The sequence below is a fragment of the Talpa occidentalis genome, unplaced genomic scaffold (genome assembly GCF_014898055.3).
Source record: "Talpa occidentalis isolate TD23 unplaced genomic scaffold, MPIMG_talOcc4v2.1 talOcc4.7, whole genome shotgun sequence".
NCBI classification, from domain to species: Eukaryota; Metazoa; Chordata; class Mammalia; order Eulipotyphla; family Talpidae; genus Talpa; species Talpa occidentalis.
In genome coordinates this window covers 121289263-121360069 of record NW_023605083.1, presented here as the reverse complement: position 1 = coordinate 121360069, position 70807 = coordinate 121289263, and the positions used below count along the sequence as shown (strand labels likewise).

Here is a 70807-nt window from a genome sequence, read left to right as displayed (position 1 = left end):
TTTAAATACTAGGTAACATTCCATTGTAGTATAAAAACATGCATGTGTGCATGTAAAACATTTTCTTTATCCATCAGTGGAATCCCAGTTTGCTTTCATATCTTGTGAATAATTCTTCAGTGAACATGGGAGTTAGTGATTTCATTTCCTTCCATTCCAAAAAGCGTGACTGAGGGCCATTTGTAATACTAGTAAGATGAGAAGCAGAGGCTGTAGAAGTCAGGATCAGCTGGCTTATGCTGCAGTAACAAGTGATTCCAGGCTCTCAGAAGTCTAGCATGCCGTGGCCAGACTCATTTCTCTCTCTCTCACACTATGTGTGTCATGTGTCTGCTCCTACTCCGTGCCACACTTTCCTCACTTGGTGCCAGGCTGGCGGTGTGGTTTCTGGCTGGGGCACTGCCCTCTTTGTAGCAGAGGGGAAAGCCAGCATGGTGAAGTTGGCTTTGGAAATTTCTGCCCCCCATTAATTCACATGTCATCTTGCACCAGCCAGTGCAAGTCACACCAGAGTGAGGCCACTGGGTCAGAGAAGTAGAATCCTCTCCTCTAGCAAGGAGGAGTGAATATTTTTGAACAATCAGGCAGTATGCCACAGGCCCGCCTCAAACCATTAGGTGGTGAGAGAAGCCCATGTATTTTACTTCTTCACCATGCTGCCAAGAGAAAAGGGCCGATTGCCTGGATGGCAGGCTGGCTTCCTGGAGGAGGTGACATGTGAATTGGGTCCTGAAGGAAAAAGAGTTTACCAGGCCGGGAAAACAGGAAACATTTAAGTGAAGTGAAAGGCAAACACCAAGGCAGGAAACCACGGAAAGACTGGTGTGTTCCCTGTGGCTGATGCGTGTAGGGGCAGACTCTGGGCCCTGGGCAGGAGACAGACAGATGCTTTGAGAGTCAGCCTAAGAACTCAGGGCTTTTCCCCAAAAGGCAGTGGACAGGCACTGAGGTTTTCGTGCAAGCAGACAGGATTTTGAACCCAGGGTGGCTAGATGGAGGCAGGTTATTATCGTAAGGGCAGAGAAGCAGTCCAATAAAAGGGGGGCCTAAATTCGGTTTTCTGCCCTGGAACCCAGATTGAAATGATGACCCCGCGGTCTCCTTCCCTGCCCTGGGCGCGCGGGCACAGCTGCCAGCAAAGGCGACCGGGGCGCAGCTCAGGCCCACGGACCGGCCTGACCCTGCGCCGCCCCGCGCGCCGGGCGAGAGGCCCCTCCCCGGCCACTCGAGGCCTGGCGTGGCGGATATTTGTCTGTGATGCGATTGTAATTTGGGCCCCTTTTGGCCGCAGTAAATTGTCCTGTTTGCACAGCGCCAGGCTGAAATAGCCCGGCGCGCGCGCCCCAGGAAATGAGCTCAGGCCCGGGCGCCGCGGGGAGCGCGCTGCAGCCGCCCCGGCGCTCCCGGCGCCCCCGCGGGCCGCGGCGGGCGGAGCTGCTATTTTTTCATTTGACCGACTTCAACAGGTAATTGGAATTATGATCATGAAAAGTGCCCCTTTTCCAGAGCTGTCTGCCAGGGAAAGCTCGAGGCACAGGGGAAGACGTACCAAGGGGCCTCGGGAGGCTGCAGCGCGTTCCTTCGGGGGCGGGGAGCCCGGGCTGGGTCCAGACAGCAGCTCCCACGGCAGCGCCCACCCAGCCGTGGAGAGAGCTCAGACAGATGGTGACAAATGGCGATTTTGCAAAAAACTGAGTTCTCAATAGAACCCTCCAACCTTGGAAGAGGCCATTGGAAGCTTGTTCCACCTGCCTTCGCACCCCCACAGTCAACATGACAACTATTTTAATTTCTCTAGATTCTGGCCAGCTTCACCCCTACACCACCCAGCCACCCCCCACCCCCAAACACCTTCACCCCCTACACACACACACACTGCTCAACCATATACAGTCAGGGCTTATATACAATTTTGTGCTGGTTTCGTTTTTTAATGTGCTTTTATTTTCTGGCTACTGCTTGTCATAGGCAGTTTTGTGACTTGCCACTCTTATTAGTGCCCCAGAAGGTCTGCATGCGCCATCATTTATAGGACCGTCCCCCCTGTGGGCTGGAGGAGGTGTCTCAGGCTTTTCCCTGTCATAAATAACACCACAGTAAATGTCTTTGTAGGTATAGAAATTGTTCTCTCTTCCTGATGAATTATTTCTTTAGGGTTAATTCCCAGGAGGATTAGTTCCCAGGAGACTAGGAATATTTTTATGTCACTTGGTGTTATTGCCAAATTATTTTTCCAAAAGATTGCGTCTGATCGTTTACAATAGTTTTAAAAGGAAGAACTAACTGAAGGTGTAGTTTGTACTTCCCTATTCACCCTCAAAGGGCATGACCTTTGGAATCAGAAGAGCAGGTGCCTGGGGAGAAGCACCAGTTTGGGGGTGAGGGAGGTTGAGGTGAAAAGTGACTCTGTGCTGGGTGTTCTCGCCCCAGTCAGTGCTGGTCCTTTCTAGCACGGCAGGCTTCCTGGATTTTGAATCCCCTCTCCTGCCCTCTGTCCGTTCTGGGTGACCTCCAGGTGTCGCTCCCAAGCCCTTGACCTCTGTCCACCCTGCAGAGTGCTGAGGGGACTGGCCCAGCCTAAATGAGGAGAAGCCTGCCCTGGTTGGGGAATTGGGAAAACCACTTTGATAATGTGAATTTGACTCCCTTTTCTTAAGAATGTGTATTATAAAACTTTGATGGGGGAAACAACATTCCAGGTGGAAGAAACTGTAGAAACCAAGGGGTGGTAGTAAGGGGGGGGCATTTCACAGCATCAGAACCACCCCTGAACCTCTGACCCCCTAAAACTCTTCAAGATCATGACAATCTTCCCTCCAGATTCGCCAGGCAGTCACCTGTTTCTGACGCAGACATCAGAGCGATGCTTCCTGCACCCAGCAGCCGGTTCATGAACAGGGTGAGGGTAGCTGTCCCTCTCTCCTGAGGCTTCCCACCTGGGCTGGGCTCTCAAGAGCCAGACATCCACACGAGCTAGCACCGTGCAAGTCCTGGCGGCTGATGCCTGGTCCTGCCCTGGAGAAGACCAGCCGCCCCCCAGCTGGGGGCTGCAGCAAAGAAGCTATTTTCTAGGAAAAGTCTGGTTTTATGTCAAAACTGGTTGTATACACTTAGGCAAGTGGATTAACTGCCCTGGTTTCCATAGTTTTACGGAGACAGCAAGGACGGCCCTCGGCTGCAGGATGCCCATGTGCAGCAAATGGAGGTCCTCCCCGCTCCACCCAGCCAGAGAGACATCCTAGGGGGCTGCCCTGCTTTGCTAGACCGATACCTGAGCTGCAGGAGGCACTCAGGGAACCCTTGGTTCCTGGCCTATTAAACAGGGATTGTCATCGTGTTCAGTGTCCACTCTCCAGCCCACTACTTGCCCGCACCCCTGTTTGTGTTGTCTTGATGAACAGGAACATTAGCTCTTTGGGAACTTCCTCTTTACTCCCGCCTTGTAGAGCTTAGGGGTTCAACCACTCAACCAAGGTCTTCAGTAGGGCTCCCAGGGAGGGGAGAAGTAATAAGACCTTGTTCCTTCCACCGAGGGCTCCTGAGAGAATATGAGGGGCTGTTCCCCCTGGGTCCTGTCTGCTCTAAGCTCTGCTGCAGCCTCCCTTTCAGGCTGTGAGCAACCCCTCGCTTTCAAATGAATTCCCATTTTGCTTAAGTGATCAAAATTGAGGTCTAAAGCCTGCAGTCAAACAATCCTCCCAATACAGCTCACAAGTGTGTCATAAAGATTAAAGGTGCGCGCATGTGGTGGGCTCATCACAAGGGCACTGGAGACAGTCATTGTCACCGTTAGTATCCCCGGTTTATCTTCACCATAACCCATCAGGGGCTGGGCGGTGGATGCGTTTGACAGATGAAGAAATAGATTAAGGACCCTCCCAAGTTTCCTGCCTCCACGGCAGTTCCAGTGTCTCTGATGGCAGTCTTCCCGACCCCTGGGCTGCCCCTCCTTACCCCAGACCTCCTTCTGTGATGGTGTCGTCCGTCAACTAAACCGACATTACTCTCCAGAGTCCCTACTGTGGCTCAGGTATTGGCCCAGCCAAGCAGGGCAGCACCCACGAACACATCTGGGGGGTGGGGGTGGGGACCAAGCCCTCCACGTGAGCTTCTTGCAGCCGAAGACTTGTCCTTGCTGTCTCAGGTAAAACTTTAGAAACCTCAACCCCTAATTACCGCCTGGCACAGGGCACCCAGTGGTTTCCTGGTGGCTTGTATTGACTCGCGAAGTCTTCATAGGACATGGGTCTGGGCTAAATTTAAGCACCGTCACAGACAATTTAACAGTTTTCTGTGGGGGGGTAATTTAATGGTAAACCATAATTACCGATACAACTGATACCTTAATTCCCAAAACAATCTGTGGAGGTGTGTGGAATTCAAATCAGTCCAATTAGAATTCCATCTTCTTATAATAAAATACAGCATAATTGCTAATTGCCCCCCTGGCTCACAATATTTTAAGACAGAAAGTTGGTTTTGTTTTTTAATATGGCTTTTATTTTAAAGTGTTTGTTTTCAATCTTGGATCACTGCCCATGGGAGGGAAAAGGTCCAGATCTCTGTCCTTGCCCTCCCATGAGGCCTCTGCTTCTCCCTTGGTAGGAGCAAGAGGCCTGAGGATATCAGAGGCACCGCCGATATCAGAGGGCCAGCTCTCAGCCCGGCCAGGAAAAGCTCTGTGGACTTGAGCACTTGAGTTTTAGGGCACTTCTGAGCTGACCAAGCAGCCTGATGAGCACCAGAGTCGGACATACGGAAGTTCCAAACCAGACAGTAGGACACAGGGCAAGTTATTTAACCTCTGTGTGACTCAGTTTTCTGATCTGTAAAATGGGTTTGAGAATTAATCTTCCTCACAGGGTATGAAGGTTCACAGAGTGTCTATTACATAGGAAACACTAAGAAATGAGAATTGTGTTATTACCATAAATTCATTGCTTTGTTCACTCAATAAATACACCTTGAACATTGTCTGTGCCAGGCAGGGTTTTAAGTGCTAGGGATAAAATAGTAAACATACCAGATAAAGCCCCTGTCTTTGTGGGACTTCCATTCCAGTGGGGAGAGATGATGATAAACAAAAGAAAATATGATGCGACCTGGCCCTTGGGAGGGAGATGGGTTCTGGGTCACAAGGTGTGGGCAAGGAAGACCTCTCTGATGGTGGAATGTGAGCCTCAAAAGCTAAATCTACAGATAAGGAAACTGAGGTTCAAACTTAAACTTTAGGTGACTTGCTCTTACCATAAAAGTTTGGAAATGACCAGATGGAAGAAACAGTCTCAGAGGGAGGTTGAGTAACTTGGTGGTCAGACAGCCAAGGCCTCAAAGAGGGTTTGAGAACACAGGGGCTAGAGTCTCTGCTCTCTACCTTAGCTGGAAGGCATCCTCAGGGTCACCTGGAGGTCACAGCCAGGACAATGGAGTCAGGGAGTTCCTGCTTCAATACTGGCCCTGGACCACCTTGCTGCATGGCCCAAAACTATAAACTAAGAACAGAAGACTTCTGGCACAGGGCCATTTCAGGGGTTGTGTGGGATCAGGGGTGTAAAGAACCTGGTACGTGTGGATACTCAAGAAACCCCAGGGCCTCCCCGGTGGCGCAGTGGTTGAGCGCCGTGCTGCAAAGCTGTCCACAGCCTCTGCAGCGCTGGTTCCATCCCAGCTGGCCCAGGGAGGGTCCCACATGGCGTGCAAACCTCTCCTGCTGTGCCTGCTGCTCCCCTTAGTAGTGTATTTTGTCAGTCTGCCTGTTCTGCTCCCCCCTCTGGCTCTGGTGAATCCTCTCACCCTCCCATGCTTCTGACTGTACCCCAGTTCTTGTATAAATAAATAATAAATCTTAAAAAAAAAAAAAAAGAAAAGAAACCCCATATCTGTCTGGCTGCTGAAATGCAGCCCAGAGAGGGGAAGTGACTTGCCCAAAGTCTCACAGCAAGTATGACAGAGAGTAGGCAGGTCTTAGCCCTGTGTTCTTTTCATCCTCCTGGCAGCCAGGGCACAGCTTCCTCAGTGTCCAGGTAGAGAGTCTTTGCAGGGGACTCACTGACAGATCTGAGAGGAAGTTTCAAAGAAGGGAGGGAGAAGATCAAGAAAAAACATACCCTAATTTGATGTACACCTAAGTTAATACAAAATAAGCCATCCAGATTTCAAATTCAGTCATTCATTTAACTTCCAAATGCTGGGCATGTTTGAGACACCCCCCAAGTAGTTTGAGACACCCCCCAAGCTGCAGAACCAGCTTCTGGGGTTGGGGGGAGGTTACAAAGAGGTAGGGGTGCTGGTCTGGAATGGAGACTTATTGCTCCAGGGTGACCTTCTGTTGAGAAGCTCTCTGGCATTCCAGACAGGCCCTCCCCTCCCCATTTGACAAATCCCACTTCCCAGCTGAGATCCAAGGGGCCTCCAAGATTAAAAACCTGCTCACCCACTGGTTATGGGACAAATGGCTACTATTACAAGAGGGCTCCAGGGGCCTGGGAACCCAGCAAGGGATGGGTAAGCACCTGCTGACACCATCTTACCCAGGGCCAGGGCCAGGGCCATTCACTGCCCACATAGAGGAGGGGGTAGGGGCCCACCTGAGCTCCCTGCACCTTGGGAGTAATTACCACTCTTTGGCCGCCCAATGCCCAGACCACCCTGTGGATGGGAATCTGGTTCCAGGCCCAATAGGACTTGGCTTGATGCTTAAGGGTTCCCCTTCCCACGACTGGGGCTGGGGCGGGGAGGGGGGACGGCGCTGGGCAGGGGCAGTTTGGACGCAGATTCAGACTTCTAGCAGCCTATGGAAGAAGCAGAGAGACTCAAGTACCTAGAAAGCAGGCTGATGGGCTGGGAAGGTTCTTGAGGTTTAACTCACAACTTTTGCCCAGTCTTCCTTCCCACCCCCATGCCCTCAGAGGCCTCCTGGATATAATTTTAGACTCCTGGCTTCCCTAACTCATACCTTCTGTGATGGCGGGTGTTAACTACTACACTGACCCAGTGAGTACCATCCAAACCCACCTTCCTTTAAAATTTCTTCAGAAAATGTCATCTCCCCAGTTTCTGACTAAAAACTCCTGCAGACCCGTGACTCTTCCACCCACTCTTAGGTAAACAAGAGTCCAAAGTCACTTTCGGTTACAAACCATGTCTCTGTCCAGAGACTGGAATTTCTGGGGTCTGGGTAATATAACTGTAGCAAGACAGGCCTCTTAGAATAAAAATCCTGTAAATGAAGCCATGTATACATTTATATTCTGACACAGTTCTCTTTTACTGCCTCATTCTGCAAACTCTGATGGAGGGTCCATACCTGGTTGGTACAGGGAAAGTTCCAGAGATACAGAACAGTCCCATCTGGATGTCCTGAGACTTGTGCTAAGTCACATCTCACAGTTCCTAGGAGCTCAGTGACAGCTCGGGGGAGGAAACCCATTTCTACATGTTTGGATAACAACAGTGCTTCACAATTGTGTTTCACAATCTAAAGACCACACTACTCATTTTACTCACTACTCATTTTACTGATGGGGAAACAGCCTCAGAGGGGTTAACTATCATGGCTGATAGTGCCCCTGTGGCAATGGGAAAGGTGAGCCCCCAGCAAGGTCTTCTAGCCTTTGGAGCTTGCTCTGCTTCTCCACTAGCCTCTTGCTTGGAGGATCTCATGTGTGGCCTGTGTGGGGAAGAGCGAGGCAGGGAGACGGCACTCAGAGGAAGGGGTGCTGGATAAGTCCCCCCGACAATCTGCAGAAAGCAGCCAGGGCCCAGACCCACTACAGCCAGGGCAGCTGCAAAGCAAGAGGCAGCTTTAACTCCAAACATTTGAGAGACCACATCAGTACCCCGAGTGCTGAGCTATTGCTGAGAGGAGGCGCCTAGGGGGGAAAGGTTAAGATTTGGAATTGTTTGGCGTGAAAACACTATTGGGGGGGTTGCTGAGGGGAACAGCACAATGGCTGCCAGCAGCTGCTGGCTCACAGGCATCCTCTCAGCCACCTGGACATTAGGAGAGACTTATTTCAAGAGTGGAGAGAAGTCCCGGGATGATCCTCATTGGCTCTGGTGGGTCATGTGATCCCTTCAGTCAGTCATGGTGGCCTGGGGATTCCGTGACCTGATTGGCCAGGGCTGGGTCACATGATTGGTCTGGGGCCAATCAAGGTGGGCTCAGTGGCCCCTAAACTACCTGTAATATAGGTAGGAAAGGACTTGGGGGTAAATGGAAAACCAGGAAAGAGGGCCTTGTGCAACACACCAAGAATTTCTACTTTACATGCTGGCAGTTGGATCTAATGGATGCTTTTCCCCAAAAAATAGTTACCCACATGGCTCAGGGAGAGAAATGGGTGGTGGGGAAAGTGGTGTTACCTGTGACTTTTACACATTAGGTGTCGATTCAACATGCATAGTATCTATTGATGTCAATTACTTAGCAGTCTGGCATGACAACTGGAAGAGTAAAACCTGTGTCACCAGTAACTTGAGGTACTTCCTCTTCCTCCCTGTGTCTCAGTGTCCACATCTGCAAAATGGGTCTTATAATAATAGCTCCTCCAAAGTGTGCCACAGACTAAATGAATTTATACACCGAGGGCACCTAACCTAGGGCCAGCCGGAGTGTCTGCTTTTTACCAGGAACTCTTGGACTCCAGGGGCACCTCTGGGTCTGGGCGCATGGACCTGCCGGGGGGTGTGGCCAGGCTGTGGGTGCCCCACTTGCACACTGCCCTCCAGCCTGGCCAAGGGCTGCTGTAACAGGAGGCATTACAAGAGGTCTCCCTTGAACCCCCCAATACCTTTGAGTGGCTGGGCTACCTGCTTTAGTCCCTTTTTGCTATACTCAGCTATGTCTGGTTCCAACGCTCATCTCTGCTCGCGGCTGTGGGCACTTGGACGGTGCTGTTCTCACCGCAAGCCACAGCCCTTCACAAATTACCCTGCGGTGAGGAGCAACCACATTTATAATTGATGAAATCAGGGGGCAACAGCTCATTGCTGAGGTGTTTAGTAAACAAACCCTGGGCCCTTTGGGTGGAGAGCAGGATGCTTGAGAGCAAACCAGGAGACAGTAAAATGAAGGCCCCGGCTCCCCAAGAAAGTGATTGAGTGGCTCCACCTGTCAGCTTTTTCTTTTATTATTAAACATATTCTGGAAATGTTCACTCCTACAGAAAAGTTGCAGGAGCGTTACAACTCCCATATGCCTATCGCCTAAACTCACCCATCCTTAACATTTGCCACATTTGCTTTAGGTTTCTTTTTTGCTATGTGGTATATATCTAATCTAATAATATATACATTCTGAATTGTAGTCTTTTATTTTGCTGAACCATTTGAGAGTAGGTTGCAGAGATCATGACTCTCCCCCCTTAAATATTTCAAGGATATTCTCTTAGAGACCCACAGGGGAATCATCAGTTTCAGGAATTCTAACACCAATACAATGCTGTGATATAATAGAGTTCATTTTCAAATCCTATGATTGTCCAGAACCGTCCTGTAGAGCAACTTATTTTCAGTCCAGCCTGACAAACTTCAATTGTCAGGGAATGAGTCTCCTCCACCAGGGAATGGGTCTCCTCTATCCCCCTGGACCCATCACTGGCCAGAACGCCCCATCCGGTAGGAAGGATGAAGCCATGGCCAGGTCAGAAGACAAAGCTAAGCTTGGGATAACAGATGGGGCCAGATAAAAGCTGGCTAAGCTTGGGGAACCTGGAAGATTCTTTCAGAGGGTACCCAGAGTTGGGAGGTCAGGTGAGCAGGGAGAGAGACACACAGGTGCTCAAAGGTACTGGGGGGCCCAAGGGAGACCTCTTGTAAGGCCTCCTGTTGCAGCAGCCAATCCTGGGTGGGAGCTATGTTGAGGGGAGAGAGGGAAGAGACCCTTTCTGGCACAGGAGCTGGGAGGAGAGAGACAGCCTTGTCATCCACTAGTTTGCATATTCACTTCACAAGCATTTATTCACTTACCACACCCTTGCTGTGTGCAGGAACCACGCTAGGTACTGGAGGTAAAACTGGATACAGCCTACACCCCTTGGTAGTTATGTCCTGTTGAGGGATGGGATCATTTGGATTGTTGCTAATAGTTACTCCTCTCCTTTCTCCCTCCCTCTGCCAGCCACCCATATAGGCCTGTTTTGGGGACAGTGTCCATTCTCACACTGCTGTCATTAGACTTGACCATCACAACAAGCAGGCTTGGCTGCAGCACGTTTAGGAGCTTGTAAGAGCTCCTTAAATGTGCTGTGAGATTTGGCTTGGGTGTCAGGTTCCTGCCATTCTCCATGAGAACAACTTGACCTGGAAGTCACCGGTCCAAGGAGTATGAAGAAATACTTTCAGGCAGAAACACTTTCGAGCCACAGCCTGCAACTGTTCTGCCAACCCCAGACTCACAACTCAGAAAACACAACAGTTGTTTTTCCTCCCTGAGCACCCGGGTGGTTTGTTACGCAGCATGAGTTCAGCAAGAGCTGACTAGGAAGGGCAGAGGCAGAATATAATCCAGTCAACCAGTAACTGTGCGCTGTGTGGGGGTGACAGAACAGGAGGTCAGAGGCTGCGGAGAGGGGAAGACAGTGGCCGTGCTGCTGTAGATAGGGCAGCAGGGAAGACGCGAAGATAAGGGAGCAGGGATCCGAAGGAAGTCGGAGAGTGAGTCATGGGGTTATCTAGGGTAGGATTTCAGGCAGCGGAAACAGTAAGTGCAAAGGTCCCAAGGCAGGAATGCTCTTTGGGCAGGAGCAAACCTGTGTGGCTGGAGCAGAAGGAACCAGGGGGGCAGGCAGAGGGGGTGTTGTAGGATAGGGGTGACAGGAGTTGGCTCAGGGAGGGCGCTGGCCCAGATTCTGTGGCAGGGCTTTTCCAACTAAGGTTCTGCTGGCCCTTTGCTTCCTGAGTGGACACTCCCTACCCATCAAATGGCCCCTCATGCACCACCCTGCCCCTAGCCTCAGGCACACTGTGCACCAGGTCTTGCCTCAGTAGGTATTCACTGAGGCCCACTGTGTGCACAGCACTGCCCAGGGCGTGGGGTGCAGAAGGGTACCCGGCACACCCCTGCCTTCCCTGCGCTCCTCTTTCCTGCCCTCCCTGCAGGCTGGAGGCTCAGGCCTAGGAAGAGATGCCTGTGCCCTTGGCTGCAAAGCTTATTTTGTATCTCCTTGTTATTTTAGGTGAAGATTTTCTTTCCTTAATTGCAAAAGTAATGTGTCCATGGTAGAAAATACAAAAAACACAGAAAAGAAAGAAAGGCAGAGGAAATGACACAATCTGACTGAGAGAATTAAAGGCATCCCTTCAAAAGGAGGTGCCTTGGGCTGTTGGCCTCCACACGCCTTTCTTGCAGAGGGGAGCAACCTGGTTTCCCCAGTGGGCGAGGACATGAGGCCTGCATTAGGGGCCCACAGAAACTTGGGCATGGGCTGTGGAGCAACCGGCAGTGGGAACTTTTCTGGGGGTGGGGAACAGAGGCTAGAATTGAGTTGTTAGTGGAAAGTGAGGGGCCCCACAGAGGAGAGACCCACAGTCCTGCAAGTCCAAAAGAACAGGTTAGGATGGAGGGCTCTCCATTTACTATGTGACCCCCCTCGGCCCCTCACCTGCTTGAGCACCCTGGGTACTGCCACTCTCACTCCCTCACAGTGTCCTGGGGAGCAGCAAAGGCCACAAAACCCTCTATGAACTCACATCCTCTGCAGATGCAAGCGTGGCTGCCCTCTGGGGCACAGCCCGGGGTGCATCCCTCCTCTCAGCCTGAGCCTCTGAGGGGCCAGGACCACCCTTCTGCAGGCTTATCCCCTGTGTGCCCAAGTGTCACACAGCCCAGGGACCTGGGGGTCACAGCCGTGCCATGGGGGCCTCACATGTCTGGGGAGTAGGAGCCTGGAGCTCAGCTCCCTCTGGACAGCATCCAGCACCCCCCCCCCACCCCTATGCATGAAGGAGGAGGGAACAGACAGATGAAATGAAGTTGGGCATCAGTCAGCAGCACCCCAGGCTGATCCACAGGAGCCCCCTCCACTCTGCTCTGCACCACCACAGCACTGCCGCCTCCCCTGCGCTCTTGGGAATCTCCTGGGAGCACCCTGAGGTGCAGGCCATGGAGGGCAGACCCCATGACCCAGTGAGGAACTGACCACCACTGCCCAGCATTGCCACCTGCTCCAGGAGCTCTGACCTCTCCCTGGGGTGCAGGGCGCTACTCCCAGCTCCTCTGGCCCAGTTTCTTACAGGCCTCTCCAGGGTGGCAGCCGCCCAGCAAGGCTATAAATAGCGTCTCTCCTGGGCCCCAGACAGCCAGTTGGCAAACACTGTAATTTGCTGAAAAGTTTGGAATGTGTCTAAAAATGAAGAAGGCAAATGAGACCAGCCTTGAGGGGGTGCAACCAGCATATCCATTTCAGAGAAGGGCTGAGGTGCTCACTTGGTCCTGCCAACCCCGTGACGAGGGCGCTGCCGGCAAGGCTTTGGGAGAGCGAACAAATGTGCATCCAGAAAGTAAATATTATCATTTCCACTGACAGTGGCCACCTCCTGTATTGGCCTCACCCCTGACCTTCCTGTCCGAAGGAGAGGGGCTGCTACTAAGCAGGGGGCCGCCATCGCTTAACCCTTTCTTGTGCTGCGCTTGCTGTTATACACCCAAGAGGACGGGGATGTCACTTTAGGGCTATGAGAGCTGCAAAGAAACCCCCCAAATAATTCATCCACCCCCCCATACCCCAGTTTGCAGATAAGTACGTGGTTTGACATAGGCCAAGCAGGAGGCCCAGGTGAGCCAGCTTTAGGCAGAGACTGAACTCCCAGGGAGGCGGGAAGACTTGGCCACCTGACTCCTGCAAGGGGTCACCTCTCTTGGCGACTGATCTCTGGTCACACTCAGTGCTGGGCATGGAGTTCTGACAAGTTCCTGCACCTTTCTGACGTTCTGGTCTGAAATTCACTGCTCTCTTGGGGGCACAGCCATTGTTCTTCATGGCCTCTGGGTAGGGAGGCTCATCTCCCCCCACCCCCCAGACAAGAGGGGCTGGAATGGAACTTACTTCTCTGTCCACAAGCCAGGCGCAGGCTTTCTCCAACCTCAACCAGAACTCACGACCTCAGAAACCCCCTGGTCTCTGTGCTGTCTCCTAGGGGTTGATTTTTCCCTAAAGGAAGAACCAGAGAATTGAAAATAGTGGTCAGCTGGGAATCAGGAATTCTGAGGTGAAGCTGTAGGACCAGCAATCTTTCTCAGTGATCTGAGCCAGGCGCGTCCCTGGTGGAGTCTTAAAACTGTAGCCACATGTAACCATAGCAGAGCAACAAAAGTCCCACTTCCAGGCCATAATCATGTGCAGTGCCTGCGTCATCCTCTCTGTCCTCACAACACTCTACACACAACATATTCTTATCCCATTTTACAAATGAAGAAACCGAGGCAGAAAGAGTAGGCGACGTGTGCAAGATCACACTGTTGTTTTTTTTTTTTTAAGATTTATCTTTATTTATTTATGCATACAAGAACTAGGGTCTAGGCCAGAGGTATGGGGGAGCGGGGGACAGGGAAGGGGATTAAGAGGATTCGCCAGAGACAGAGTGGGGAGCAGAACAGGCAGACTGACTGAAATACACTGCTGAGGGGAGCAGCAGGTGAGACAGGAGAGGTCTGCTGCGCCATGTGGGTCACCTCCCTGGCTGGGGATAGAACTCATGCCTCAGCGGTTGGCAATAGCTTCATAGCACTGAGACTTTAACCCCTGTGCCACCAGGGAGGCCCAAGACCACACTGTTTTGGGGGAAAGTTTGAAATCCCCTATGCTGGATGTTCTGAGGCTCTTCACGTCCTAATAATTCAGCCCTAATAATTCTGCCTTTTGTGGCCCCAAACACAACGGGAACTAGTAGTTGCTACTAGCTGGTAGCTCCCGGTTCTCATCCGAGAAGCTTTGTTTGACCCAGTGGGCAAAAGCAGGACAGTACACACTGGTGAAGAGGCAGTACATCCAGTAGGAGCCAGGACACTCTGCATCTGCCCACCCGGGAAGGCCATTGCTTGAGGCAGGTCCGCAGGCCAAGAATTATGATTGCAAGGCGACATCTTGTGGCAGATTTCAGAACTGCATTTGAGGAAAAAAAAAAAAACCCCACGGGCAGGGGAATCGTGGGGTAAGGTGCTTCATTTCCAGGGCTAGTGGAGAGGACAATAAAGAACGGGAGGGAAATTTCATATAACTCAATACAATATAACATAATACATTAATCATATCACATCATATAACATACTGTGGACTTGGAAGGTCATTTGAAGTATCTGTAGAGTTTCTAAAACACACAGGTGCAAGGGATGCAGCCTAGCCCTAGAGAACCAAAAACTCATGACAGGGAAGGGGATTCTACGTTCCTTATGCTGGGCAACTCTGCTGCAAGCCAGCTGCCCAGCTATGAGTGCTTTCAAGGGTGCTAGGCGGAAATCCTCAGTTGTAAGATCTCCAACTGGTGTCTTACTTCTGTCTGAGCTACCAGAACTTCTAGGCAGCCAATAAAATTAATTCCACTAGGAATTATTTATAAAAGGAACTTTAACTGCACTTTATATTTGATTAGTGCTTTATTAAGAAATAAAATGGTTGGGGCTCCCTGGTGGCACAGGGTTAACATTTCAGCGCTATTAAGACATCGTCAGCCACTGCGGCATGAGTTCAATCCCGGACCAGGGAGATGACCCACATGGCACAGCAGACCTCTCCTGTCTCGCCTGCTGAACCCCTCAGCAGTGTATTTCAATCTCCCTTTTCTGCTCCCCACTCTGTCTCTGGTGAATCCTCTCACCACCGTACCTCTGGCCTGTACCCCAGTTCTACACAAAAATAAATAAAATATTTTTAAAAAGGAAATAAAATGGCAGCTGGTTATAAAAATGTTAATATGGAAATGGAGCAAGTTATCAATGAAATTTAGTGCAAGGCTTGCATGCACAGAAGTCTTTTTTTCCTCTTCAATGCAGTGGTTCTCTTTTCCTCTTCAATGCAGGGGTGATTTCGTCCCCCAGGGAAGCTTTGGCAATGTCTGAGCACATTTTTTGGTTGTCACAAAAGGGGTACTATTGACATCTAGAGAGTAGAGGCTGGGGATGCTGCTGAAAGTGTGACAGAGCACAGGACTGTCCCCGTGACAGAGAATGGCGCTGGCCCAAGTGCTGGGCTGGCTGAGGCTCAGCGTCCTGCTTCAGTGAACACAAAGGGCTCCCCATCTTCAGGCCTCCCCGGGGCTGGGACTCTGACTACATCCCCCTCCCCATCTGCGCATGGCAAGGGGCAGGTTCTCAGTATACCCCCAAATAACAGGAATGCAGGGAGACACACTTTAAGGAAAATCAGTTGATGTGGACACATTTGGGAACGTCGTGAACATGGTCACGCCTCTGTCTGCATTTCTACATGGCACGACCTCCTAACGCTGCCAAATCTTCTCCTCTTGGGCAGGGTCCAGCCAGACCCAACACCACCTGGGAGACAGGTGGAATGGAGTGGTAAGGAGAATTCCTCTCCAGGAAAAAAACAAATCTCAGCCACTCCAGGCTGCATGACCCAGGGCAAGTCACACAGCTCCTCTGGGCCTTCCACTGTAAACTGGGGCTAACACACCTCCTCACAGGTTGCCATGAGGGTTAAATGGCATCGTGTGCATGAAACGTTTCACCTAGAGTTTGGCCCTGTAAGTGGCTCATTAAATGTTAGGTGTGATTGATGTTATTTTTATTCATGTCTGAACTTGGTTTTATGTGGCTGCTGTGCTGCCAGACACAAGCTGTCACCCACCTTGGACTTGAACATGAGTAACTATGAAGCATAACTGATGACTGGATTCAAATCCAGGCTCAGTTGCTTTCTGATCGGGTGATCTGAGGCAAGTTACTAAACTGCTCTGTGCCTCAGTTTCCCCACCTGTTAAGAAGCTGCACAGCACTATTCTGGTATCCAGCAGGACTCAAGAAATGTCAGCTTGTCCTTCTCTGCTCTAGCTCTGATAATTGTTGATTTTCACCTTCACTTTCCCTATAAGGCCTGTCTCCTAATCCTGACACTGGCTTCAGATTCATTCTTTCAGGCCCACTGGCCCCAAGTGGATGTATTTGTCGCCCCCTGGCTTCCCCAGCCTCCCCAACACTCCTCCTGCCAACTTGGTGAGTCCTGTGCTTTGCAGCTAGTTTTCAAATCACTTGTCATGTACTTCGCCTAATTGATTCTTCCCAATCCTCCTGAAGTATTGTCATCATGATTTCTGTTAAGTCTGAACGTGCGCTGGGGCAGTCAAGTCCAAGCCTCCGCCCCCTGTATGGCTTTCTCCTACCATCTGTAGCCTCTTGTGTCCTCTCTTACCCCCTTGTCAGATTCTCCTCCTGACCTTCCCTTTCTCAGGAAGCTACTCTGGCTCCCCAGTGATCAAGTTCAAGTACACAGGCCTGGTTTCAACAGTCTAGAACACCTTCCCCTCCACCTGTATTTCCTGGTCTTCCCTCTACCTAGCTCATCCTCCCTGCTGCCCTGTTTGTCTTCAAGCTGTTCCCCTGGAGACAAAAGATAATACCGGGAGAATGGAGCTGACCCTCTGCAGGCCCCGGGCAGTGGGTCCCCTCACCACACCTTCCAAAGCCAGCCTGGCCTCACTCCCTCAGCACTTCCTCCTCCTCCAAGAAGCCCCCCTGCCTTTGATATCCACTGCCTGATACCAGAATCCCAGGTCCCGGTTCCTGTTCACCAATAAGAACAGAGCTTTGAGGAGAAGGGAGGTAGTTTTATTTACTTGTCAACAAATGAGGAGACTAGAGTCAGACTAGAGAGTGAAAGACTACTGACCCGCTTCCTAGCAGCGTGTAGGGGTATTTAGCTAGAGTTACAGGGACAAGAAAGTGAGAGTGGGTGAGGGCCAGTCGCTCATTCTTGTAAACTAAGTGTCTGACTTGGCTGACCTCAGTTTGTTTTTGTCACCATCTGGTGGCCAGCCATCCTGATGCTGTCTTTGCAAAATTCTGACCTTCACTTCATTTTGAAGTTTCTTTGTGTAAGGCCCTTTGTCCTCAAAATGCAAGGAAAAGGCCAGATGTTAAACATAAATGAAGGTTTGTTAAACTTAGAAGGGGAGGGAGTGTTCTTTCCAAGGCAGGAGAGACCCTGCTATATGGCAGTCCCTCCCATCAAATCCTGACCAGCACCCCCCCTCCCCACACACACCTGCACCTCCACCTGTCACATGCATGTGAGCTTTGTGTCTCTGAACAAAGGGCCTCAGAGACATCCATATAAAAGTGATCCAATCTAGGGTTAGGAGGCACACCTGGGAGGGCTGAGGGACCAGGAGCTCATACCACTCATCCTCTCAAGGTGGGGGCAGCAATTATGTACCTACACCTTGGAGGTGAGAAAACAGATGGAGAGGTAGTGCTGAGGCCAGCTGAATTTAAAGCCCAATCTTGGCCCTCAGGCCACTGGCTCTCAGCCCTGGGGTAAGATAGAACCACAGGGGACCCTTTAAGCACCCCAAGTCACCGAGTGCACCAGACCCTCTGGGGATGGGACCCTGGCAACTGTATTTTTAAGGTCCCCAGGTGATTCTGGTGTGCAGCCAAGGAGAGAGCAGCCCCAAAGGCCAAGATGGCTTTTGCAAAGTTGCATCCATCGCTGGGCCACCCTGAGCCTCTTCGCTCCTCTGAAGCCTGAAGGGATGATGCTCTAAATGAACACTGCACCCACCGAAGCAGCACTTGGGGGCTCCTTTCACCCTGTCTTTTGGTCACAGCTCCTTTTGCTTACAAACACACTAGATATTTTCCTTATTAATGATGTTCAAGCTTTATTACTGGACACCCCCCCCCAACCCTCCACTACGACATCACCCTAGGCGGCCCCAGTCTCCGCTGTGTTTTGTTTTCTGCTGTATTCCAAGCACTGCGCAGCACACCCAGTGAGTGTGGCGCACAGTGGGCATGCAACACACATCCCCTGAGCAGCTGCGTCACGGTGCCCGGTGCACAGCAGGCCTCCTAGTGACATCGCCAGCCACCCCTGCCACTGCCATGCACGGCCTCCCAGCCCAAATGGTTCACCTCCGCACCCCTCCCAAACCCAGGCCACCCAAAGTCCAGGGGATGTTCCTTTTCACTGGAGATGCACCCCATGTGCCCTGCTTTCCAGGGTGCCATTTCCAGCCAGCTCCCCTGAGCCCCATGGAGCCCAAACACTGGCAGGGAGAGGGACGAAGTTTCAAGATTTCATTTGTAATTCTTTGCAGATGAAATGTCAGAAATATTGGGAAGGCAGAGTCATAAATCTGATCCTAATATAGCAGAGAGCTTATTAATGAAGAATAAATCACCAAGGGAAGCCTCCCCGGAGTGCTTCGCGGGGCCTGTGGGGAGGGCGGCATATTTATGTGCAAGTGGATCAGGTCTTTTACTTTCTCAGATATATGGCCAAGGCACATTTGTCAGGGCAGTAGCCTTAACATCAACCAATTATATTTTTTTCTAGTAAAAATTAATCTATTCTATCAAAATCTCCTAAGCATTTATTGGATTAGGACCACATCCAAAAGTGGAAAATTAAATAGACACACATGGCACCCACCACAGTGGGAGTTGGGGGGGCTGCCCCAGAGGATCCCCCACTGAAAACAGAATGAAGGAGTCAGAGGGACTCCCCTCATTGCTCAGGTGGGGAAACCAAGGCCGGGAGAGGGGCTGTGCCTTACTTTAGTTGACCCAGATCGCCAAGGACCCCAAACCCTTACTCCCAACCCTCCAAGGAAGTCCCCCACCTCGTCCCCAATGGCCCTAATGTGAATGTCACCTTACCTAGCAAAGACACTTTCCAGGGGTGATTAAGGCTATAAACATGGGGGCTTAGCCTGGACGGGTCCAATAGAATCAAAAGGGTCCTCACAAGGAAAGAGGGAGGTGGGAGAGTCAGAGAAGAAGGGGCGCAGCAGAGGCCGGGTGTGCCGGGACAGGTGGCACCTCTAGAACCTGCAAAGGGCACGACAGTAAATTCTCCCCGGATCCCCCAGAAGGAGCCCAGTTTGGCCTGAGCTCCAGGGCCGCAGCTTCTCAGCCACTGCCCTTGTGGTCACTTGTTGGAGCAGAGGAGGACATTATGACAGTGTTAGGAGAAGCTCAGTGACAGGAGGCTGCACCTGGCAGTGTCTGCAGAGAGGGACTCCGGAGCCCTGAGGGTCACCCCAGGTCATCCCTGAGATCATGTGACTCCTCCTGTGCAGAGGCCACAGAGCCATCACCTCCAGGCTGCACGTCCCTCCTCAGGACGCTCACCCTCTGCGTTGCACTGCAAGGAGGTTGTCTCCGCTTTTCTTCATCCCCTGCTCTAAAGCTCTTCTGTAGCCAGAACCACCTCAGTCTTGGGAGAGGAAGCCCCCCACCGCTCCCCAGAGTTTTTACTCCCTCACCTCTCCTATTCCCTCCTATCCAGGACTTTTCTTACCTCTGAGAGGCAACCTCTCCCCGACCCCCAGCCATTTCCCCACAGCCTCTGGTGTTCTCAGCCACCATCCCAGCAACCTCCCCACTCCCACTCCTTACCCCCCACCCCCCAGTCCAGTCTCTGCAGGAGCCCTGAGAGCAGGGCCACCTGGGGGAACAGAGCCATTGGTGGGGAAGAGAGATGGCGGAAAAGAGGCCAGTGGCCTGCCTAGCCTGGCTGTGGGCTTGTGAAAGTGTGTATTCCTGGACACCCCTTACTGCCCCCTTTCCAGAGCAGAATCTCTTAGGGTAGACCCAGGAATCTCTGGGCAGTTATGGGGTAGAAGGGCCTTGAAGTCAGGAACCCTCCCAGTGTGAGCAAGTTCTTCAACTCCTCCAAGCCCCAGTGTCTCTTCCACCAAGTGGGGGGCCCTGGTGCATGCGCCAGGAATTAGAAAGATGAATGTACATTCATAAAGTACAGATGCTGTGGGGGCCCTGCCCATACCCCCTGGGGTACTATCATCTTAGAGTCCAAAGGACCTAACCTCTGACTGCCTGAGGGCCCAGAAGTGCCAGAGAAAGGACTAAATGAGTCATCCGTTCCCATTCGCCCTCAGCAGAGGCCAGCAGGCTCCCCCAGTGACAGAGTGAAGAAGGGTTCCAACTACCCCAGCTCTCTCACCCTTCAGGCAGGATGGCGCTGAGGTGTGGCTCCCCAATTCCCCAGGGTAACAGAGCCAGAAGTCACTGCAGGGCCTTGGGGAGCGCTGTGGCCTGGAACGGCATGTAGCACTGCTGCTGCCCAGGGGCCAGCAGGGTGGTCCTCACATAACTCCACGGAAGTCAGCTCATCCCTTCCCCACTTCCCAATATCTGCTGGCTGGGGAGAGGGCCTAGAGCCCCAAGTCCAGTAACCCCATATCACTGTCTGAAACCACCCGTCTGTACCTTCTCTCGCCCCAGTCTCCCTTCTCGCTTCTCCAACAAAGCAAACAGCCCTTCAAGACACCTCGGCCTCTAACTCTTGAAAGCGCCAGCCAGGCCTCAGCTGCCTGGGCCCTGTTACATGAATTCCAGCCCCCAGGGGCATTGAAGTCACCTCCCAGAGAAATCCCTATGATTTCATCTTCTATTTAATCTTTATTTCGCCTCATACTTTTTAGAACTTCAAATAATTTCTCATTTGTAGTAACTAGGAAGCCATAAATCGCGCCTTTATGTCTGAGGAAAATCAATTGTTATTTGACATTTTACCTTAATATTCCTGACTTCCTTCAACTGTAATAAAGCTTCCATCTGCCTTTTATTTTACAGGCAATTAGTAAGTCACCTTTTAAAAATTTCTCTACATTTTCTATCAAATGAATGCCAGATCGAAAGGGGAGAGCTGTTTTATGGGATTGAACTCGCTGAGTAGAAGGGGTTTATCTGTAGCCTTCCAGGTACCAACACTCATTAATGGCTTTTATTGATTCGGGGGCTTTTTAACCCTTAGCAATAATACAGGTGTCACCTGCCTGCGGCACATGGGAGGGGGCGGGGTGCCGGGAGGGGGTTTCTGAGCTCTGGGCCCAAACTGGAAAAGCAGAGAGATGAGTCCTTTGAAATGTGATCACTCTGGGCCATTCCGCACTCTCAGAGGTAAATCACAGCTCAGATACCCCTTTTTTCCCAGAGAGAAAAAAAAATTTTTTCTCTCAAATTACCCAGGGGAATGTGACATTGCTGCCCTCCCCCCAACAGGATCAAAAGAAAGAGGCTGTTCTTGGGGTCCCAGGACTTCAGTGTGGTTCCAGGGTCTGCTCTGAGCCCCGGGATCTTGGACAGGTCTCCGAAGGAAACTCCGGGGCTCAGTTTCCCAAGCTGCAAAGTGGAGAGAAGACTCTCCCTGCCCCCCACTCCCAGGGCTGTGGGGATCTGCTCACTAGGCCACATTTGAAAGAAATGCTTGGAAGTCCACTTGGGGGGTAGAAACTAGGTCAGGCACTGCCAGGCACCACGGCCACAGCAGGCTTCTCAGATGCCTTCCTGAATTTTCTAGAAATGCAGCCTATTCTGTTCTGCCCCTATGCCACAGGGCTGCTGGGGTGCTGGCCTCTGCCCAGTCTCTAAGACCTTTGGCTGCCTCCCCCTCTCAGCCCCAGCTCCCCTTCTTTGCAGGCCACCATCTGACCCAAAGCCCAGAGCCCTTCTGCTCCACACAGCAGGGCTGGAAGTTAGGGTTGTCAGTAAGACCGTCCCACAGTCCACTATCAACTCCAACAGCCCCCCCGCCCCCCCTTCCCGTCTGCCTTTCCCAGTTCCTCAAACACAAAGCAAACAGCCATTTCTGCTCTTCAGAGCTACCTGTCTCCAAAACTAAATCAGGTCAAAGTGCAGCCACAGCAGGAGCAGGAAATCGGCCATGCTTGGGTGATCAGGAGGACCCCTGGGCAGGAGGTCCTTGGGGTGGGTCAGAACTGGCCAGGGAGACAACAGGGGAAGGACAACCAGGAAGAGGGGGCAGGACTTGAGTCAGGCATTATAAGAAAAGGACACAACACATATCTTATACCCGGATGCACCCTGATTATTTCACATCACCCCACAAACAACTTGGCCAGGTAGCTGTTGGGGCGTGCACTTTAAGTTGAGGAAATTAAGGTTCAGGATCACAAACTTACCTGCCCAAGATGGTCAGACATGTTAGTGGCAGAGTCAGCTTACCTGATGTGAGTCACGGAGGGGCTGGGCTGGGGCAACTGCAGGTCACCTACTCGGTGGCTTCCCTGAACCCTCACAGCCTCGGGCCTGAAGCCTGCCTGGTCCTCAGCGGCACTCCCAGGAAGGACGAGAACCTTTCCCACGGGGGTCCTTCCCACAGAAGCAGCTGGCACTGGCTGGGCCGTGCTTGCACACGGGACAGAGAGGGTGCGGAGACAGATTTACGATGGCTATGGCCTTCGTGACTTAATGGTCAGGAGTTGAGCTATTTCATCTCATCATCCAATTTTGCTTAGAAATGGCTGCAAACCTTCATCCTACGGCGGCTCTCAGTCATGAGAGGGTGACCTGTGCTCCTCCTAAATCAAATTAATACTCAGGGCAGCAGCCCGTGCTTCCTTCCCTCTGCAGCGTCCCCACGCTCTGCCAGCCATGTTCCTTCTCTGCTGGAAAGTCTCTCTGGGGGCAATGCCAGGGATGGGAGGCACAGGGTGGCCCAACCTGGGGCTCTGTCTACTCAGACCCAGCAGACAAACTGTCAAGGAGCTGCAAACTGGCCTGGCCTGCAGCCTCTCTGTAAGGATTAACATGCCCGCGTACCCTTCCCCTCCTCCCCACTCCCTGGGCCTCACCTGCTGTGCCTCAACCTCCAGGACCTCCCTGGGGTGGGACCACCTCCGGAGATGAAGGAATGGCCGCTTCCTCCCCGTGGCCCCTGTCCTTGAATAAGACCCTCCAGAAGGCCTGTGTGCAGGCAGGTGTCACAAGCCCCAGGGTTCCCCTGAACTGTTCTCTCAGGGAAGAACAGGAGCTTTCTGTGGGGGCCTAGGGGTCCTGAGATCCCATGGGTGGGTAACAGATGAAAACATCGAGGAATGTTCCAAGTGAGAGCAGACGAGGGGATCTAGTGGCCAAGCCCTGGGTACAGGCCGCCGGACAGACTCAGTCATGGGATTGGCTGGTGAGACCAGCAAACAGTGTACTTGTTGGCCCCTTTGGCCATCTACTCACCCCTGCAAGGGAGGGGCCTTGCATACCATTCCCTAGTCTGCACCTGAATCTGAGATTCCACTAGGGCCCTCTTACTCCTCTACCCTCCTTCTGCCCTGGGCCCCACCCACACCCTCTTGGCCCTCCATTGAAAAGGCTCCTTTCACTTTTTATCTTAATGGCCCCTTAAAAGGCCAAAGCCAAATCATTAGTCAGTCAGCAGCCCTTCTCTCCAAGCAGGAGGCCGGGTCTTCAAAGCCTCCTCAGGAGGTGAGAGGCATCTCTGACCTACCCTGTGGGGGTCAAGCCCTCCTCTCACTCTCAACCTCCAAAATAGGAGTTAATAAGAATAAAATGAAAATAGGTCAGCTGTCTCCTGAGCTGAGCACCCAAAGGGCCCGCCCCGGGGATGACTGAGTAGCACACCAACTGCCTCTCATCAACGTGTGCTTATCATCACCCTTTGCCAGGCGCCTTCTCAGCCCTCATCTGCTTGAGAGCCAGCACCTGAGAGGGGCTTGTGACTTAGGAGCACCTACTAAGTGCTAAATTACCCTAAGTAACCCTAACCCTGAAAGGTGAACTCTAGTGTTCCCACTTCGCAGGCGGGACTCTGAGAAGCTGGTCAGCTTGCCCAAAGTCTTGCAGCTAGACAGTGGGCAGAGGACGGAGTCCTCACTCGCCTGGGCCCTGGGGTCTCTTCTTGCTGACCTCCGGTGTTTGCGCCCAGACCAGGCACAGCGGACTGTCGTTCTGGACTCGAGCAGCAGAGGGCGATGTGATGCCATCGGCAGCCGCGGGGCTGCCCTGGGAGTCGGCCGTGGCCACCTCTCCAAGGAGACCTTGCCTGGGCCTTTGGCACCCAGCTCCCGGGTCATTAAGACCCGGAGGGAATTCTGGAGCTAAATTCAAACACTGCCTGAACGTTGTTCTTGAATCCAGAAACCCTGGACAGCGGCTGCCTGTCCAGGGCATACTGGGCTGGCTGCAGAAAACGAGAGGTGCCCTTCTCATCGTTGCCTATGCCCCGGGTTCCAGTCAGTCTTGTAAAGGCTGTGCCTGTTTCCCCATCTGTGAAACCTCAGCGTTATTGCACCCGGTCCCGAAGTCCATGAAGGCAGTGGGGGTGTCCTCACCATTGCAGAAAAGCTAAGCAGGAGGACACATTGTAGGGTAAAGAAAATATCAGGCTTTTCTGCCCTTCCGCCATCAGGATAGATGATGGATCCTTGCCTGAATGCATGCCTGATGGCGGGCACCAGGAATAGGGTGTGGGCATAGGTAGATGGGATTCAGCTGAGCTAAGACTGTGCTTTTAAGGGCGGCGTCACTGGGGGACGCCAGCAGCAGCAGCTGCAGCTGAAGGAGAAGCCGAAGCAGAAGCAGAGAACACCAGAGAGCCCAGATAGAGTGAGGATTTGCTGGGGGCCGGGAGGCCTGCCAGCCTCCTGGCCCCCCAGCACCCCTGCCTGCCATATGCCTGGTGAACCCCAAATAAAAAATCTGCAAAACTACTGAGGACTCTGACTCCTCCTTTACCCGGTCTGCATGGGATCGGAAAACCTGCACTGTGCCCAGTTCCTGCCTTTACACACATCTACCCTCTAGAAGGCAGCCAGAATAACCAAGTTTCCAAAGGTTGACCACCCTGCCGACACTAGTGGCCTCCAGTCCAAAATTAAGACGTGTCCACAATGAATGACAAGGGAACAGAAATCAAATGCAAATACAAGCAGCTTCTTCCAGAAATGAGATGGGCGTGGCAGTTTTGGCAGCTGGGCATTGGCGGTGATCCTCAGTTCTCCAAGCCCGGCCAGTCTTTTGTCCCCAGCTTTCTAATCTCTTCCCTAAAGAGAAATTGCCATAGGTCTCCTAAGCCTGAGAGTTCTGTGTTCTCCCCACCATCGAGCAAACAAAACTAATTTCTGGAAGCAGGGCTTTGTTCTGATAGGAGCCAAATGGGGCTGGAGAGTGAGGCACCATGGGTCTGGCCTCCTCCAGGGGAAAGTCAGAGTACTCGGGGACCCCTGTGGCCGTGACTTTTACCAGCCTCCCCTGGTAGAGGGGAGCAATGTCCCCTCCCGGGCAGGACAGATGTTGAGGCCTGGAAGAGGAACTGGAAGGACTCGTTGTGGCCTGGGACCCAAAAGCAGTGGCCTAGTGCCCTCCTTTGGCAGAGAAAAGATGCAAATCCCTTGGTCACCCCAAGTCCTGCTGCCAGACCCTGGGCTGCATGAAATGTCCTGGGCTGCAGAGCCTCCCCTGCAAGCACCCGAGAATCTTGCTGACCCAGGGAAGCAACAGCAGCACGACTATTATCATCTTTCACTTTGACATTCCACCCAAACCTGACCTGAGATGGGAGTAGGCACAGAAGCCAGATAATCAGATGTCGGTCCTCGTGGGGGGTGGGCATGGTGCCAGGCACTAGGTAGTAAAGATGGTAGAGGCTCAGGCCTGAGCTCATTGCAGAATTACTGCAACTCTCCTAATTACAACCAGGTGGTGCTCCAGGGCCCACAGTCTTTCCTAGCCCTAAAATGTTTTAGCCTTAAACCCTTGAACCTTTTTTCTTACTCTTCCTCCTGTGTAGATGATCACTCCTGCAGAGACCCTAAAGCAGGACCCTTGAGCAAGACGTGCAATGCTTTGAAGGTACAAGAACTGGGACATTAACTGTTTGGGGGAGGCTATTGCTGTTGAGTTCGCAACAGGAACCACGTATTCTGCTCTTAAACAGGACTGGGGACCGGCATCCATGTGTGCATGTGCACTTGTGAGACCCGCTAGCCTGTGCCCATTAGAGTTTCACACTCATCTGTGTGCCAGCTCTCTGAGAGTTCAGACTATGCATCCATGATGGGGCTCTGTACTTGGCTTTTGTATGACGTGTGGCCCACGTCCATGCACTCTACGTGGGGACTGGCGGGCCCAGGCAGGAGGCGAGCACATGCGCACATGTTTCTGTGTCCCTGGCGGCCTGGGGCTCAGGCAAGGTCCTCTTGCTCGCTACTTGCTGGATATTTTCACTTGTCTGTGACACAGAGGCCTTCCAGGCTACGGCTCTCCTTGGAGAACGTTGCACCTGCCTTCCTCCGTGGTCAAGCGTGCCTAAGGGAAGATTGTTTATTTCTTCAATTAAAAGAAGAAAAACCTTGGGGGGGGGCTGCACACTCAAAATTACCACATTTTTAAAAACTCCAACATTCATGAAAGCATAAACCTCATGGCGGTGTCTCAGCTGTCCGGGTTACTCCAAGTTAAGATCTCCAGCCCCTCTTCCTGAGCCGGGAGGAGATCTGCTTTTTCTGTGATCAAAGAGGCCCCACGTGTCTCTTTGCTTGTGTGAGTGTGTCCATCTTTCCTTTCCCAGGAGTCTTTCTGCTTGCCCACGGTATTCAGGAACGCCTAGGAAACAGAAAACCCAGATTCCAGCACCCTCTCCTCTGGCTGTGTGACCGTAGATGAAGCCCCTAACCTCTCTGGGCATCAGACTTCTCCATGGTAAAGTGTGGTACCCCATGGTAAAGTGTAGGAAATGCCTTCCTGCTTGGATGCTGTGAGATCTGAGGTCCTTTGAGGAGGAGAACCTAGTACAGTGAGAAGGAGTGGTCACTGTCCCACGTTACAGGAGAAGGTGACGGTCAGCAAGGTCCCCCCTGGACCACAGCTCTTTCCCTAACTAGCCTGCAACAAATGAGGACAGCGAGCAGTGTGGAACGCAGACAGAGGATCACCGCGGAGCTGCCGTCCAGAACATTCCAAACCGCCGGGGGGATTGATGAGAACTTGTCCTACAGCCCTACACAGTAATTATTGGTGTTCATAACGATGCCCGGAGGCATTACATTCCCCTGAAATGCCTTCAGAATCATCAAAGAAAGATTAAACCATGCCTAGTATAATTGCTCTTTGAAATACCTTCTATTTTATTCTCTTGCTTGGAAAATTGATAACCTATGGATTTTCAATTAACTTTAAGTTATGAAGAATATTCAGTTTCCCCAAGTATTCCATCCATTTACTGCTCCCTTTCAGGAGGCATTTATTATCTATCTCAGCTCTCTCCCCCAAGGATGACAGAGTTTGGGGGTGGAAAAATCTTAGATTTGTAATTGGAAGCTCTGGCTCCAGCCCTTCCGAGGACTGTGACTTTGCAAGTCAACTAGTCTCCCCGGCCTCGGTTTTCTCACCTGTAAAAATGGATGAATGTCAGCCCTGCTCCTTCAGGGTCCCTGCCAGAATAAGTAGATTATGGGGTGTTCATAAATGTCATATCTGTGCAAATGAGGAAGGCTCCTGGAAGCACTTTGTAATTGCTGGGTAAGACCGGGGGCTCAGCCAGCAGAATCTATCTTGAGCGAAGAGCTCTGGACTGTGGTTTTCCCAACAGCAGCCTGTGTGGCCTTGGATGAGTCACTAGACTTCCCTGGGCCTCAGCTCCCTTATCTGTAAAATGGGGAGCAGGCTGACTTGGAAGATACCAGAGATTGTAAATTGGCTATTTGAGAACTAAGTTGTACCCAGCAGTGCCTTCAGTCCATTATGGATATTTACAAATTGAGAGGTTACCTATAAAAATCTGGAGTAGTGGCTTGCTTTGAAGAATGGAAAGACCTGGTAAGACAGGCCCATGTTCTTGAAAGGCAAAATTGGCCAGTGCCAAGTGTCAGGCCTCTGTCTCCTTATATCCCAGTGCCTCCCTCCCAGCTGGCTCCCCTGTCTTGTGCTTACTTACTGGTCCCCATGTGGGTTCATGACCCCTCCACTGAGTGATCGCTAAGTCTTTAGGCCTTGACCCATCACAGCTCCACCAGGGATGTTGGCTTTCATCCTCGGGAAAAGAGGATGACCTGGGACCTGACCAAGGTTGCCCTTCCCCCTGGAGGCTAGTGGAGAAGGACACATGCCTTCAGCAACTTGCAGGCTGGCGTAGAGCAGTACCCTGGAGGAGACACCCCCCCACACACACACACCACCACCACCAGCCCTTGCAACCAGAGCCAGTAACTCACAGCTGTGGTTACCCACACGCTGATTTCTGTTTTAAAAAATACTGCTGGATAAACAGTGAGGGAAACCGGAGCTGTTCCCACACCACATAAATCCCCAGTTTGCTGTCCTATCTGGTTAGCTGGTTTCCCCCCAAATAATGGCACTGCTGCTCCCAAGCTCGGGTTGGGGAGGCAGGGCCAGGGAAGTGGGCAGCTGGAGTCTCCCAGGCTGGCTCCTGGCTCGGGTACTGGTGCCTTCTCTCCTTCTCACTTTCAGCACTTCCTGCCAGGGGTACTCACCTTTGTCCTCACTCCACCTGGACACCCTTCCTCCTCCCTTCTGCTTTGTCTCACTCAAAGGGCACTATGGGAGACTTCCTGGGAACCCCCAGGGCTCCCCCACCACTGGAAAGCTCCCTGAAGACACACCTACCTAGAACAACACCTTCCCCTGAATTCTGGAGTGACCCTGGAGTTTCCTTCCAGAGCCTTCTGTCAATGTGTAACTATCCAGGCTCAAAATGTAAGGCCAGAGCCTTCATCCTGAAGATGAGTTTAACCTTTAGATTAGGGTTGCCAGATTTGGGGCGGGGTGGTTGACAGGGGGGTTGGGGGAAGGGTGGAATACCCACTTAAATTTGCATATCAAATAAACAAACAACTTTTTAGCTTAAATATGTTTCAAATATTGCCTGGAGCATACCTAACTGGGTACCCTGGATGTTACCTGGCTGCCCGGCCATAAAACCTCTCTGGTTCTGCTGGGGAAGAGGAGGCAGGGCGCTGGGGTCAGCCTCTCTTGCACCTACACATGGTTAAGAGAGCAGGGCCCACTAGTGACATAGAATGGTCATCAACCAGGGTTCTGGACAGCCTCCTGGCCTGGGGCAGAGAGGCAGGGAGAGCCCACTGTCCTTCTCCCTTCCTGTTATTTGGAATGCCCACATGAGCACTGACTGTGAACAGCTGCTACACCAGATGCCAGAGGCTTCTGTGATGACAGTGATGACAGTGAGGAATGGGACATTGAGGTTGGGATGGCCTGGCACTGCACCTCCAGACACCTTCTCCTGAGGACAATAACAACTTTGTGTGTTTCCTCTTTATTGTTTTGAGTTTTCTCGTCAATACGGCTGCCTTTACTTCTCACTGGAACCAGTCGCTCTGCCCATTCCTGCCAGACCCGCCACCCCAGGCCTTTCAGCATACCTCTAACTCCTCCAGGCACAGACCCCTGGACGGGGCCTGTTTACTGTCACCGATGGAAGGGCTATATCTCTGTACAACGAGCCTCCACCTTTCAGCCGAGGCCACCAAAGTGGCCTCCAGGAGCCAGGCTTGAAACGGGGGCCCTCTGTGTGCTCCTGTGTTTTCTGGTCATCTGCCCATAATCCTGGTAGCAGATCAGCAACGGCCAGCACTGAAGTGTTAAAAAATATACATGTGAGAGAAAACTGTCATCTGAAAAAGCATCTGTGAATTTGGTGTTTTCTGGGTTTTAAGGAGAGGTCCTGTCATTAGCTCTCCTGGGTGCAATAGCTTGGCCCCACCTGCCGGTTTCGAGGGAGCACCTGTGACCTTCGGGAGGACTGTATTCTATTGTTTCCTCAACTCAGTCCTGCTATTTGAACCTTACAAAAAGCCCTGAGGTCAGCAGTGACCAAACTTCCTAAGCAAAGGACATGAAACTCCAAATAACCCCAGGCCCCATGGTAAACCTCCCAGCCCAAAATATTCCCAGTTTGTTCTTTCCCTTGAGGTCTTATGCAGCAATTAGTCTTGTCTTGTCTAATTCACATGTTCTACTATGTGAGTGGAAGCTAATGGCTTCGTTTTATCCCTCTTCAGGGTGATGTGGAAATACTACACCGGATATTCTGGAGTTTTCCTGCAGGAAAAATCTCAAGTATTTCCATTATTATCAACACCCAGATATTAAAAACTGTGCACCAGGCCAAGGCAGAGCTATCCTAGATTGCCTTACTCACTCCTCTCAGCAACCGAGTGAAGAAGAAAGAAAAAGTTTATCCCCATTTTACGTATGAGGAAACTGAAACTCAAACGACAAGGGAGTTGCTCTGGGCCATCCACTCACTCATAGTGGAGCTGGGATTTGAACCCACTCTCTCTTCATTCCTGAGGCCATGATCTTGACCCTGTGTTATGTTGCCATAGAAGAAAGCATTGGTTTGGGGTGAGGGGGCTAGGATGAACTGGCTTCCCCTTCATGAAGACGTGACCTGCCTAGTGGTTCAACAGAGTTAAAGAGGTGTAATAATTCCCCACAGGCATCAATCATGCAACTTTTCCAGGAGCCAGTCCATTTATCCTTACCACAGCCCAGCCAGGCAGGAATCATCTTCTCGATTTGACCACTGAGGAAACTGAGGACAGCAAAGGGGTATGACTTGCCCGACACCACAAAGCCGCTGGCAAAAGGCAAGGCCGCACCTGAAGTCTTCTACCTCCCAGGCCAGGTTCTCTTCCAGACACTGTAGGCACAGGTGGGTGTGTGGCTGGGCCGGAAGCAGAGCGGGCATGCCGCTTGCCTCGCACAATGGGGAAATTCCGAAAGTTCTCTGGGATGGTTCAGGTGTGGGGCTGTCAGCGGCCCTCCTCAGCATCCCTCAGGGATCTTCCTCCTGACTCACGCTCTTCCTCTTCCTCCCCCTCCCCCAACAACAACCAGAAACTGGGTCCCCACCCTTCCTGAAACCCTGCTCCCCTTGGCTGTGCAGCCCCGGGACTTTTTTCCACAAACAGCCATTTCCATTCCTGTCTGCCCCTCAGGCCCGTGGGACCTTGACAGGGAAATGCTGACTTTGAGGAGGTTAAAGGTGCTGGTGCCCGGCCTTCATCTAACAAATGGGTTGCCGTGAGGGGAGGAACTGTTGTTGTTTTTTCCTGGCCTCAGAAGAGGGGCCTGTCAGGAAGATGTAGAGGCCTGCAAGCCCCCTGGCCGCGCCCCGCAGGGTGGCTGACAGACTCCAGCAGCTGCGCAGGCGCCCAGCCACCCTGCTTCTCAACGCAGAACACCCCCACCTCACCCCCACCCTGCGGCCCCTCCTGACCTCTCCACCCACCCCACCATGACCCAGGGCCCACCTCTTCTAGGGGCAAAGGGCCAGGCGGCTGGGCCTCGCTGGGATGGGGTCCCTGGGCCAGATGCGGAGGCCAGAGCAGGAATCTGGTTACAGCCTGCTGGGCCAGGCCCCCGGGAAGGTTTTCCTAAGGAAGCTGACAGCCCAGATCTTCCTCCCAGCCTCTTATGGATTCCTTCCAGAGCCCCACAGCCTAGAGCCCCCCGAGGCACCTCGCAAAGCTGTTTCTGTAGAATTTCCTCCGTAGAACCACATTCTCCCTTCAGAATCACAGAGGCTAAAGAGGACTTGCTGTACCAAGAAAGAAGCCGCTTTTATCTATTACCCACTCTGAACTTTGCATAAATAATTTCATTTAAAATTCTCAAATGCCTGTGGGGTGGGCCTTCTGAAACTTTGGGGCCAGGGACCCTTCATTTCCCAGCTGTGTGGCCTTGTACAGGCCACAGTCTCTCTGTGCTTTGGAGGCCTCTTCTGGAAGAGGGGTGATGAGAAAAGTATCTGCTTCAGAGGACATTTGTGGGCAAACTGTGAGAAGAGCTGCAATCAGTGGATGAAGGTCCACCATGATTCTCACCCCAGTTGAGGAAATGGAGGCTCGGAGAGGCATCCCCGGAGCGCAGCCACAAAGTGGCAAGGCCGGGATTTGAACTCAGACTTGTTGAACCCCAAAGTCCATACTCCTCCCTTGTATCCTACTGCTCCAGACTGGAGAGCAGGAGACCTGAGGACAACGCCTGGTTCTGCCATTTTTCAGCTGCATCGTCTTTCAGAACTTCAGTATCCTCATCTGTAAAATTAGAACATAATCTTACTGTGCCACAGAGGAGAGTTGTGGGAGTCAGAGGGAAAGATGCAACAGCCAAGTCCTGGACACAGATGAGAGATGAGTCTGATCTGTTAGTATGAACCCAGCTCCCCTACTGACCTACAACACCCAGGCCACCCGTTCCAGAAGGCAGTGCCCCTACTTCATGAAGACTGTGTGTGTGGCCTCCAGACTGCTGAGCTAACAGGCACCACAGGAACCAGCCAGCAGAGACATTGCTGTTAATCCATGTCCCTGTCAGGCCTGGTCCTGCTGTGGGCCATGGAAACATGCAGTGGGAGAGGACTTCTTGCACTATGTGTTTGGAAGGTCATCCTCCAAGAAATGACGTGATCCCTCCAGAGAGACCAGGAGGGCATGGGGTTGAGTAGACAGACTGGTTGACATGGCACTTGGCTGGCCTCCTGTTCTAGGCACCAGCCAGAAAGACTTAAGGGATTGTTTGCCAGACAACTCCTTTGGGGGAGTTAAGTATCCCCTCGATTCCTATCTCCATGCCCCAGATTCCACGGACACCGTGGCCTCTGGGGGTGGAAAGGAGAAGCAGGTGGGTGCAGGTTAGAGGGGCAGGGAGCAGGTGGGGGAAGCCTGGAGAAACTTCAAGCAACTTCTCTAAGAGTCTTTCCTTTGCCATGGAGAAAAATGACTTGAAACCCCTCTAGAAAAGAGTGTGGCTAATTGGCATGTAAGTTGGAGGTTAAAGAGCGGAAGGAAGAATCTGATTGTTTTTTTAAGTTACTGAGAAAGTGAGAACGTCACTTTGGGCAGAAAGAGATCATTTTTTTCTGGAGTGTGTCTTTCTTTATACTATAGACCATAGTGGACCGCTGAGACTTGCAAAAAAAGATTTCTTTTAATCCACCTTCCTTTTTGCAGGCAGCAGTAGAAGGGCCTTTAAATCAAATGCAATCAGCAAACTTGTCTCTTACACTTATTCACCACTTCACTCCCTGGAATTTGGCATTTGATGGATTCTGGATCTGACTTAAGGCTTTTTCCAAATCCAAGAAGTGGGGAATTTTGTTAACAGTGCAATAAAATAACTTCATAGTGTTACAGGAGGCACATTAAAGAGATTGTGTGTGTGCTGCTCTCGCTCCTTAAAAAAAAAATGCAGACAATGTTTCTTTAAAAGTCTCCATCTGCAAATCCCATTAGATGTGCATATAAGGTTTCTGATGATTAATAGTTGCCTGCTCGGGTTTTGGTTGGAGGGGATCGTGTGTGTGGGTTAACCCCTCCCTCTCCTCTCTCACATTTCACTTCAGAAATTTGTCACTCTCTCCCCACCGCAGGATTTAAAAGTGTGTCTCAGCAGCCCGGTCCAGCCCTCGGCAGGCATTTGCTCCGGGCTCCAGGACCGGATCCTCATCAGCTGGTGCGTCTGGGCTGGGACAGTGAAAATGTTGAATGTCATCGGCGACCAATACACGTACAGGGGACCCCAATAGGCAGGCTTGTTGTCGGGGGGACAGGAAGCCAGGAGTGAAGTCCGACATAGGTGTGCGCACACACATATGTGTAGCCGGCCACATGTGTGTGTACTTTAAGGAGAGACTTTAGTTTTGGTTTTTGTTTTGGTTCCTGGGGTGAATTTTCTCTTGAACATTTTTCCTTCCTATTTTTTTTTTTTTTGCATTTAAAACAATTTGAATATTAAAGGTATAAGAATCAAACCTTTGAAAAGACAGGCGTGCAGCAGACGGCAGATGGATCCTGTGGCCAGCAGCTGCATGCGGAGCCCCCACCCCCCAGCCCCTGTCTGGGGTTGCCTTCGAAACCCCCACTCCGAAGGCAGTGGGACATCAGGGGTACCCCACTACCCGCCAACCCCCTTCTCCTTCCACCAGAAACCAGACTTCCCGGCAACAGCGACGGCAGCATACCCCAACTTCTCGGCCTCCTGCCTGGCGGCCACCCCACACAGCCTACCCCAGGAGGAGCGTGTCTACACTGAGCAGCACCCTGCCTTCCCTCAGCCTCCCGACTGGCACTTTCCTGTCTTGGAGGCCCGGCGCAGGCTCACCCCAGGCCCGGCTGCGGGCTCCAGGGAGATGGGGGCCAGCAGCCCAGGCCTGGTAGACACCACAGGAGGTCCAGGTGAGGACTATGAGGTCCTTGGGAGCACTGTCAACGAGACGGAGAAAAAGTCAACCAGACGGAAAAAGGAGATTTCAGGTAGGTGGCTAAGGAGCAGCTGATCGTTTTCTTTTCTGTGTGACCTTGGGGAGGTTGCTTGCTCTCTCTGAGCCTAACTGACCTGACCATGACTTGAGAATAATACTATCTAACCTACCCAATGCAAGAGACTAGACTGGTTACTTTGGGGGATTCTCCTACTCAGGGGGATTCTCTGGTGATGGGGATTAAGTCTGTGCACTAGCACTCCTGGGTTCCAAAAAGGATATACCAGCAAAAGAATGAAGCAGAATCCACATAGACTTAGGGGACACGTGGATGGAGCCTTTGGGTGCAGGCTGGCAAGGGTTGGAGAGAGGCTTTCCTTAATCCAGCATACCTCTGGGTCCTACGTCTCCCCACCAAGCCCTGGCCAGCTCCAAATGACCCCAGAGAAATAGGGTTCACTCTTAGAGAATCAGTTGAGACAGAGGATCAGAGACCTGGGATCCTGTGGGGTCAAGCTGAGCCAAGACCCTGTAGAGGCAGAGAAGCTAAGACTAGGAGAGGCTAGGGGTAAGAGGATAATGGATCAGTGGGACTTGGGACAGGCTGCCCAGGAGATTTCATCCTGAAGATCTGGGTAAGGTGCAGGCCAAGGGGGCAGTTCAGCCTACATGACCCCCAGCGAAGATCACCCTTTGAGTCCTCATGAGAGGTCGCAGGCCTTGGGGAGAATCAGGGAGGCAGACAGCTGAGAGCTAGCACTGGACCTCAGAATGCAGGTAAAACGCCTGGCTTGGTACTGGAGCCTCAAGGCCAGAAGGGGGAACTGGCCTGCTTGTTGAGACCCCAGCTAATGTCCACCTCCTCCCTGTGGGGATTTGTTTCCTCACCTCCCCACTGGGGCCTCCCCAGCTTCTCCCACTTTTGTTCACCTTTTGTCTGGTTCCCTGTCCCCACCTTGCTCTGAACAATGCATCGCCAGGCCTCCTGCCCCCACTGCTCACTGTGTCCTCTGACAGCCACATCTGTCTTAACCTTAGAGGACTTTCCCTTGGGGCCTGCCACAGGCAGGCAGGAGAGTGCCAACCCTCCAAGCACAATCTTTACACTCTGCTTCACAGAGCGCTCCCCATGGCGGACAGTTTCCCGAGCATCTTCTCTTTACGAAGCACTGGGGATGCAGGCATGAATATGGTAGTCTCCCCTCCCACCCCCAAAGAGCTCAGGCTGAGAGCAAGAAGAGCCCTGGAGGTGCCCAGTGGGTGGATGAGCTGTGACAGAGAGGTTCACGGTGCTGGGGGGGGGATCATGCATTAGCACTTTAGGGGCCCACTAGTTTGTGAGGGAGGCACAGAAAGTCTTGACAGTATTTCAATTCCAGAAGTATGGGAAAGAGACAGAAATTTTGAGGAGAACATATTTAGAACGGGGTCAAAGAGTGATCCACTCATCTCCATTTGTCCTGACTTTTCCAGTTTTAGCACGGAAAGCCCAGTGACCCAGGATACCCTTCAGACCCAGGCAAATCCAGACAGTTAGTCACTTTAGAAATGAACTCAAACACCGGACTTCAGCCCCCCAAATCCCACATCCTCTGGTAGATTTCAAGGACAATCTTCATTTTGAAATATTTCATCTCCATGCCTAAAGCATCTCCTCAAGGCGCTTATAATGGAGGACAATAGCCACAGGCCCTCTGACGGGGCAATAGCCAAAGTTAGCCCACCAGTTGCATCCAGAACTATTAGGAGCACTGGTTGAAGATTTGCAGGGAAGGGGGTGCTTTCTGCTTCTCTTCAAGGAGCTCTCTGACTCAGCCCATCTGAAGAGCTCTCCCTTCCCTGGCACTGCCCCTGCCCACATCTCCATGTCTGCATCTAGTACTGTTCGGGGAGCTGGGAGCCATGGGGCTGGGGAGGCCTGGGCACACCCGAGGACTGGGCTTAAGCAAAATCATCCTGAGTTTCAGCAAGACCCGCACGCACTGTCTTTCCCTTGGTGAGAGCCCACAGCACCGGCTTAGGGAGCAGGCTCACCTGCCAAAAAGCTGATCTCCCCTAAGAGCACGTGGAGGGGCTTCCTGCTGAAGGCGCTGCTCTCAGCATAGGTCAGCAGGGGCTGGGGTCTCCCCACACCCCACCCCTCCCCGCAAGTTGCAGCAGCAATGGCAGCAGTCACCAGACGCAGCAGAGCACAGAGAGCTAACGTTCATTCATTCTCTGTGGTGCTCGGCTCACTCTCTGCTCCGACTGGAAATCTTTATCACCCTGTTGCTTCTTTCTTTGGAATTTAACCAAAGGGAAAGTGATGAGCAAGGCTCACAACCATCTCCAGCCTTTTGGAACTCAGTTCACAAAAGATGAACTCACCAAAACCAACTCATTCCTCTACCCCACCAATCCTGAGTCACTGCTCGGATTCTTTCTCTATGTAACATTTTGATTTTTTTTTCATTGTGGGTTTGATTTCTTTAAAATCGTTTGCATTAAAATATTATTTCTCTTGATTCCTGAGGTTTTGGGGGCCCTTATATTTTGCACTCAATTTGAGTGCTCCAATGCCCAGCCCTGACCCCCCCGCTGAGCCATCTCTGCACAGTAACCAGCATCTGTCAGAAATGGGCTTCCCAGCAAGCAGGCAGATGCAACTTTTGGTTGCATGACTTTGGAAAAGTCCTTCACTTCTTGGAGCCTCTGTTTCTCCAGCTATCAAATGGGACCATAATAATAGCAGCACCTTTCATAAAGAGTTGCAGTGAAGGTTAAATGCAGTGACCCATGAGATTAACACCACTCCTGGCACATGAGTTCAACAAATAGTCACTATTAATGATTCTAGGTCCCTATTTCCTGAAGCAGCCTTTGAACATAGGGTATGACAAATATTCCTACAATTATGGGGACAATGGGCTTAAGAATTTCAAATATACTGTCTCAGAAATTTTGGAGTTAGGGATACAAGATATGGGAAATTCTTGCAGTCATGGTTGTCCATTGTCATCAGTTAGGAGCTTGGAGCTCAGCCATCTGCTGGAGAGGTGGGGGGTGAGTGGTGCTGGCCAAGGCGCCCCCATGTTGGCTGGAGGAGGAGACATTGAAAGTTTATTTCTTCTTCCTCTGCCATCCTCATCTGCAACCCCCCTTACACTCACTGAAAACCGGAACTGATTCGCTCAAGAAAATGATCAATGTAAGGGGGGGGGGGAGCGCCCTGGCCTGCCCCAGCCCTGAGACCTTCTGTTGATTCACAGCACAAAACTGATTTAGAGGATCAGTGTGATGTTATCTCACCCCCAGCCACTCCCAGCCCAGGGCCAGGGGGTGTAAAAGACCCCCGCTGGTGGGGACAGCTGCGAGGCCACTGTTGTTTGCCCCCAACTGTTGTTGCTACCGTGGTTGTCCTTAATTTATGGGAGGGAGGGATTTCGCGGTGATTTCCTGACGGGGTTCAAGGGAAGGTCGCGCGTGATCAGCCTGGCTGGGGTGAAAATGCTGCCTGCCATTGTGCTGGGCTCAGCGCACCTCGCTGGGCTCTCACCTCCTCCGGGCCCTTCCCCACTGGCCTTTGGCCCATCTCCCTGAGCTCCAACACTGAGTGCCTCCCCCCAGTGCCTCCTTTCCTTCCAATTTCCTCCCTGCCCTTCGCCCCCACTCCACAGTACCAAGATCTGATCTTCACCTGCCCCTGCTCAGCTTCTCCAACTCCCAGTTCTGCCTGTGGTTCAAGGCCCCTCCCAAATTGGCCCCTTTTGCCCTTTCCTACCTCATCTCCCTCCACAGGCCACCCCTCCCACCTCCACCTGTGCTCACCTTGCCTTTTCCCTACACACCCTGCATTTTCCTCCCAGTCCCCTCTCCCCCATTTACTTGGGTGTTTGGCTTCTCCTCCCTTCCAACACCCTTCCCCTCCCCACCCCCCACTCTTCTGCCCATTAAAGTCCTACTTATTCTAACATCCAGCTTGAAAGACACTCCCTCCAAGAAGCATTTCAGTGAAAACTGTGGTTAAGACATTTCAGGACAGACAGGCCAGTACTGATTTTATGAATATAGCTAATAACTTCACCAAGGAGCTCTCCTGAGATTTCTTACCTTGGGAGATAGTGCATTTGACATCTCCTTTTTTTTTTTATTGTGCTCAAAACATACCATACAATTTACCATCATCCGTTTTTAAGAGTAGTATAGTAGTGTTTACTGTATACATTTGGTTGTTGTTAACAGGGTCTAGAATTTCTTTTGCAAATCTAAAACTCCATATTCATTAAACAACCCCTTTTTCCTCTCTCCCCGCAGCCTGGCAATCAGAATTCTTTCTGTTTCTACAAGTCTGACTACTTTAGATACTCATATAAGTAAAATTTGCCTTCTCGTGATTATTTCACTTAACATAAAGTTCTCAAGGCTTACCTGAGTTGTAGCATATGACAGAATTTCCTTCTTTTTTAAGGCTGAGTAATATTCCATTGCATTTTACACTATTCATCTGTTGATGGACACTGGGTTGCTTCTGACTCTTGACTGTTATGAATAATTCTGCAGTGAACACAGATGTGCAAATATCTCTTTGAGCTCCTGAGTCAATTCTTTTGAATATACCCAGAAGTGGGATTGCTAGACCATATGGTAATTCTATTTTTAATTTTTTTTTTAAAGATTTATTTATTTATTTATACAAGCACTGGGTACAGTCAGAAGCGCGGGAGGGTGAGAGAATTCACCAGAGCCAGAGCAGGGAGCAGAGCAGGCAGAAGGACCGAAGGACACTGCTGAGGGGAGCAGCGGGTGGCAGAAGAGGTCTGCGCGCCATGTGGGACCCTCCTCCGGTGGCCGGGGAGCAGCCGGGGATTGAACTGGCGCTGCAGAGGCTGCGGGCAGCTTTGCAACCCAGCGCTCAACCGCTGCGCCACCGGGGAGGCCTATTTTTAATTTTTTGAGGACCCTCCATTCTGTTTTCCATGCAGCTATACCATTTAATAATCCCATCAACAGTGCACAAGGGTTTTAAATTCTCCATATCCTCACCAACACTTATCATTTCCTGTTTTTGTGTATGTGTGTTTGTTTTTGATGGTGGCCATCCTCATGGGATGCCTGTGATTTCTCATTGTGGTTTTTATTTGCATTTCCTTAATGATTGGTAATGGTGAGCATCTTTTCAGGTGCTTGCTGGCCATTTGTAGATCTTCTTTGGAGATGTGTCTATTCTAGTCCTTTGACCATTTTAAAATTGGGTTGTTTGATTTTTGTTGTTGATTTGTAGGAGTTCTTTATATATTAGATATAAACCCTTTGTCAAATATATGGTTTGCAAATATTTTCTCCCATTCCATAAGTGGCCTTTTCATTCTTTCATTGTTTCTTTTGCTGAATAGAAGTTTTTTAATTCAATATAGTTCCATTTTTTCCACTTTTGCTTTTATTGCTTGTACTTTTCCTATCATATCTAAGAAATCATTGCCAAATCCAATGTCATGATGTTTCTTCCTCCACCTACCCCCATATTTTCTTCTAGGAGTTTTATAGTGTTAGGAATTATGTTTAGGTCTTTGATGCACTTTGCATTCATTTTTATATAAGGTGTAAAATAGGGTCCAATTACATTCTTTTGCATGTGGAAATAGTTTCCCCAGCACCATTTGTTGAAGACTGTCCTTTTCCCTAACCAAAGTTCACCTTGGTAACTTTGTTGAAGATCATTTGACCATATATGTGAGGGTTTACTTCTGAGCTCTCTGTTCTCATTGGGCTACATGTCTGTGTTTATGTCATTACCTTTCTGTTTGGGTTACTGTCGTTTTGTACTATGTTTTGAAATTGAGACGTGTGGGGCCTCCAGCTTTGTTTTGCTTTTTAAAGATTGTTTTGGCTCTTCAAATTTCCCTGAGATTCCTGATGAATTTTTTCCTATTTTTACAAAAAAAAAAAAAAAAGGCTTTGGGATTTTTATAGGGATTGTGTTGAATCTGTAGATCACTTTGGGTACTTTGTACATTTTAACATAGTCTTTTGACCTGGGAGCACAGGATATCTTTCCACTTATTTGTGTTTTTTAAACTTTTTTGACAATGTTTTATAATTTTTAGTGTATAAGTTTTTTGTCTCCTTATTTAAATATATTCTTTTGTTCTTTTTGATGCTATTGTGTATGCAATTATTTTCTTGATTTCCCTTTCAGATTATTCATTGTTAATGTATGGAAACACAACTAATTTTTGTGTCAACTAACTTCTGTATCCTAAAACTTTGCTAAATGCATTTATCAGCTCTAAGGTGGGGGAGGTTATAGAATCCTTAAAATTTTCCACACACAAGATCATGTCATCTATGAACAGGGATCATTTTACTTCTTTCGTTCCAATTTGGATTCCTTTTATTTATTTTTCTTGCCTGATTGCTCTGACTAGGACTCACAGTATGATGTTGAATAAAAGTGGTGAATGTGGACATTCTTGTCTTGTTCGTGATCTTAGAGGAGAAGTTTTCACTTTCTCACCTTTGAATATGATATTAACTGAGGTTTTTCATATATGGCCTTTATTATGTTGAGGTAATTTCCTTCTAATTCTAGTTTGTTGAGTGTCTAAGAATTCTTTCTTAACCCCGCTCCCCACACACATGGAGAATGCCTTGCTTACATTTTCATTTTAGCATCAAACCACAGTTGGCCTTGCATTCAGTTGTAGATGGATATGACTGCCTTTCTCCCTACATTGAAGTATTTGGAAGGCCAGAATATCTGATTCATCTGTGCAGTCTCCCAATGCCAACTGAGACATCTGCACATGGGAGGAACTCATTCAGTATGTTTTCAGTAGCCTAGCATTCATTCATTCATGCATTCATTCATTTTCTTGTCCTCTCTCTGAAAGTGGCTCCACCTGGCCTGAGGGTGTGCACCATGTGTGAGGCGCTTCTGTAAAATGCAGCAGGATTTTTACATTCTCACAAAAAGTGTGCAGAAAGCCAGACTTCAATTATAAAATCAGTCAAGTTCGGGGTATGTGCTGCAGTCAGAAAGACACATAAAACAGCCACATGCAGGATAGGCTGACTCTGCAGGATCTTGGGGTCCAAGTGCCAGCTGCAACGGGAAGCCTGAGAGCTGCTATGGCTGAGTAACAAGACGGACCTACCATGGCCAGGCAGCTAGGGGGGCTGCTAAAGGGCAGCTGGAGGACTGTTGCACCACCACTGTTCTCCAGCCCAGAGGAAGGAGCACCTTTTTCTCACTTGCAGAGAGGTCCCCTAGGGGGAAGCATCAGCCTTGCCAAGCACTCCCCATGGCCTTGCTCCTCTCCTAGTTGGTGAGCGCTGGCTATGAAAGTGGTCTTCATCTACTTGGGCTGCCATAACAAAATACAATAGACTGAGAGGCTTAAATAACAAATGTTTGTTTTCTCACAGATCTTGAGTTAGACATTAAAGAGGAAGCTCTTTAATGGTCTCTCCTGAGGCTTTTCCCAACAGCCTTTGCGCCATGTGTTCTCACACCTTTCCTTGGGGTGTGCACATCCTGGTGTCTCTCTGGGTCCAAATTGTCTCTCCTTATGAAGTCACCAGTCAGATGGGCCTCATTTTAACTTAATCATCTCTTGAAAGGCCCTGTCCCCTAATACAGTCACATTCTGAAGTACTGGGTGCTAGGGCTTCAACATATGAATTTAGGGGGAACACAATTCAGCTCATGAAAGGGTGCTAAAGGGACAGGGGTGAGGCTCAAGCCATGGCACAAAGGCTCCAGTTAAGAGCCCCTCTGCTGAAGCATCTCCCCGGTGTGGTGTGCAGGGCCTTGGTGTTTTCCTAGTCTGGCTCCTGTTGGCCAGTAGAGATTGTCCACTCAGACAGGGCCTTTGCTTCTGGCCACAAGAAGATCCCTGCATCCTTTTCTTATACCCACAAAAAGAGAAAGAAAAAGTGGAGACCACTTTAGAAATTAATCTCTAAAGGAATGGGCTGTTTGACAGGAAGGAAAGGAGATGGTAACCACATAAATGGACCACCTCAGTGAGTGTCACCTGGGTCACTAGAGTGACACTGAGTACCATGCTGGGTGATGTCATATCCATACCTCCCCCTTGCTGGGCTGCAGCTTATTAATGAGGGAGGAGGAGGGACCAACGTTAGGTACCTTCACTGACGGGGCAGACTTGGTTCAAGACCTAGATCTACAGCTTCCTGGCTCTGTGAACTCAGGGGTCCAAAGCCCCACTGAGTCCTGATCTCCTCTGAGAAACCAGGATAATGAAATGGACTTCATGGGGTTGCAGTGGGACTGGATGGATCAGAGGTGTAAGGCTACAGCCAGCACTTGTACCTGGTAACCTCTCAATCCCTTTTCCCCAAACCTACAAATAAGCACCTTCTCGGTTCTGAGCCCTTGCTGATGTTGGCTGCCTCCCGGTCATCCTGGGCAAAGCTCAGCTAGACAGTGACCTGAACTCAGAGGGAACTTTTTAGCCAACTCTGTCAACTCACTGGTCCAGGGTCACTGAGTGCAGGGTTGGTGCAGTTTTAGGGGCGCACATGGGCTATAGCTCCCCTTTCATACTAATTTCAACCCCAGAGGCCCAAGTGATAAAGAAACCTCAGGGTCCAGAGTGGCCAGCATAGAGGAGAGACAGAAACTCCACGCCCTGTCCCTCTGGGTCTCCTCTGCCTCCTGGTTAGAGGCCCAGCCTCTCCTCTAACAGGCAGGAATCAGGACCCCAAGCAGCACCCCAGACCTTCACCACTGTCTGCATTCAGAGGTATCAGCACAAACCCTGGGCCTGGGCCAGCTCAGGTGCTGCCCAGATACAGTCCAGAAGTTCCCGAGAAAGTCAATTTCCACCAAAGCTGCAGGATTCTGACCAGCTTCAAAGAAGTAAGGGTCCAAAGAGTCCGTGGACCTTAAGAGGGTCAAGAAAGGGGACACCTCGGCCACACCCACCGCCCCGCTGGCCAGGAGGTCAGGAGACCTGCTCCACTCACCTATTTCTCTGGCTTGAATAAACCAGGGTGCCTGGGCTGAGGGAGATGGGACTGATCCCAGAAGCAGAGCAGCCCTTTCTTTCTGAGGAGCAGACCCCCCAGCCAGCCCCTTTCTCCAACACCATCTCTGCTCACTGAATTGGGCTTTCACCCAACCCAGCAAGCTGGCCTCTGGCCAGCATTTACCCCCCAGCCCCGCCCCAGCCTTTATAGTTCATGTTTTCCCCTGTTTTCCTTGAACACCATGGTAGAGGAACCGTGTGAGCAGCGGGGCCTGGAGCCTGAAGCCCACACTTCCTTTGGTGACAGCTGAGGGCAACATCTGGAACTTATAAACACAAACAAAGCCCAGCACTACCCATGCCTCCCCCCAACCCATCTTGCAGGCCTGCTGTGGCTCCCACCCCTCATTTCTGCTGCCTCCCTTCCCTTCCATTTCTTTGCTCCCTCCTTCATGGTGCCCCATCTCATAGCCCAGTCCGCTATCCCTGCCCACCACCCACCCTCACTGCCCCACCTCACCTGGGTTCCTAGCAAACACGACTTCAGCACACAGCATTCCAGAAGAATCTGCTTCTTTCTCAGAAAACAGACCCTGAATTCTCCACCCCATTTCGGGATTCCTCACAGAGGCTGAGAGTCTATCCTGGTATTTTCAGGCACCTATGGGAGAGGGACAGGGACAGGGCCCAGACACTGAGGTGGGACAGTGCCTGGTAAAAGAGACAGGCTAATCCCAGGAAGCCAGGGAAGTCCGAGGGGTGTAAGTACCCAACTGGTCTTGGGCTGGCCTTCTAGGTTTATCTATATTGAGAGCTTTGACTAACCCCTCTGAGGCTGAAACTATCAGCATTAACAAGGATGACAAAAGTTTGCATTGTGATAGCCCAGGAAACCACAGATGCCATCTTTAGAAGGTTTGCCAAGATCTCACTCACTGACATCATGCCCCAAGCTTCCTTCCCTCTCCCTTATCTGGGGAGCTCCCAGAGACAGACCTGGACCCGGACACAGACGCTGTCCCTGGGGTGGGCACAACCTCCATATTTACATACCCACAGCAGTGGACATGGCTGCTGTAGGCCTGGACTGGCCCGGGGGCAAGTCATTTAATCTCTGGGTATTAACTTCCCTGCTGTACCATAGGCTAAAGTATGCCTCACCTAAATCACAGAATAATTAGGAGGATACAATGGGAAGCAGCCCAGTCACAAGAGAGCGGTCTCCTATCAAGGAAATCTGGCTTCTCGTCTCAGCCCAGTTCTGTCACTAACTTGCTGTGTGTCTTTAAGCAAGTCTCTTACCTTCTCTGTAAAATGAAAAGGTGACATTAGATTATCTCTATATCCACTTCAAACTCTACTGTTCTATGATTCTGTCGTATATATGAAAACCCTAAAGAATTTTAACCCTGGAGGAAAGAAATCCATTGCCAACTGCGAAGTGCTACTTAAATACGGGGCGTATGACTTTCTGTCTGGCCTTGGATAGAAATTTATGTAAAATAGCTATGAGAGTAAGGGACTAGGGATATAGGACTCCAAAAAACACGTTCCCCAAGGTCTGTCTGAACCTCCTTGTAGATCTGATAAAGCTGTCTGCTAGCTTTAGAAGGCCTGCCAAACGTGACAGCTATTTACGAAATAATTTACCTTGGAAAGAGCAAAAGCTCACGGTGGAAACCGCAACCACACATACATCCTGTTTGCATTTCTCTGGGCACTGCTGACTGTTCCATGAGGACCCTGTTTGCTCTGAGGGTGGTGTTGGGGCTGGGGCAAGGTGGGATGCTCCCTCCTTAACCACAGAGGCAGCCAATAGAGGGGCCATCCTCTGCAGTCTGGAAACGAAACCCTGCTGCCCCTGAAAGATAAGTGGCGCTTGTGTGATGCTGATCCAGGGGCCCTGTGCCCCACCCTACCCCCACCACACCACACCCCGCCCCCTAGACTAGAGCAATAGTTGCCAACAGTGACCAGAGACAGATCCAGAGATGTAGACAAGCAGTGGAGAAGGAAAGTAGTTAAAAGGCTTAAAAGGCCATGGGCCTCCCTGGTGGCGCAGGGGTTAAAGACAGTGCTACCAAGCTATCGCCAAGCCACTGCAGCATGAGTTCGATCCCCCAGCCAGGGAGAAACCCACATGGCACAGCAGACCTCTTCTGCCTCGTCCGCTGCTCCCTTCAGCAGTGTATTTCAGTAGATCTGCCTGTTCTGCTCCCCATTCTCTCTGGTGAATCCTCTCATCCCCTACAACTCTGGCCTGCACCCCAGTACTTGTATGCATAAATAAATAAATACTTTAAAAAATAAAATAGGGACCTCCTTGATGGTGGTCCACCAAGCGCTGCACCGTGAAGCTGTCTGCAGCCTCTGCAGCGTAGGTTCGATCCCAGCTGGCCAGTGAGAATCCCACATGGCATGGCAGACCTCTCCTGTTTCGCCTACTGCTCCCCTCAGCAGTATGTATTTCAGTCGGTCTGCCTGTTCTGTTCCCTACTCTGTCTCTGGTGAATCCTCTCACCCTCCCATGCATCTGGCCTGTACCCCAGTTCTTGTATAAATAAATCTTTTAAAAAATAAAATAAAAGGCCAGACATTTAAAAGATGGCTCCGAGGCACAGGACCTCAAGGAACATCTTCTCTCCCCTCCACTGTTAATCATCTCCCAAACATCACCTCCAGCAGAACCTCAACTGCTGATTCAAATGGAGTCTATGGTGTGCCAGGCACTGTGCTAGGTGTCCACACCTTCCCCAACTCATTTTTACCTTCTCAGCAGCCTTCTGATCACAGTGAATGTAGCTATTGTTGTTTTGTAAATGAGGAAATGGAAGTTCAAAAACCCAAGAGACTTGCCCAAGGTCAGAGGGCTCTTTCTTGGAGTCAGCTAAGGCCCAGGTTCTCTGGGGATTCTCAGATACTTCTGCAAACAGGGCTCCTCCCCTCCATGGGGATGGGGAATATTGCATGTCAGAGGACTAGAGAAATCCCCTGGCATAGTCCTGATCTTTAGGCTGACAACCTTGGGAGGTCTGGGGAGGGCCTTGAGACAAAGCACATGGCAAGACCTCAGATCTGACTGGTGGGAAGAACTAGACAAGAATATTTGAAACCGGAAGGAGCCTCAAGTTAAAGGCCAAGAGTTCTTAACAGAATGGAGAGTAGGAAGAGAAGAAGAGGCTGTCAGGACTTAGTATTAAGAAAGAACTCTGACAGCAGCTTCTCAGGGAAAAGAAGACACAGCCCATATCACATCCTTCTACACGTGGGGAAACTGAGGCCCAAGAGGGAAGGCTCTCCAACAAAGGTGTGCTCTGCTGGGATCAAACCATCCTGGGATAGTGTTCACACATGAGTGTGCTGACTGAACACCCCCTCCCAGAAGTGGCATGAAAGTGCTTGTAGTTTTCCTTTGCCTTTTTTTTTTAATCTTGATGAAAATACTGCAATTTTATATACCTTGGCAGAAGAAAGAGAACTGTAACTTCCACGTTAGTTTTCATAACTAGCTCCCGATTCTTTGGTCATTTCTAACAGTGATGAAAGCTCTTTCCCCTCTGGGCAGCTGATACAGGACAAGTGTCCTCCCAGGGACAGTATCCCATCCATTAGTGGGGATCGCCCCAACATTCACACTGTGGCTCAGAAACACTCAGTTCCCAGCCCAGGCTTCTCTGTCCTATTTCCTCTTCTTTTGCATCCCATCTTGAGGCCCCAGTGCCTAAGTCAGGACAATACAAGGAGAGGAGAGGTGGATAGGAAGGGTCTGGGTTTGGTTGACCATGGTCAGCTGACCACATAACTGTCTAGACCAGCTCCAGAGGGGTCCTCTCCCTATCTCCCCTCTTCTCTCTAAGAAGAATTATGTGCAGGACTTGGTGGGGGGGGAGTCCAAGGAAGGGGAAATTGTTTTCAGGGGTTCCATAGGGCACCTGTGCACACCTAAGCAGTCTACGGGAGGCGAGAGTGAATGTGAACTTTAGCCCAGGCTGGGGCCTAGGAGCCCCAGGGGCGAAGACAAGCAGAACTGTTATGCTCCAGGTCCAGCCACCAGCCAGCTGGGTGAAGACCCTGACACCAGCCACACTCTAGCCAGGACGATCTGGGCTCCAGTCTCAGTTCTACCACCTAACAGCTGTCTGGCACATTGGCCAAATTCACCCACCACTCTGAGGCTGCTTCTTCCTCTTAGACAGATTTCACAAATATTTAGCAAGTACCTCCTATGTACCAGGTACAGTAGCAAGTGTGAAAAAGCAGTTACATCCCTCGAGAGAGAGTTATTAATCAAACCATCACACACACCCACATCTCAGTGCTAAAGGGGATAATAATACCACTCCTAGGGAGGGGAGGAGGCAGATGAAGCAGAGGCTGCATCTAAGCAGCAGAAACCAACAAATGCTGCTGTTATTATCCCAGCCTCTCAGAAGGCATCTCGTGGAGTTAAAGAATTGAAAGAATAGTTTGTATTTGCCCTCACTTTAAGTTCTAAAAACTTAAGTTTCCCCCCTACTTTAGCTCTGGGAGCCACGTGCTTTATTTACCCCAAATTCTTGATGAGGTTCTGGAGCCCAGAGAGGGTAAACGACCCCCTCGAGGGCTCCAGCCAGGAGATCCAGGACCCAGAAGTCCACGCAAGGCCCTGATTTTGCACCCCCTCGGCTGTTAAACGGAAGGGCTGGGAATCTTGGAGCCCAGGGACTGAAGGGGGTGGGAAATGAGCGTTTTCCGGGCCTCATTCTCAGCAGCGGCTGGGATGTGCTCCGGGAAGGCGGCCCCTCCCTCCCGGGCCCTCCACCGCCAAGGTCGAAGGACTGGGGGGGGCGGGGGGGGGGTACGGCCGAGTCCTTTCTGTGCAGCCCACACTCGGCTTCCGAAGGTCTGGACCTGCCTCGGGCAGCCGGATGAGAACCCGTCCGTTCCTTTGCTCGCCACCCTCATCCCACCTCCCCCCACCTGCAGATGGGCAACCTGGACTGGGCGCTGGACCCCGGGCGACCGTGCTGTGACCCCCAGCACTCGGGCTTTAGGGAGCTCCCTGCGGGTGGGGCCCGGGGAGGCGGCTCCTCCTCCACCTTCTCGGGTTCCCGCCGGTGGCCGGCGGCCGCCAAATCGCTTTTCCATGCGCCCGCCGCCCGCACCCCGGAGCCGCCCCCCGGGTCTTCTCCCTGGGTCCCCTGCGGCTGCGGCGGCGGGCGGGGCGCGGGGCAGAGGCCGTGGACCCTGTAAGGCGAGGGGACTGAATGGAAAACAGGAGAAGGGAGGGCTTGGGACGGGGCGGGCAGGCTGAAGTTCCCTGCTGGGAAGCTGGTGCAAAGGAGTGTGCACACCCCAAACCCGCTCAGCTCCGCTCCGCTCCGCATGGGGCTGCTTCCCTGCCTTCCCCCGCCTCGCCCCACCCGGCCCAGAACTGCACCCCCGGGCTTGGATCGCCCTGAGGCCAGCGCGTCTCCCCCACGGTGCTCACAGCCAGGTGGGGAGGGAGCGCTGGAGCCGGCGGGCAGGTGGGGCGCAGTTTTCCCTAAAGCACCTGACTCTTCACCGAAGCGCAAGGACTAAGACGCGAAAGGCTTTAACTTTCAGAGCCCGGCACAAGTGGGGGCTCCACAGCAAGGTGATTGCCCAGTGTGCTGACCTCTCCTGGGCGCCGCGCCAACCTCTTCCACCACTAGCGTGAGGGGACAGCCGTCCTTGTCCTCCACCCGATTAGTTTATGAGCCCTTCCCTCGCATATTTCATTTGAACTCTGTGAGTCAAACTGCCTGGGTTTGATTCTTGCGTGGCGGGATGAACTGTAAGAACTTGGACAACGCGCTTTACTTCTCTCTGCTTAGTTTTCTGGCTTATAAAATGGGGTTAATACTAGAACTCACCTGGCTGAGTTATTGTGCAGATTATGTGACTAATAAATACACAGACAGGTGTGACGTCCCTGCGGCCCTGTTAGTGTTGTATTGCACCCTGGTGTGTCTAACTCAGGGCCTCCTTCAAAGATGAACTTTCCAGATTTGGCCCCTCTCTGTATGGAGGGGGAAAGAAGCACTTCTTTTACACAGGTTCCAACTCCCCTGGAGATCTGGCTAAAAAGCAGATTCTGATTCAAATCTGGGTGGGGAGGAGGTGAGACCCCAGGATTTGCATTTCTAACAGTTCTCTGGTGATGTCCCATCTCTGAGAAGAGAGAAACAGTTTAGAGGATCTTCTCCCATAAGCTTACAGTCTCTAATGTCACGCTGTGGGGTGGTTGGGTGGGAGAAAATCATTAAATCCCCAAGAACAGCTTCTTGTACTCTGGGAATAAAAAAAAATTGGTGGTGGGGGGTGCAGGCGCTTCCCAATTCTCAGGAGGTTTAAGACCCAGAAGGAATTATAAAGGGACAGCGTGATTCTTTCTCGGCACCCTTTAAGAATAAGAGACCCAGAAAGGCCACCCCGCTGCTGGAGGACTAAAGAAAGGAACTAGGGCTCCTCCTCTTCAGTCTTCCAATTGGGGCCCTCTCTCCCCAGACAACCAAGAGAGCCGAGGGAAGCCAGAGGGCGGCAGCAAGGCCCGCAAGGAAAGGACGGCTTTCACCAAGGAGCAGCTGCGGGAGCTGGAGGCCGAATTTGCTCACCACAACTATCTGACCCGGCTCCGGAGATACGAGATCGCTGTCAACCTGGACCTCTCGGAGCGGCAGGTGCGCCTGGGGCCTCCTCTTCCCACCATTCCCCCTTCCTCTGCTATTTCACCCCTTTTGTCCTCCTCCTTCTCCCCAACCTTCTCCTTTTTCTTCTCCCTCAGGCCACCCCGGTGGCTCCTAACTGCAACTGTGCATGAGAATCATCTGCAGAGCTTTTAATAACACTGAGGCTAGACTCCACCCCTCAGGTTGCTTGCTTTCATCTGGGATAAAGTCCTGACTTCAGGATTTTTCAAAGGACTCCCAGGCAATGATTCTTCCGTGCAGCCAGGGTTAGAACCTCTGATCGGTTATTCCCAAACTTGGGTGTACCTCTGAGTCAGCTAGGCGCTTGTTTAAAACGCAGAATCCAAAATACTCAGCATCAAAAAAGGTAAACTCATGCCACGCCATTCGCAGCAACATGGATGGAGCTGGAAGTGACATCATACTAAGTGAAATGAGTCAAAGGAGAAAGATAAATACCGGATAGTATCACTCACATGTGGAATATAGAGAAACTAAACTAAGAGTCAAGCTTAAAAACTTATAAACAAAGCTCATAAGCTTTGTTAATAAAAATACCCCCAAAAGTACAGAAGCCATCTGAGGAAGTGTGATCCTGTGCCTTTGAATCATACATTATTGGAACCTATGTTACCTCAATAATATATATAATACATTTTTAAAAATAAAATGCCTATTCCAGAGCTCCAGAGAGTGATTCTGCAGCAATCATGGTGGGACTGGGAATCTGCATTTCTAGTAAGTTCTCCAAGGGATTCAAATATGCAGCTGGTTCCTGGACACACTCTGAACAACTTCCTAGCCCTTTGTTTTGGGCCCTTCCTCTGAGCATTCCACCCACACCCATGCAGCCTTCAGCAGATAAAGCACTCAGACCTACTGGGTTTAGAATCAGGAGACTCCACTCAAAACCTGCCATTACCACTTCCTAGCCCTATGACCTCTGGGACCTGACTCCTAACCTCTCTGGGTCTCTATCTACACCCTCTGGGATTAACCTCTGTATCTGTAGCTGCTGGGAGTCTATCTGGGTCGATGTGTGTATGGGGGAGGGGGTCATAACCCACCCTGCAGATAACACTGAAGCTCAAGTGAGAAAATATACAGACCAGAACTAAGCTGAAAGTGCTCTATCAATGTGCCCAGTGAGCCTGTTCCTAAACCCTTGGGGTACAAGAGCTAGAGGAGGGGGTGTGGGCACAGGAGGGGCAGAGCATGTAAAATCTGAGTGACTTAGAACCCCTTCCCAGTCTTTATCAGGAGACACTGGACTGACCTCTCTCATCCAACTGGTGCCTCTTTAGTTTTGTCTCCTGCATTCCTGGAGCTGTGAGGAATGGAAAGGGGCATGCAGAATTTGGAGTTGGGGTCTCCAGAGCTGCACCTGGCTAATTTTTGCATCAATATGGGGACGTGGTTGCACCTGCCTTGAAGTGAGTGGGCTCTTTTGCTTCCTCCGTCAGGTCAAAGTGTGGTTCCAGAACCGGAGGATGAAGTGGAAGCGCGTGAAGGGGGGTCAGCCCATCTCGCCCCGTGGGCAGGACCCCGAGGATGGGGACTCTGCAGCCTCTCCAAGTTCAGAGTGAGACTCTCAGAGAGAAAACAAGCTGAGGACTTCATTCCTTACCTAACTCCTCCACCCCAATCCCACCCTCACCTGCCCTCTACCCCGGGCAGCCCTTTCCACACCCTGCAGTGACTCATGGATCTGGAGTTGCCCACAGTTCCTGGGAGTCTGAAGAGTCCCAGAAAGTTCTGTCCAACATTGCTCTATCTCAGCCATCTCTTGCCTGGGGCCTTTGCTTCCCAACCTTTGTGGGGCACACAGCAGCCTGACCCCCTGAGAATCAGGGGAACAGCTCCACGGATGCTGCTTCTCGGGGGGTCTCTTGGCTGCCATCCACACCTCCTCCTACACTGCCAGGCCCTTCAGACCTGGACATCACCTAGCCTGTTGGGAGAGAAGCTGCAAGACCAGCTAGTGAATCATGAAATCAAGTGTTCTGAAAGAAAGGCGATCTCCTACACAGCTTTCCTTTATGGGCTCTGTCTGAGGCTTTGGTTGCCTCAAGCCCCAGGAAAATCAGTGCAAAGAGGGTTGAGGACCAAAACTCAACAAATCAGAAACCAGTCCCTGTCTCTAAATTTGTTGGCCCTGAAGTGGGCAAATCTGTGAGCACCGGCTGCAAGAAAACAGTAGACAAACAGCTTAGTGTAGGTCTTGCAGACCCCTTGCAGCCCATCGTGGCAGCTTGACCGGGTGGATGAGACTGGACCAGGACAGCACCTGTCCCTCCAGCTAAGTCCAGGGATACAGCTGTGGAGTGGGCCCCAGAGCAATGGAGCAGCTACTCCTTTTAAATCCACATTTTATGGCTTGACAACCTGTCCAGATGTTCATATCGGGGAGTCAAGGGCCCCCCTATGGTAGCTCCCATGTTCTGAGAATGGAGAGGTCATGGAGGGTTGCTGGGTGAGGGCCTAGAAACATGGGAACCAGAAGTGAAAGTTCCTGCAGCTACACCGTCCTGTGCTCTGACTACCAATGGGAAAAAGAAAACCGTTCCTCTGGTTCCACAGATGAATGTGAGCCCCTCCCATGTGTTCCCCAAATGCTGTCTTTAGGGGAGGAAGGACCTGTTGAGTTTCTGTGTGTGGACTGCCCAGATCCTGGTGACACTCCAGGACTGATGGCTTGTGGGGGGGAGGGGGGAGGTGTACAGAAACCTTGGAAAGAGACCCCCTGCCTCCTCCATGCTCTGTCCCCCGATACCAGCTGGTATTGCAGAGGGAGGTCAGCAAGAGTTTGGAGCTCTTGTATATAGATTTAATCATTCATGTGTAAAAAGAACCCCACCTCCCCATCCCAGAAGGACAAATGCTGTAGGAAATGATCGCCAAATGAGATGGCTGGGGAGAGTATGTGTCATTTTTTTCGAAAGCATACTTCATATATTTTCTTAAGATTACATCAAGTTAACTGTGTAAATTCAATTCACTTCCTAAAGAAAGTTCTTGGAGAAATAAAATCAATTAAAAAGCAAAGTTCCTAGGCCCCGCAGAGCTAAGAATCACAGTCCTGTGTTATCCTCTGATGCTCCTGTGATAATCGGCTGGACAACGTCTAGAAGCAACGACATGAGGGAAGAACTCATCTAGACCAAAGTATCCCTCTTGAGGCTCTTCAAAACGTGGAGGTACAAATATAATCAATGCAGGAAAAATGTCTTTTCTCCTTTGCAACCGTATTGTCTTCATTTCCTGTCGTGAAATTTTAGCTTTCCATTTCCTAACCTGTGACTTATCAAAGAGTTGAAGTTCTGTAAACAAGGATGAACTCTACGTAATAAAGAAATCTCAACCATAAACCAATCATCCCTAATCTTTAAATTCAATGTTTGGAGGTTTTTGTTTTTCAAAATAAAACAACCTGGCAACAGTAATAAAAATGACATAAAAGAAAGTGCCCCCAGTTCTATGTCTTTTTAATTAGATAAGACCTCAATACCAAGATGTCAACCCTGGACAAAATATCTAGGAAGGAGAGGCAGCAGGAGAAGAGGCCAGGCCAGGGTTTGGCACCGAGGCAGTCAGGGCCGGTGCAGGCAGTGACAAGAGAGGACATCACCATGAGCAGGTAGAGTAAGGCAGGCCCACCAAAGTCCAGGTGCCAAAGGTAAGGGGGCTCACTGAGGTTCAAGCTCAAAGCCAAGTAAAATGGACACCCTTGGGCACCCTAGTCCGGCTTCTAACTCACCTCCCTGTGGCTTCCGAGGACTTCAATCTCTGATGATTTTTCTTGATGTCCAGAATGTTCCTTCTCTGTCTCCCATGCATATCCCCTTTTCTGGTCCCCAAGATTTCCATACCCCATATCCACTTCATACTCTCCCCAGACAATCCCATCTATCTTGGTTTATTTGATTATGGCAAAACATACATAGTATACAATTTTAATCACCTTGAGTTGCACAGTTTTGGGGCATGAAGCACTTTCACATTGGGTGCCAACCATTGCCCCCATTCATCTCCAAAACTTTTTTACCTTCACTGTCCCCATTAAACAACAATTTCCCCCCTCTCTCCCCTCCATCCCCCTACAAGTATAGTGTTTACTCTGTGTTGGGCACTAAATGTATATGGACTAAGTTCATTCTTTTAATAACCCCAAGAGGTAAGGTTACCTCCTAGGAGGGGACAGCTCCATAGATATACAGAGGAAGATTTAACATGTAAATATGGCCCAACTAATCTTCAACAGCAGATTTACGTCTGGCATCACACAGCAACATTAGCTAATGTCTTAATGGAAAAAAAAAATTCTTTCCAGGTGAGAATTTTAATTTCCCCAATAAATACAGCTAATTCATTAAAGAGAGTCTGGTTGTGAAATTCAGAGTTTACGGACATCCATCAAGTGTTTTCTGGTTTCCCTGGATCAGTCCCGATTTCCCCCCACTCCCCCACCCCACGCTTTCCTCTTCGAGGGGGACGACTGGATGTTTGATTGGCCAGGCTGGGTGAGCGGTAGTTGGGCCCGTTGTTTTTCAACTTGGTAACAGCCCTCAGGTTTCTCTCCAAGACAAAGCTGCAGGAGGGAAAGCAAAGCCCCCTGCTGATGACTCCCCCATGTGAGCCAGTGACTGTGACCAGTGATGGCGGCTTGGTAGGATTCCAGCAACCAAGAATCCCCAGAGAGTAACTTTTCAATAATGGGTTTCTCCTTCCTTGAGAGAGCATCAGGGATGAGCTTGTGTGTGGCTGCCCTTTCTTTGGAGGAGGGTAGAGAGATGGAAGGGAGACAAAGGGAGTAGAAAATCTATTTCCATATGAAAGGGCCCAGCAGGCCCTGGGTTGTGTGTAGCTCTTCTACTCAGAGAAAAGAACATGTGTCAGACAGGGGCACTCTTTCCTGCCTGACCCCCAAAGTGTCACCGTTCCAAAAACCAGGAGAACCCATGGCAGGAAACTCTCTTTCCTTCCATGGAGTGGTAATGTTTTCCATTAAGAGCAACATACTTGGCCTCCCTGGGGGTGCAGGGGTTAAAGACAGCACTATGAAGCAATCACCAGCCACTGCAGCATGAGTTAGATTCCCGTGTGGGCCAGGGAGCAACCCACATGCAGCAGCAGACTTCTCTTGTCTCACCGCTGCTCCTCTCAGCAGCGTATTTCAGTAGATCTGCCTGTTCTGCTCCCCACTCTCTCTGGTGAATCTTCTCACCCTCCCTGCCCCCACACCTCTGGCCTACACCCCAGTTCTTGTATGCATAAATAAATAAATCTTTAACAACAACAACAACAACAAAAGAGCTACATACTGCTTCAGCCAGGCAGGAGGCCTGTGTCAACCAATTCCTTATAATTACCAGTGCAGCGATGGTTCACCAGTGTCCCCTGGCCACCACAGCACTGGCTCTCCCATTTTCCTTCTCTCACCATTTGACCTTCCCAGCCCCTGTGCTGTAAATACCCTGAGTACCTCAAACCCATGCCCTTCTCTATAGCCACCATCCCCCCTGGCCACAATTATCCCTTTATCTTGGTCTTCCCACCTTATGTGTGTTCCTTTAAGGCTGGTACCACAATTTATAGATCTTTTATTTGTTGTTAGCTTATTAGTTTACAGTCTGCTTTCCAAACTGGGAGGAAGAAAAGGGATTGTGTTGATCTGATCATTTTATCCCTAGAAGCTAATGTGACACCTGGTACATAGGAAATGCTCAATATTTATTGCAAGGATGGATGGGTGGGTGGGTGGGGGAATTGTTAAATTTGTAATATCAAAACAGATGAATGGATCAAGAAGATGTGGTATGTATACACAGTGGACTACTACTCAGCAATCAAAAAGATAAAACTCATGTCATTTGCAGCAACATGGACAGAGCAGGAAGGGATTATGCTAAGCAAATTAAAATGAAGGAAAAAGAAATATCAGATGGTTTCACTTGCATGCAGAATGTAGTGAAACCAAACAAAGGTGTCAGGAAAAAGAAAAAAAAATTGCAGACTGAACACAGATTCGAGGCATACAGCTGGGGAGAAGGAGGGAGAGGGGTAAGAACAGGGGAGGGAAGAGCACAGGGGACTGTGGTGATGGATCACGGGTGCTATGATGGTGGGAGAACTATGCGGACAACACTTGAGGGGAGAAACCAATTACTGCCCAAAAAATGTGCAATGATTTAGAAAAATGAATGCTAAAAATTAAAACTTAAAAAAGACATATCAGTGCTATCACCTGGCTTCTAGGCCCACAAGCAGCACGACTGGACACGAGGCCATTAGGGAAGCTCTGGCGAGAGGCCGACTAGACGTCTGGCTTGATGCTGTCAGGTCTTTTGGGTCTACTGGGGCTGGCAGGTCATGCCCTTGGCCCAAAACAGCAGCCCTGGACACCCATCCTATTCTCCTCTGAAACAAATACTGCCCGGAGGGACCGGCTCTAATTCTAGCCACAAGACCAGCGTTCTCTGTTACGTCCCCTACTCCCAGCCCTGACGACTCCATGAGTCTTTTCCCTTTGACCTGCTCTTGGAAAGAAAGAGCTTCCAGGGCCTGACCACTGACAACAGCAAGACACAGAGGCAGGCCCGATAAGGGACATAGGAGCAGTTTCTACACAGCTCTGAGGGTGATACTTGATAGCTTGACAGTGACATCAGGGTCAGGGCTTATACCCAACTGAACAGAAAGAGACATGACCTAACTCGTCTCTCACCGTGGGCCTGGCTGTCAGAGCTTCTCTTTCTTTACTAATTTCCTAACCGGAGCTGTTGGCTCAGGACGCCAGTCTGTCCCCAGAGCTGGGGCCCACGACTGGGCTGAACTCCAGCATTATTGGGAATGGAGCAGGCTCAGCAGGGTCTGAGAGCCCTGGGGAAGGGCGGCTACCCCTGAGTCTGTGTTCCTCCGGCCAGAACCTGCAGCCGCTTTCCCCACCATCCTGCAGGGCTGCTATTCTTTGAGGAAATCCAGTGGGGTGAATTCAGCTTCTCAGAGTGCAGAAGGAAATGTGTTCCAGCCTTCCATCAAGCTGCAGGCTTCCCCAGTGCCTAGAAAGGATGGTTTTATTTGTATTTTAAAAGATAATTTAAAACCAGATTTTCAGGAACATGAATCCTGTCTAAAGCACCCAGCACACCCGGCTGGAGAGCCGCAGACCCATGTCTGTTGTTGTTGTCTGTGGCTACAGTGTGGAAATGGGCAGGGGTTCTGTTCCAGCCCAACACATCAGAAGCAAATCTGGACCCAGTTTCCTAGAAGGGCCTGAAGACAGTCCCCTCCAGGAGCAAGCCGGAGGCCCAAAGCCTGTGTTTCTTCTGGGAGACAGTAAGGTGCCTTTAAAATGCCTTTTATCCTTGACCACTACCCTTCAGTGTTTTCCTCACCTAGCTCCTCCCTGAAAGACTTGAGAAGAAGCTATTCCAGAGCCTCGAGGGCCTGAGAGGACCACTGGGCGGATGGAGGACACAGCACTGAGGCGCCCGAGGCCTATGAGCCTGGGGGACCCCTCAGTCAGAATCATGAGGCGATTTCTGCTCAAGAATTTGTGGTCCTTCTGGGGGCTGCGGCACAGGATGCAGAGCCTTCATCTCCCAAATCCCTTTTGTGCGTCCCCCACGGATCTCTGCAGAGCAGATGCCAGGGGTGGGGAGGAGGACACAATACCCCTCTTTGTTGGGGGGATCTGGGCCAGCAGTCAGGGGAGGAAATTAGACAGCACTCCTGACAGCAGGCTCTGTCTGGGGTGTCTGTGAAATATGGGCCAGAGGGGCTCCTTCCCAAGACCAGTTCAGAACTACCGACCACCCCCTCACCCCAACCCACTCCACTTCCACCCCCCTGCTTTGGGTAGAGAGGACACTGCCTGTTTGGAGAGAAATGATATATGACACCCAGCTTCCTTCCCTCCTCTCCTGAGGGGCTAAAGGGAGCTCTGAGGGTTTGGGGGGTTCGTGGTTGCTCCTAGGAGGTGTGGATGTGTGTTCACACTTGTGCATGGGGGGCTGTATATGTGTATTTGTGTATGGACGTGTGCAATGTGTGTGTGCTCACTCATGGCCAGAGGAGAGAGGTCAAAATGGTCCCCACAAACAAACAAACAAAACACTGGCCAAGATGGCCCCCTCCTTAGCACCCTGCCTTTGCCCGGACCAGGACGAGGCCTTTAGGACACAGGCGCGGAGGCCGCTCACTGAGCCCCGCTGTCTGAATTCACCCTCCAAGTAGCCACCTCCCATGAAGGGACTGTTCAAGATAAGCCTGGGGCCGCCTAGCAGAGGCCCCAGGGAGGCTTCCGATGCAGCCACAGCTTCAGAGCCTCCAGTGGCCCCTGAGTCATTTGTCTTCAAGGGAGGAAATGAGAGTATATTCCCACACACCCACTGCCTCTGTGGCCAGCCAGGTCTCCACATCTGGGCCACAGCTGGCTGCTGAGCTGCTCTTCAAGCCTGCTCTCTCTAAATGACAAGAAATCAAAGATCTGTCAGGAAAAGGCCCGTCAACTCCTCAGCCACACGAGAGCCATAGAGACAGGCCTCAGTTTCCCCACCTGTAAAGTAGGGCCAAGAGCAAGGGTCAGTGAATCCAGCCTGACCTGGGGCGGGGAAGGGAATAGATGTGAAGTCACATGCAGGGAGTCTCAGACTCAAGTGAACTGTCAAGGCCAGACCCGTTTCTGAGAGCAGAGGACTTCCCTCCACTTTCCCAGTCTGCCGGGGAGTTAGGTCTTCAGAGCAAGAGTCTTTGTTTCGCCTACACTGCATTCCCGGCCCCCACGGAGGCGGGAGCCTACCCTGGAAAGACTGTCATCCAGGAAGGGCCCAGGTGGCTGAACGACAAGGAGGGTGTTGTGGGATGCGGTGGGAAGAGTCTGGCCTTAGAGGGCAAACCCATCTGGCCTGAATCCTGCTCCTGCTTCCTTGTGTGGGTACAGGGCCAAGTTTTTGAGCCTCAGTTTCCTCATCTGAAATGGGACTCACCTTGGCTCTGAGCTCAGTGTAGGGAAAGCCCAGCTTAGTCAGTGCTGGAGAAGTGATTGTCTTTCTCTTTCCCCAGGAAGAAGTGACATGTGAGATGCCAGATGAGTGAGTCAGGTACAGAGGCAGGTGAGACCCCCACTGGCAATGCAGAGAGAAAGCCAAAGAAAAGGAATGAGACTTTGGGAGAGGGGATAGAAAAGACTTGAGACTCGCAGGCAGTGAGTCACCGGGAGAGGCAGCAGGCTCCCCCCTTATTGGGGGATCCCTGGAAACACAGCACCCTGCAGCAGAGTTGGCAGGATCTTAGAGACCATCTCCTGCAGCTCTGTGGACTTGTGAGGAAACTGAGACCCAAAGAGAAGGGACTAGTCCAGGGTCATACAAGGCGTTCAAGAGGATGCCTGCCCTGTGCTCAGTTCACCTCCCGGGAGGTCTGGATGGGGTCAGGGAAGGGCCTGGCCTGGGGATATAACCCGCTCCTATGAGTCGGCATAGGAGAGGGCCGGCGGGGCTGGGGTAGGGAGGACGGGGCTGGACCTGACACAGCAGCCAAGGCCCAGGCTTTCTGTCCAGGGCCTGATGTCCTCTAGACGGGTCAGCCCTGCCAGCGGAAGCTGGCTGGCCAGCCCAGGAGGTCCCTATCTGTCTAGACTGCTCACTGGCCCATTCCATCAAGAAACTCCACTTGAGGGGGACTGGGGCCGGCAGGTTGGCCTTGGAGGCCCCCGACAGCTCCGGAAGTCTGTGTGCAGAGCCTCTGGAAAACCGAGAGGTGTTGTCTCCGCAGAAAAGCCGTCGGACACGTCCGTGTGACGGTGACACAAGCCAGTCCTCCCTCCATAATCACGCCGCTGCAGCGCCGGCTGGGCAGACAGCTTGCCGCGCATGGGCTTCATTTTCAAATCCCTCTTGGTTTTTTCCCTTATCCCTGCGAATGCCTGAACTCCCAGGCAGAGAAAAGCACTCAAATCTGTCCTTGAGCGTGCTGGTGGTGATATGATGGCCCAGACGGGACCCTCCGAGCTCTGCAGCAGGAACAAACCCCCTGCTGATGTAATTTTAAAGAATAACCTCCCAATTTTCTCCTCTCCCTTTGCTGGATACACCTTATCAAATGACAAGAGAAGCCAATGTTTGGTTAAATGGTTCAGAGGTTAATATTCAACAGATGGGAGAATTTTTTCCCTTACCCCCCTTACTCAGAGATCTGGTCCGCCCCTCTGGCTGGATATGTGAGGCTGGGGGGCTCAGGGGCATTCTTCCCATCATGCACTAGGTGGGAGTCCACCTCCCACCCCCATCGACACTGGCCCTCAGGGTCTTAGGCTGCGTCTAGGGTGCCCTCAGGATCACATGCTGGGGCGGGACCAGCCAGGGCTGGGTGCACTCGGACGAGTGAACTGCAAGGTACCGAGGTGGGACCCAGGGCAGGAATCACACCTCTCTCCCTCTCACCACAGAAAATGAAAGTCCAGTGCGGGTGGAGGCAGGCTGAGGAGAGACATGCCTTCTGCTCTGGTTCTGCCATTGGCCTGTTGGGGGTGCTGGCAAGTCTCAGGTCCTCTCTGAGCCCCAGCACCCCCCTGCAGAATGAAGGAAGGTCCCTATTCTGTGCCAGCCTCACTGAAATGGGAGAATGAAGGGAACACCTGTTGGGAGCCACGTTCTCCCAGAAGCAGACCAGGGAAAGTTTTGAGAGCAAGTGGTTTATCTGGGAGGTGAGGTCAGGAAACAGGAATGAGGAGTTGGGCAGGGAAGAGAAAGGCGAATGAAGCAGTGTTTCCTGTGGCATTATTCACAGCAGCCAGGAGGCAACCAAGCAGCCCGCTGATAGAGGGCTGAGTAAGGAGACATGGTCTAGCACACTCTTCAGCTAAAAGGAAAGATGAGATGCAGCCATTGACAGCAAAATGGAGGCACACAAGTGGGGGGAGCGAAGTAAGCCAAAAAGATGAAGGTAAATATTGGGAGTTTCACATATAGGAGTTATACAAGGAAAAAAAACTGATGAACTTATCAGATAATTATCAGGTGATAATTAATAATTATTATCTGATCATTCAATATCAGACTTTGATAATTGAAGTTTCTGAGGGTAAGAGGGAGGAGAGAGGGCCCTCCCTGGTGGCCAGGGGTTAAAGTCACAGCACTATCAAGCTATCCACAGCCACTGCGGCCTGAGTTCCATCCCCGGCCAGGGGATGACCCACATAGTGCAACAGACCTCTCCTGCCTCGCCCACTGCTCCCCTTAAAAGTGTATTTCAGTGAATCTGCCTGTTGTGCTCCCCACTCTGTCTGATGAATCCCCACACCTCTGGCCTGCACCCCAGCTCTTGTATGCATAAATAAATAAATCTTTAAAAAATGGTTTCCATTTATCTTATACTAAAATGATAATATTCTGGAATACATTGGATTCAATAATATACTTTATTGAATTTTTTAGGGGTATATCACGGCACATTGCCCATTGGAGGCTCAGTCGTGTAGGGATCTCTGGAAGACAAGGACCCCCACTATCCAGCCACAAGTGGTTATGGAGCACTTGAGATGTGACTGGTCTGAGTGGAGATGTGCTGTGTGGAAGACACACCAATTTAAAGATTAGGTATCCCCCCAAATGCCTAATATCACATCAATCATTTGCTTTCTTGTTTACACATTGAGAATAACATTTGTTTGGATATATTGAGTTCAGTAAAATATATTATTAAAATTAATTTCACCTGTTTCATTTTACTTTTTTAATATGGCTACTAAAAAGGTTAGAATTGCAGATGACTTAGTTCTCTTGGTCAGTCAGGAGACAGAGTTATCCCTCCCCTTCCCACTCTCATCCCTGGACTTCAATTCAGAGTTCTAGTCTAAAAATAGTAATGACCTAATAATAACAATGTCAATAGCCATCCAAGCTCCCTCTGGGCCAGGCGCTTTGCCCTTTACGCTTATGGTTACAGCAACACCACCAGGGAGATACAGCCACTGTCCCCATCTGACAGGTGAGTATGCCAAGGCACGGGAGCATGGACATGAAAACACTGCAGACAAGGGGCGTTTGTGGTCAGGAAGACCCCATCTCTACCAGCCTCTCCCTCCCCCCAGAGCCACCAAGGCTCTGGGGTACATTTAAGAGCCCCAGCTTCTAAGAGCATAACATTTGTGCCGTATCACCTTAGTGATGGCCTCAGAGACCTGGCCGTAGACATGGGATCCAATAGGGAATAAAAGGCAGGTGTGAACAGAGAGCAGGTTGTGGGCAATAAAAATGCTCAAAGCAAAGCCAAGTTCTTCCTCCACCAGACTCCCCTGAGCAGGGGCTGATGGGGGCTTCCAGGGGTGGGTGTGTGGGCACAAGGGGATACTTCAGTTGCCATGTCAGGGCCAGTTTGACTCCCACCACATTCCCAAAACAGCATCCAAACACCCAGTGGGACTGTAAGGTGCTGTAGATTCATCCCTGGCCTGGGGGGCGAAGTCTGGAAGAAGCAAGATGAAACTAGGCCAGGGGTCACTGCCTAAAATCCACGGCCAAAACCTACCTGTTCTGTAAGGCTTGTTTTCACAGGTGCTCATTTGCAATCCATTGGGAGCTCAGGAATACTAATCAAGCAAAATAATGCCTTTCTTCTTGTCAGTAGACCTATGTTGCAAAAAAAAATAATGTTTACAATATCTTGAATTTCATTGATAAAATTTTGTGGAAATTTTCTTTCTCTTTTGTTAGATAAGTACATGTAATATACTTGATTTGGGCTCTTGGCCGACTAAGTCCTTTTTGGTCCTTTATAGAAATTGTTTGCTGACCCCTGGCCTAGTAATGGATGATTTTTAATTTCAAGTGACTTCCTGCTTAGAGACCCCGATCTCAAATCTGGAGTGGAAGTCTGTCCCGCTCTCTCTCTGTCACTGTCTTTGTCTCTGTCTCTCTCTCTCTCTCTTACACACACGCACAGGCACATGCACACACACACACACACACACACACACACCTGTGCTAGTGGAACCGGAATGACCTACAGCAGGTTGTAGGAGGTCCCGGAAAAACCAGAAGGATAGCCTGAGCTGGGGCGAGTGGGGGAGTGGGGGAGAAGGTGACAGAGGCCTCAATACCCAGGGCACATGCCCTCGACAGTCAGTGTGGTTCAGAGGGAGTGGGGCTGTGGCTGCGGGAGAGCAGCTAGATTACCTGTTACCTGAATGGGGCCATGTGGGAATAGCCCCATTACTGCCTTCCCAAGCGGGAAGTTAGCCTCCTGAAGGCAGGAACATGTCTTATTCACCTTTCTTCCTAGAGCACACCCTGTCTGGCACACAGTGAGTGTTTAATAAACATCTGATGAATGAATGAGTGGCTGGACTTGGTTGACCTGGGTGAGGAGGTTGCACTCACCTCTAATGGGGGTGCTCCCACAGTCTCTGGCAACTTTTAACAGCCCAAAACTAGGACTTTCAAGATGTTAGAAGGTGGAGGAAAATGTTTTAAGGATTAACATGTTGAGAAAATGCTGCCTAGTAAGCCCCTTTCCTAGAGAGTCTCAATAAACACTACAGATCAGGTTATTAAAGGCCCTGAGAAGTCCTGCACTGCTTGCTATCTGGGTGTGGGAGAATCTGGAGCTGTTTCTCCGATTTCTAACCATTCTGCCCTGGCTGAGCACTCACTGTCTCCCCAGAGGTCCAGAAGCCCCCAGTGCTGCCTCTCCCGAGCTTCAGGCAGTGAAGGCAGCTCCTCAGCTTCCCTATGGCTGGCACGAGGTGCAGGCTGTTGCCTGCTCTGTATCTGCTATCTTTAAAGGGAAGAGAAGAAGGATGCTGCAGTGGGGCCATGTCAGGCAGCAAGAAGCAGAAGGAGAAGGCAGATGAGAAAGCAGGTGACCATAGATGAGGGCTGCCTGGCTTCCCTGACTCACATGGACCAGGGGCAGGGCTGTCTGGCCAAGAGCTTTGCCAGGGCCCAGAAGAGCAAAATTATGAAAATGTGGAGATGATCCTTCCCTCAAGGGGCTTAGTGGTGAGACTTAAGAATATGATTTTCTTCCAAAGTGGCAAGTATACATGACAGAGGTAAGCCCAGGGGCTCCAGGAGAAGGGTTGGTCCAGCCAGTGCTGGGGGGAGGGGGAGCTGGGTGGGGAAACCTGAGCAACATTTTAGAGGCAAGGACAGCACCCTCAGCAGCACGGGGTTACTGAATAGCACATGACAGATACCAGATGACACTGTGACAAGGAGGCAGGGAGAGGACCGGAGGCCTTGAATGCCACATCAGAGCTTGGGATTTATCCTGCAGGTGATACAGAGCCACCGAGGGGTGACATCCTGGTCACTTGGCAGCTGGATGGACGATGGTCCCAAGGCAGACAGCGCTGGAGTCTCAGAGACCACGTAGGCAGCTGTTGCAAAATCCAGTAAGAAATGAGGCGGCCTGGACTCGGGCTGCAAGAGGGCCCGTGATGGATCATTCAGACAGTCAAAGAGGTGAAATCAGTGGCATGTGGGCCAGGAGTAGGGAAGGGGAGTTGGCCCCGTGGAAGTCGCCCGGGTTCCAGCTCTGGTCAACTACGGGGGGAGGAGAGGGATTATCCCTTCCAGTTTCCCCCACTGCCCAAAGCCCTGATGATGCCTGCCCCCCAAACCAAGAAAAGATTGCCCCCCTCCCTGCCACACCTTCCCTCCTCCAGCTATTTGCCTGGAGTCCCCTGGGAAGAGAGTGAGGAGGAGATGAAATCATGGAACAAAGGGGATTAGAGCCGCATTTCTTCCCTTCTCTACAATGGAAAACTCTAAATTTGTTGGGAGAGGGGAGCCTTTAGGGGGGCAGGAGAGTCTGATGAGGTTATGGTTTTGAAATAGGAGCTGCAGGGAAAGCCAATCTGACAGGAGACAAGGTTCTCATTTTTCTTTCTTCTAATAGAAGCTCTTCGTGGTTGTCTCTGATTTAGAGCCTTCTCTGCCATGGTGGGTCTCTCTGACTATACCCTCGGTCTGCATGTGCCCCCTTCCACCTGACGGACACTCAGCCTCCTAAGAGAGACAGCACCAGGACAGCACCACCTCCTAAGAGAGAAGAGGTTCCTTATGGCGAGAAGGGCCTCCAGGGGTAGGAAGAGCCAGATGTGGGGCTGGAGGATTTGATGTCAGGTCCAAGTTCTGCCACTTCCCAGCTATGCAGACTTGGCCAAGTGTCTTAACCCCCTGAGCCTCGGAGTCCTCATCAGGAAGCGAAACTGATCAGATGGGGTTCGTAGGAGTACTGTGATGACTAAACAAGACAGTGTTGGCTGGGGGAGAAAAGGGGCTCTGGAGGTCAGGTCCACCCCCACCAAGGGGGCAAGAGTACAGATGGAAGCTAGGCTGCATGTGTCTAAATACTTAAGAGCTAGATCTCAAGTTAAACTCTTACATGAAATGTGTTTTATCCTGCAACCTTGAAAAATATTCTATCATAACAATGTGGATAGCCAGGTTTGAATGCAGAATTCCTGAACTCCTTGGAGTTCAACACGATGAGCTTGGAGTTGCTACACCATGCGGAACACATGGCATGGGGGAAATCAGCCTCAGGTCTGCACCCGAAGCCCATTCTGTCCTTTCTCTTCCCAGCGCCAGCTCCATCCTGCACAGAAGGACAAGCGTCATGCAGATGCATGAGGACAACCCAACCCTAGTGTCTAATCTTTCACACACGCACGCGTGCACGCACACACACACATACACACATCAGGAACAGCAGTCAGCCTAGAGGTGCTAACAGTGGGGGCATTTGGAGAGGATGAATTCTTGGAAGAAATCCACGCAGATCTTAGAAGAACACTCAGGCCATGGGAATAGGAAATTCCCAGGTCCCAGATATACCCAGCATGGTGTAGAAGGGGGGCACTTGCTCTAGGGGCACACATTCCTTTGCCCTCTGAACACTCCTTGCCCCATGGAGAGGGGTGTGGTTGGAGGAAGCCAAGCACTCTGATCACGGCCCCTTTTGCTTGATCAATGGCCCTAAGCTCTAAAGTGATAATCAGCAGGATTATTATTCCCTCTTCAAGGATTTACCATGTCTTTCCTTACTCTGGCTCTCTCTGATTCTCTGCTTCTCTCTTTGCCGTTTCCTTGGGAAGAATTTGGGGATAATTTACATGCCAGCCAGTCAGAGAAGTGGGAAAGTAGATGCCTTTGGGGACAGATGAACCAGGATGCCAGGAACTCTTGGGTAAAGTCCAAGTCCTTTTCAGGCCTCAGTGCTGCTAAGCTGCTCCCTTCCCACATCTCTGAAAGACTTAGAGGCTTATAATTTATTGTCTGAAAACAAAGAAACCTTAGAGCCTTAGACAAGAGCATGGCCAAAACCTACAGGAAAAAAAATGCTCTGAGCACTCAGCAAGCACAGTGAAAAATGTAGTGCTGGACAAGGACACTTGGAGAGAGATGATGATCCCTACGTGGATGGGAGATCCAGGCCTAAGGCCAAGGCCAAAGTTGTCCTGTCCCATGGCCCCATACTGGGTGCCACTGCATACCCAGCCCCTGGTGAGCTTGGAGTAGAGAGGTGGAGCCTCAGGGAGCAATGCAGAGACTGGTGTCTAGCCAAGAACCAGGTGCCTGGGCTTGGTTGAGGGGGAAGAGTATTCTTGGTAAGAACATAGACTCTGGGCCTCCCTGGTGGCACAGGGGTTAAGCACAGCACTGTGAAGCTATCCGCAGCCTCTGAAGCACGAGTTCAATCCCCAGGCCAGCCAAGGAGCTACCCACATAGCACAGCAGACCTCTTCTGACTCTCAATAAATAAATCTAAAATAAAAGATTTATTTATTTATGCATACAAGAACTGGCGTACAGGCCAGAGGTGTGTGGGAGTGAGAGGATTCACTAGAGACAAAGTGGGGAACAGAACAGGCAGATCCACTGAAATACACTACTGAGGGGAGCAGCGGGCAAGACAGGAGAGGTCTGCTGCACCATGTGGGATGCTCCAGGCTGGCCAGGGATCAAACTCGTGCTGCAGTGGCCATGGACAGCTTCATAGGTTGCGCTTAACCCCTTGCGCCACCAGGGAGGCCCTGCATAAATAAATAAATCTTTTAAAAAGAAAAAGAACATAGACTCTGAGACCCCAGACCTGTGATTGCTCTATAATCTCAGCCACTAACTCTTTGAGTTTAGGCAAAGTCCGTTCCCTCTCTGAATCTCAATTTTCACATCTGTAAAATGGGGGTAATGGTGTTTTCCTCACAGAGTGATGGTGAAGATTTAAAGTGCAAGATAAGCCTAGCATTAGGCCTGGAATGGAGAAAAGGACCAATCGGTGTTAGCTATGGGATTGTTACGATGCTTGTGGGGCCTGGAAAGTGTCCGTCTAATATTAATTGAACTTATATGAACTTCAGCAGACACGTCCTCTCCATTTCTCCATTTGAAGAATTTCTTTTATTCTCTAGAAACAACTCACTGTCAATGCCAGAGCTCCCCTGACACAAATAACAGCTAACACTCACAGAGAGCTCAGCTGGGGCTGGGGGCTGCCCAGAGCACTTCGCATGGATGACATCATTTCAGCCTCACAGTTCCCTCAAGGGTTCTTCTGTTATTCTCTTTTTTGGCAGATGAGGAACCCAGGACATTAGAGGGCTTGTCCCACAGCGAGCCCCAGGCAGGCCAACTCCACAGTCCATCCCCAGATGTCTTATCTACCATCTGTCTAAGTCCAGATCTGGCCCTGCTGGAGGCCAACTGAAGCCGCCCATCAATGCAGCCAGCTCACTGGTTTGGCTGATTTTCCCCATGCCCAACTCATTATGGGGCCAAATTAGTCATTTTGGCCCCTATGTCAATGATTCTGCCTCAACGTGTTTAGACTTTCTGACAGTGACACATCCCTCTTGGCTCTGGGTTTAAAAATATCAGTGGTAGGAAATACTGATTTTGAATGAAAATGGGAAAGTGGCCACTCCTGAGATCACTTACATCTTAACAGGGGATATTGACCCTCCTTGTCTCTCGGGGCACTCACCATCATGGAACAGGAGCTGCTACCCCTTTTCACAGATGAGGAAGTCCAGCTGGGAGCGGAGGAATATAGTCCGTGACCTGAGATCTCATAGCTGGCGATGGGGGCAGAGGCAAGATTTGAACCTGGGTCCTCCGTGATGCCAAGCTGCTGTGGCCTGCAACCTGGACCATCCCGCTGGTGACACCCTCCGAGGCCCTGGGATCCCTGGCCAATTGTGGCATCACCCTGAAAGGTGGGAACGTCTGCAGGCCATTTGGCCAGGCCGCTCCCATTTGCTCTGCCTTTTGGCAGGGAGCTGCAAGGATACATTAAGCGTTCTTTTCCGAGATGTTTGTGGGCAGGAGAAGCCTGGAAATTGCAAGGAATGGAGGCACCTGGCTCCCTGGGGACAATCCCCTCACCTTGTTTATTTGTAAAATGGGAACACAGACACAACTGGTGTATGTTTTACATTAAACCAAATAGGAGCTTGTGGCATTTCTGTCTGCACTTGAGACATGTTTATACTTCTGGGTCCATTATGAATCTGTTTAATATCCTCTGAATTCTCTGAGTCCTTCCATCCCTGCAGCCAGGAAGTGGATAATGTGCACATAGGGAAGAAATTTCCAGGCGTTTAGATCTTTAGGTAAAAGAGGACTTTTTTTTTTTTTTTTTTTTTTGTTAAGGGAGAAAAAGCCTGCTGCAGAAAAATTAAATTCTTCCTGTTCAAAATGGTTTTTCCATTGATCCTTTCCTTGTTGGAAATTGCTTAGGTGCTAGAGAGTCCAAGGAAGCCACCAGCTACAATAGCCTCCAGCCCTCTCCATTGAGAGAGAGCGGGGGTTCCTCTGGCCTAAGAGCCTAGAATGGAAACATAGAGGTGAGTGACCCTCCAGGGCTGAAAAAGACTTCTGGACTCTGTGGCAGGAGCTCTAGTTTGCCTAAGGGCTGCCTGGGGGTGCCTGGGAAGCCTACTTCAGACTAATCCTGCCGGATTGGGAACAGGCTTCCCACAGGACTGTTGGCAGGAGCAGCTCCCTGATTGCTGGCAGAACAGAGAGGTATTATTTTAGGGAGAAAAATGAGATTCCTGTTATTGCTTTATTCCTCCTGCAGAAATGTTGGTGTGTCCCAGCCAAGGCCAGGATGAGAGATGATTGTGCCAACAGAAGGGTGAGCTCATCACATGAGGTGATCTGAGGTGTTTCCAGCAAGGCACAATATGGAAAAAGAGCTCCCTCCTTGGAATCCCAGATCCCTTGTCAAAGCAGAACTCTTTGACCCTCCCATTACCCCCATCAGTTGCTCTGTCTGTCACCTTCCTTCTCTATCATCTTACTCTGCTGTTATCTGAACCCAGGCCCAGCTGATCCTTCTATCTCCTTGCCTCTCCAACCAAACACTCCCCCTCAACCCGCTTGAGCGTCTGCTTGTGTCTTTGTTTGGCAGTGGCACAAAGGGAAGAGCCCAGGCTTTGGTTCAAATCCCAGGCTCACCACTTCCTATGTGGCCTTGGACAAGGGCTTTTACCTCTCTGGGACTCTCATTAGTTACCACCTGGATGAGAAAGCAAATGGGAAAATACCTAATCACAGTAGATGCTCATTCAGAGTTTCATTCCTCTCTTCCTTCCATAGAAGTAAAGGATATTGATATTGCACAAGTATGGAATTGTAAGACTTGAGATCTATAAATGCCAATTTCCTGAAGGACTCTGGGAAACATGGAGTCACAGGTGATTTGTTGAACTCATCACCAAAGTCTTGAAGTGGCTGAGGGTTAACACCGTTTCTCTGAACTGAACCCAGAATTAAGAAGAGGGGTTCCAGAGGTTAAGAAGGAGCCATTCTGGCCTTGGCCAAGAAAGAGATAGTTGGCCAGGAGCCTAGGCCACAGAGAGCAGGAAATAAGATGGTGTTCATTGAACAGAAGCAGCCGAAGAATTGGGGAGCAAGAAAGAAATCCCATAAAGTGACCACAAAGTTGTGCCAGTTGGAAATTCTGAAAGGTGAGAGTGAAAATGTGCTGGACCTACAGAGGGAGTCACCTGCAGTGGGACACGAAACTCTAACTGGCACGGTGGATGCCTCAGGCAAAGACTGCAACACCCCTCAGGCCAACTCTAATTTTCCATCTGTGAATCATGACGGGGGTGTTATTAACAATGAGCTTCTGGAAGTTGTCTATGGAGGAGCCAAGTGCCTGTATGCCTAGTCTCTTCAGGACCATGTGTAATCAGTATGTAAATTTTGCAACCTAATAAATGTTATCACTTTCTGGAATTGAATTATCATTTTAAATTTCACATCTTCCGGGCCTCCCCTGGTGGTGCAGGGTTGAGAGCTGGGCTGCGAGGCTGCCCACAGCTTCCGCAGCACCAGTTCATTCCCCGGCTGCCGGCGAGGGTCCCACAAAAAAAAAAAAAAATCACATCTTCCAATTTTCCAGCCCCATGGGTAAATATGCAACCAGCCCACCCTGGTGGTAGCTGTGGTGGAGGGAGGTATCTCTGTCACAGAAACCCACTTGATTTCCTTTCTTCTTTCAGTCCTCTTTGTAGTTTTCATGAATGTGCAAAAAAATCTATCCTGTCTCAGTTTTGCTAAGGAAAATTAAGAAAAGGACATTTGATATCAAGTAAAACATAAGGTATAGGGGCCTCCCTATGGCACAAGGGGTTAAGTCTTGGCACTATCAAGCTATTGCCAGACACTGCAACATGAGTTCCATTGCTGACCAGGGAGCTAACCACATGGTGTAGCAGACCTCTCCTGTCTCGCCCGCTGCTCCCCTCAGCAGTGTATTTCAGTAGATCTGCCTGTTCTGCTTCCCACTCTGTCTCTGGTGGGTCCTCTCATCCCCCGCACCTCTGGCCTATACCCCAGTTCTAGTGCACATAAATAAATAAAAATAAATCTTTTAAAAAAAAAAAAAAAAAAAAAGACATAAGGTGTAGGCTGAGATACTG

General features: G+C 50.8%; 1 protein-coding gene across 2 annotated transcripts; it reads left to right on the top strand.

The window, feature by feature from the left end:
• The first annotated feature begins 33386 nt into the window (after positions 1-33386).
• MEOX1 (mesenchyme homeobox 1) lies at positions 33387-53313 on the top strand. Of its 2 annotated transcripts, XM_037491574.2 has the most exons (4): positions 33387-33454; positions 33927-34254; positions 49685-49857; positions 51330-53313. In XM_037491574.2, the coding sequence occupies exons 2-4, from the start codon at positions 34131-34133 to the stop codon at positions 51450-51452; spliced, it is 420 nt and encodes a 139-aa protein (XP_037347471.1). In that variant the 5' UTR covers positions 33387-33454; positions 33927-34130; the 3' UTR covers positions 51453-53313. The 2 variants fall into 2 exon arrangements, with proteins under 2 accessions (XP_037347471.1, XP_037347469.1); XM_037491572.2 differs by having other exon boundaries at positions 33387-34254.
• Positions 53314-70807: the final 17494 nt, after the last annotated feature.

What these genes read in the sequence shown, in the direction of transcription:
- MEOX1 (XM_037491572.2), top strand. Translation starts at nt 33,786, where the DNA reads ATGGATCCTGTGGCCAGCAGCTGCATGCGGAGCCCCCACCCCCCAGCC. An exon ending in ACGGAAAAAGGAGATTTCAG is followed by an intron (nt 34,255 to 49,684) that starts GTAGGTGGCTAA and finishes CTCTCTCCCCAG; the next exon opens with ACAACCAAGAGAGCCGAGGG. An exon ending in TGGACCTCTCGGAGCGGCAG is followed by an intron (nt 49,858 to 51,329) that starts GTGCGCCTGGGG and finishes TTCCTCCGTCAG; the next exon opens with GTCAAAGTGTGGTTCCAGAA.